The sequence below is a fragment of the Diceros bicornis genome, chromosome 12, assembly GCF_020826845.1.
Source record: "Diceros bicornis minor isolate mBicDic1 chromosome 12, mDicBic1.mat.cur, whole genome shotgun sequence".
Lineage (NCBI taxonomy): Eukaryota > Metazoa > Chordata > Mammalia > Perissodactyla > Rhinocerotidae > Diceros > Diceros bicornis.
The window spans coordinates 67,828,405-67,900,493 of NC_080751.1; positions in this window are offsets into that span (position 1 = coordinate 67,828,405).

Here is a 72,089-nt window from a genome sequence, read left to right on the forward strand (position 1 = left end):
GTCAATGAAATTTTGGATGAGTGTATACGGATCTGAGCACCGTACTTCTGTAGGGGCCTTGATGAGTGGAGCATGTTCAAAACAAAGACACCAGGATTGGGTGGTAACTGGAAACCAAGTTAGAGGAGATACTGTTGAAGAGCATAATGGTGGTCCTCCAGTATCCAAGTTTGGAAATCTGAAAGAGTAGACAATCTGCTAAATCTCGGGGGATAAAATGAAAACCTAAATAGGTGAAAGACGCAAGAAGATGACAAAGGGTAAGCATCGGCATCTACTATGGGCCCGCAGAGTTGGACCCAATAAATATCTGTTCAGTGAATAAATGAATGAATGTAAATGGAAGAGGCTTTGGTGTGGCTAGATTAGACTTTAATTCAGATAGACTCAGCTTTGATCTGCGATTTCTTAGCTATGTGCACATGGTTGAGTTACTTAATCTCTTTGAGTTGATTCCTCTTCTTTAAAAAGAGGCCAGTGATCTTTACCTCCCAGTACTGTTGTGAGGATTAAGATTAGACAAGACCATGTGTCTGAAAGCACTTTTTGAGCCTTGGTTGGGCTTGACAAGACACACTGAGAGGAGCTAAGGAGGAAGCTCATGTCCAAAACAGGGGCAGATGTGGCCAGTGTAAGAGCTTTGCCATCAGAACACCTCACAAAGGGTGAACGGCTGAGACTGGCTCTGCCAATAGCACCGCTAAATAATTCATGTGTTTGATGATGACTCTATGCCATTCAGAAAATGTCATAATATGGTATTTTTTTAAGCAAAAGTTGAGACGGAGTATACATCAGGAGAGTGTTCTATAAAAGTTGGGGGTTTTTAATTTGTTTTGTATTTTTTTAACGTGTTTAATTTTTTTTTTATACATGCTTTAGCCCTAACAGGATAAAAATCAGTTTTTTGGAAATTTTCTTAGGCGTAACGGCTCCTTCTTCAAAGGAGGAGTAATACCTTAATTCTTCAATTGATTGGTTGGTGCTCACTGTGATTCTATGTGGCCAGACACTGCTCCATTTGAATAAACAGTTTCTGTTTCCTGAGAAGGAAATTGGAGGAATATAATTTAATTCTCAATTAACATCAATTAGAAAACCATGTAGGTTTTTCTCATCAAGGGTATGGTCAAGGTTAAACTGGAAGTCAGGTCAAGGTAACATGTCAAGGTTAACACGGCAGCCCAGATTCTTGGTGACTGTACCTCCCCAGGCTCAGTTCTTCTTCCTGCTTGAACCCTACACCCCAGAGATTTTGGCAGGTTCTTGATTCTCCTTGATGGCTCTGGGAAGCTTTTCCCGACTCTGCCAAGCTGACCTAGCTCCATCTTTTCTGTTGCGTTTACTGAATCATCTGCCTACTTCTATTATAGCACAAATAAAGTAATAGTAGTCCTCTTGTACTGAGAGCCTAGGATGTAACGGATACTACATCAAAGGTTCTGCATATATTGACTCATGGAATCTTTTCAACAATTTTGAGAGAAGATACTATTATTTTCATTTTACAGAACTAAAGCTTCTAGGGCTTAGGATCTTGCTAATAATCACTCAGCTAATGAAAGACAGAGACTGAGTTTGATAAAGGTTTGTCTGGACCCAAACTCATTTTCCTCAACTTTTACATTATACTGCGTCTCTCCCTACAAGGCTGGGAACATTTTTCAGGGCAGATACTGAATCTAATTCACTTCTGTGTCCTCATTGCTTTCAATAGGGCCTGGGCTATGATGCTCAGGAAATGTCTCTAGTATCATGAAAGGTGCTTCTGAAACAGGTTTCTAGGAAGGAGCTGAACACAAACAGACATACACAGACAGACAGACACACGCATACACATACATGACTCATTAAGGAAACTTTCTTTTTTACAGTCTAACAAAATGAATACTGAGAGTCCTTGATATCTATCCAGAAAGTGCCAGATGACTCAGTGACATAGTTTCTGAACTGCACAGCACCTGTGATGGGATCAAGCCCAAAGCACTAATGAAGCTGTCCCATCAGCCTACTGCATCCCCGGAGACCGGTGCTTTTCAAGGCAGTCAGTACCTGGGACTTTTCCCTTGAGAGTTGGAGAATGCAGCTTCCAGCAAGACAGAAATAGGTTTGTTTCTTTTTAAGGTCGTCCCTCCACATAGCTACTTGCGGCATCAGAGAGCAAAAGCTGGGCGTGTTGAAATGGGGTGGGGGCGGGGAGGAGAAGCACGCTATGTTCAAAGCTCACATCAGGGTCAGGCTGTAGCTCAGGTTGAAAGCTTCTTCTATTGCGATGCCCTTTGCTATGTTCTTTCTCAACAAACTCTGCCTAACAATTTATTAGGTTTTGCCTCAGCCTGTGCCACCGTTTTTCCTGCTATCATGGAACCAGGCAAATGAAAAACAAAATTGCCTTTGGTTGGTGTGTCAGTTTCCTAGGGCTGCCATAACAAATGCCCACAACTGGGTGGTTCAAAACAATAGAAGTTTATTCTCTCACATTCTGAAGGCCAGAAGTCTGAAGTCAAGGAGTTGGCAGGACCTCGCTCAATCTGGAGCCTCTAGGGGAGATTCCATTCCTTGCCTCTTCCAGATTCTAGTGGCCCCAGGCATACTTTAGCTTGTGGCCACATCACTCCAGTCTCTAAATTCATGGTCACTTTGCCCCCTCCTCATCTCCTGTCTTGTAAGGATATGTGTAACTGCATTTAGAGCCCACTCACATAATCTAGGATAAGCTGAAATGACCCTTTCTCCTAATAAGGCAACATTCATAGGTCAGGGGATTCAGGACACAGATATGTCATTTTGGGGGCCACCATTAAGCTCACTTCAGTTGATACGGCTTCATCAGAATTACCTGGGAACATGTTCAAAGGGCACATCTCTGGACTCAGGTTTAGAAGGTATGGGGTCCAGGAATCTGAATTTACTACAAGCTCCCCGAATGATACTGATAGCTCAGCCAGATTTAGACAACCCTGCCTGGAGTTTATACCAGTACATAATTAATTTAAGAGATCTCCAGAATGATCTTTCTAAAACACAGATCAGAGCATGTCACTTCTCAGGTTCAAGCCTCCACAGCTCTGTGTCCCTCCTAACCTCTCCATATGCAGAAGGTGCTCTGGCTATGCAGGGCTCTTTGTAATTCTCTGAAGGTGCAAAGCCTTCTCTTATTTCAAATTCTTTACATTTGCCCTCCCCTCCATTCTGAATGCCCCCTCCCCACCTTTAGCTGTATTTACTCTTGTGTATATTTTAGCATTTTTTCAGGTAACTTCTCCCTGATCCTGGGAGAAGTTGGTGGCCCTCCCGTTCATTCCCACCAGCTCTGGGTTCACATTCCAGTCACAGAACTTAGCTCACTGGACTGTGATTGCATGGTTATTTCTCTCTCTCTCTCTCTCTCTCTCTCTCTCGTTAGCTTGTGAGCTCATTGAGGGCCAGAACTGTGTCTTACTCACCTCTCTTTCTCTAGTACTTGGCAGAGTGTGTCTGACATATAATTGGGGTCCAGTACATGTTCACTGTGAAATGAAGAACAACAGATTACTACTTACATAAAGTTTCCCTATCTCGCAAGGTCTTTACCAAATTTTCTTAGTATGCTCATTCCAATGAGAATTTTGTTTAAAGAGAAAAAGGCCACTGAGTTTCAGATTGCATTGCAATGAAAACCAAACAAAAAGTCATGTTTTTTTCATTGATGGCCCTATATCCCTTTCATTTGGGTGGGAGTTTTTAGTTTACAAAACACTTTTACAAATTTCATCCCACATACCAGTCAAGTGAGATAGGCAGGGTGGTTGTTAGTATTGTCATTTTTATAGATGAGAACATAGCCCCAGTTAGATCAACTGACTTGTCCAAGGTCACCCAAGCATTCAGTGGTGAAACCCACATTATCTGACTCAAAGCCAGGAGAATTTGTACTACTCAAGTTTGGAACTTAAGCTGTCTGTTAAAGAGTATACCAGGAAAATGTTACCGGAATCCAGTTGATCTGTGGTGAGCATAGAATATGCAATAGCAGAGACCCATCTGGATGATGCAAAGGGAGGAACTGATAGTGAGACTGAAGGGCTGATGTCTGTCTGACCCAGATATCCTTCCTTGCTGTGAGGACACAAGGGACAAAGTGCCTCTGACAGTGTACAGTGTCAGCTGCGCTGGGTACAAATTCTAGTCAGAGCTCGAATAAGCCTGTGGCTTAAGACATATGTCTTTAAATCCCTCAACCCGATCTGAATATTTGGAGTTAGAGAAGAGAGGAAGAAGGGTACTGTCTGGTCTGCCCTGAGGTCAGGTTACCCCTCTAGTCAGCTGAGGACAAGGCAAGAAGAGCCACACACGTGTGTGTGACCTCCCCACGCACGGTGACCCAACAGACATGACTCAATGCATGACCAATTAGATTAGTGCTGCTCCTTGGGGGAGGGACAAGAAGGGGGACATAAGGGAGACATCTGGGGAGCATCCCTGACACACACTGGATCCTGATGACCAGTTCAGCAGTTTCTTCTGTTCTGGGGAAGCTAGTACCATCAGTGGGAGAACACTAGGTTCTCCTTCTCAGCTGTGCATTCATAAATGACAGAACAGGATAGGAGCCTGGGAAGCAGCAGTTTGATTACACGCCCCTTGGTGTCTTGCAACAAACAACATCTTGGTCTCCAGAGCTGTGGTCTCGAAAACGGGCTGTGCTTCCCCAGGCCATGCTCAAGATGACCCATCGTAATGGAAAGACTACACTGGAACTTCTACTTATGTTTCTCTTGTACCCCCTCCTTTTTGAATTTTTTATATTTTTTGCGTCAGTTAGTAATGAACATAATATTTTGAGTGCAGTAGTTTGAATATATAATTTATAAACAAATAAATGTATATATAAGAGAGGTAAGATAAAATCATTTGTAGGTTGCTGGCCTGGAGGTATGAATCCAGTCAACAAGGTATTCTATCTGAGCCAGGCTGCAATACTCTAATTCAGTGATTCCCAAACACTATTTCACAAATTTGCTTTGATCCGGCTTCTTGAGGAAAACCATTAAAAATACAGGATTTCAGGTTGCTACCTCTGGAAATTGCATAGGTTCAGAGTGGGGCCCAGGAATCTTCACCTCCTGCCATCTCCCCAGGTGGCTCCAGGACATGGGTGTGCTCCGTGCTGGACCTTGGTTTTCCTGCTGTGCAACAGAGACACTGGGCAAAAGAGAATCTAAAGTTTTGTCTGTCCTTGACACTTTGTGGTTCTGTTAATTCAAGCGATATGGAGGAAAGGGCATCACACTAAGAGTCAGAGAAGCTTGATGCTAATTTCTTGATGCTAATTCACCCTCTGACACTGCATCTGGGCATTTCAGTTTCTTTATCTATTAAATAGAAATAATGAAATAATAGTTAACACTAACTCAGTGCTTACTAAATGCCAGGCATTCTAAGCAGTGAACATCTAGTAATATTTAATACATCAACTTGGAGGCTACTTACGTTTGCTATCACAATGTTATAGATGGAGAAATTGAGACAGAGAAGATGAAGTTCACCTAAGGGCGCACAGCTAGTGAGTGTTATGGCCAGGTTATAGACCTTGTTCATTTGTCTCTAGAACCCATGTTCTTAACCATAGTGGTATCAGCAACATGTAGCAAATTAGACTATAGGAAAATGACTGCCACACCAATGGCTAGAATCCAATGGTTCAAGAATTCCATCATTCCAAACTCAGGAGGAGCAAGAACTATTCACATGCCCATGAGATTTGCTGAGTCAGATTCATCTAGTGGCCTGAGAGCAGTACTGTGGGAGGGATATAGAGCTGGGCATCAGGGTCCTGGGTTCTAGCCCTGCCCTGTCGTAAAATCAGTGGGCCAGACACTCCCCTCTGATGGCTTTCAGCTTCCCCATCTGTACAACACACTAAGTGCCTTGTGGCACTAAGGATTTATTCTGTGCCTGATTCCTGTAGGTAAAATTTTGGAAAAAGTGCTTATTTTAGGTGGAAACAGTGACAACTCCAGTCACAGCTGAGTTTGCTTTGCTGGAAGGTACCTGAAATGAGTGCATATACTCACGACGAGGACAGGACAGCCCATATCTGAAGCCTTGGCCTCTTCTGCTTCTTTGCATTGTCAGCTCCCACACTGTCGGTTTCCATAGAGTGATGGGGACTAGATGACTTGAAGCAAATTCGGCTAAAGGAGATGCGAGGCTGTTGGGAGACGTGATGAGCATAACAGGTGTCAGCCAGGTAGCCCTGAGGCCTCCTCTTGGGAGCGTATCCCGTGGTTTAAAAATAATTTTGCTTTGAGGCCTTCTCTTGATTTAACAAAAGCTTTTCCCCTTATTGTTTTGAAAATGTCAAAGGGAGCTTCAAATTCGTGTGAGGGATAAGGGAGCATCACAAAAAATGCCGTACTTGGAAGAAAGAGATGTTCTGGGCTCTACCATTAATTTGCTCAGTGAGCTTGGGCTGGCCATTTTTCTTTTCTGGACTCATAACCCTTACGAGTTGGTAGCATTTTTTAAATATACAAAGAAATGAAAAAAACAAGCAACAGCTCATAGCCATCTCATAGGCCTGTAAGACGGGTGTTACTGTGCACACTACTGATGACAAAATGAAACTCCCGGGGTTAAGTGACTTAGCCCGGGTCTCCCAGCTGGTAGGAAAAGAGCTGGAACTTCTGTCTAGATCTTCTAGATTTTCTCTGCAACCTCATCTGCTGCACGCTGGCTGCTTCCCTGGAGCCTGGTAAATCAGTTAGGCTGTAACTGTGCCTTCCCTCTCACCAGAGGTCTGGGTGGGATGTTGTGTCATTTGACACAAAAGATTCTTTCACCAGCTGCCCCCACTGAGGACCACCCAAGACAAAGCTGGTTTCAGCCACAGCTGGACAAATTTAGGTCAGATCTGTAGAAGAATTTCCTGGCGGGGCGGTTAGACAATGGGACGAGTTCCTGCGCAAAGCTGTAATTTTCATCTTTGGAGGATGTGACCATCCGAGGAATTTTCCTCTGTGTCTAAGTAGCAGAGCACTAACTCTGCATCCTTTTCAGGTCCCTTGATACCAGACAGGTCCTTGCAGCCCAGGAGATACAAAGTTTGCCTGGAGAAGAAAAGAAGTTGCCTGGAGTAGTGGAAAGAGGGGGTCCGTGAGTATTTACCAACCTCCTATTGCATATCCAGCACTGTCTAGAGGCCGGGGGTAGAGCAACAAATGAGACAGAGTCCTTGCCTGGACTTTATGCTAGTGAGGGGAGACAAGCCCATAAGTGAATAGGATGATATGTACTGTTGAGAATAGAAAGAAAAAATAAGATAATTTGCTAAAGAGACTTGAGGCTGCCTCAGCAGGCGTGCTCCCGGTGGTCCAGGCCCTCCACCTCTGAGGAAGGATCCTTTGAATTGTGACGTGAAGGATGGAAAGGCAGCATCCAGGTGAACATGCAGGGAAAGAGCCTCCTCAGCAGAAGAACGATAAATGCAGATGAAGCCAAACGGACCCAGCACTGTGTATTCCACTGGCTAGCTGACCGCACCTCTCTGAACTTGAATTTCTTCATCTTTAACACGGGGGCAGTCCCAGTACCCATTCATTGGCTTGTTGAGAAGATTAAATGAGAAAAAAAGATCTGTACCTAATTGACATCCCAAATATTCTCTAATTATAGCATTTGGGCATGCAGCTGTTGGTGAGAACGAATTGGGTAGAACCTCTGTAGAATCTGGGGTCAGCAGGGGAGTGAATACTGAATGCAGAGTCAATCAGGCTTTGAATTTGGGGCAGCACCAAACACCAGGGGATTTTCATCAAGTCAGTTCTCCTCTTGGAGCCTCAGTTTCCCTTTCTATAAAATGTAGATAATATTATACTTTCTTCCAAGGGTTGCTGAGAGGGTCACATTTATTTATTCAACAAATATTTCCTGAATGCTCACTGTCTGGCAGGCCCATATTTATTTATTCAACAAATAATGCTTACTCTCTGCCAGGCTGTGTTCTATGCACAGTAGGGATTCAGCAGAGAACAAAGCAGAACCTCCCTCCCCACATAGAGCTTCCAGTCTAATAGGGAATGAGAGAAACTGTGTGAATATTCCTCACATAGTGTGACCTCAGTGGACATTGGACCGTTCTGGTCACACTTCCTGCTCGGCAGAGGGGTGGTAAATCCTGCAGCCAACTGGTGAGGAAGCAGCCATGATCCCTCACATCTAGAGAGTTCATTCTCTGGGTTAGGACGTCCCCTCAGAGCCGCCGCCACATTTTCTCCCCTCCTGTGCCCTTCCAGGGCAGCCCCCGAACACTGACTGAGCATAGCTATGATGCATGGGTCTGGCCATTTCTTCCCCACACAGGGCATGTCTAACAGCAATCTTTGCTCTGGAGCTCCTGGTTGGGTTGGCTGAAATGGTGACATCTGCGCTGTGGTCTGAGGCTTTCCCTGCCCAGGCCTGTTGACCATCCTCCGCCTTTCCTTTCACAGCTGTCAGATCTGCATCATGCTCTGAAGGCTTTGCAGGCCCAACCCAGCAGCCTCTCCCTCTTATCTCTTACGAGCTTCCCCCATCAACCTCTGGCGCTCCTAACTCCCTCTCAGGGTCGGCTTCCCAAGCATCCAGCTGACACAGGTTGGGACCGTGGAGGTTATCATCAAATACCTGTCCCTGCAGCTGGATGTGCTGCGCCAGGTCTCCTGGGTGAGTTGGAAGGATTGATCTTATCACGTGCCCATCACGAGATAGCAAAACCCACTGCAAGCTTTCCAAACTTTCTCATTCTCCAGTGTGGCTCTTGGGGTCATCTGTGCCTCCTTGATGTGCCAAACTAAACAATCTTTTGTTAGAATCAGAATTATTTCTAATCAAACTGCATCCCATCATCTGTGGGATCTTGTGTTGCAACATGATTCAATTTCACAAAATTATGGAGGCAGAAAGACCATTCATGTAATTATTCACCAATTTGCCATTAAAAACACCCTATGTCGTTTGTCTTTTCCTCATTTGCCTAGGTGGCAACATCCAAGTCAGAATTCAACAACCATGTCAACAAGCTTTCCCTTCTCTGGGAAGCCTGCCCCATCCATTTGGCAGTCTCTGGGTCTTCTTCTCTTCCCAGTGTGCACAGGCACACACTAAGGCATTTTGGCTTCACCTTCTAAATGATGACTTCTTGGAGGGCAGGAACTTATAGCAACTTCTAGGAGAGTGCTTGACACACTGACTATGGTTGTATTAAATATATTTTTTTAACATAAAGAAATCCAATATTTACTGAGGGCTACTTGTGTACTAGGTCTATCTTAGATACTAAGAAGTCAAAGACAGTGCCTGCCCTTTGGGAGCTCACAACACAGACAAAGAGGAGGAGACACAAGCAACTCAATTTAGAAAAAAATAGATATGAAATGTATGATCAGTAACAAACAAATTCATCAAAACCCAAAGTTCTGGTCTCTGCTAACGTACAGATCTACTGTTGTTACATCTAACATCGGCTTGTCTGAGTCATAAACCCCTCAGGAGAGTGAACCAAACTCTGCTGGAAATGGCTTCGTCCCTCTGGGGCCCATCAAAAACTCTGCATTCCGCAGTGTCTCCTACACCCAGGAAAGACCACGATGGTTTTTAAATTATTGATCAGCCACAGGAACCTAAGAAAGAAGAAAAAGAAGTATTAGCCGTAAGCTCCGGCGTTCCCAGTAATAAATAATAAACACGCACTTCTTTGTCTTCTCGCGTGAAGATGTGCTCCTACGTATGATGGCGATTGTCTAGGCTTTCATTTGAAGACTACATCTCACCTTCCTGGGCAATTAAAGTCTACCATTCATGCTGATTATAGTTTTATTCCAGGGAGATCTATTTTTTTAACTTCCAAAAACAGTGCATATTTCCACTTTAGATACAAATGATATAGTTTCATTTGATCACAGTATTGACTGTCTTTATAAGAGCCTGCAGGCTATCATAACCAGGGGAATTATATACTAGGGAGGACTGTGAAATCAATTGGAGAGTAATCTTCTTGGAAAAGTAGTTTTGCTATAGGAGGCGATGTAATCGACTGCTCTATAACAAGGAGCTGAGCTCAGGCAGCATATGGATGGAGGATTTTAAACCATAACCTGATATGTCTCTGAAATTGGTGTTGGTGCATTGTTCTGTGTATGCTGCATGACTGTTCAGCATATGAAGGGAGGGGGCTGCCTCCGCCGGGTGCTACCTACTGTACTTTATCTATGTATCACCTGTGACCTTGACTGCAGCCCTGAAAGAGAGGCCTTGGTATTATTCCTACTTAGCTGGTAAATAAATGGACTCAGAGGTAAATTTGACCATGATCACATGGGTGCTAAGGGGTGGAAATAATTCCTAGTCCATGGTTTTTTTTCCATGATGTAACATTAGGGTTCATATCCTGGAGTATTTTGAATAAAGTGTGAGATTCAATTGAAATGCATATAAGAGTGATGATAGTTTAATAGGTATTATAATTGCACAGGTTTTTGTTCATTACAAAGATAACTTGATCCTTTTCTAAGAATGAAAATCTTTTTCGATGTGCTTTAACCCTAATTGCCTCTTTACGGGAAAGTTTTCTGTGCCTTTATACTTATCATATGTTCTGCCTGACTTGACCTTCTCCCTCTGCCCTTGCCTTCTGGTAAATTCCTTGTTATCCTTTCTAAAAACTTCCAGGTACACGTATTCACTCTAACCTCTGCTCCCAAGAAGCCGGCACCTCCATCACTTTGAATTGTATGGGTTTTCATCACAACGTACTTCAGATCCTCAGTTAGATCTCAAAGTCTGCCTTGAGGGCAGGCCTGGGGCCAATTCGTCTTTGTTTCCACATTGTCCAGCAAAGGACACAGTAGGTCTCGTATGTGCTTGAAGCAGAAAGGGAGGGCAGAGGGAGACAGGGAGTGCAATGTGTATACCTCCTTCACCCATGTGGATTCAGATTTGTTAGAAGAAAATACCACAGGGTCCCTGAAGCAGAAGACAGCGTGGCAGGGTGTGGGGAGAGAAGAGAGTCTGCAGAAAGGCTGAGAGCCCCCAGGGCCAGGCCATCCCTAGGCCAAAGAATAGGTGCTTAGTTCACAGCCATTGGTCAGATTCCAGGAGGACATCCCCATAGATGCACATTCCAGTGGTTTGTTATCCACCTTCTGGGGATAGAGTGGTGAGCAAAGCAGGCTACACCCCACAGGGTGGCCTCCATTAGTGGGGGATGTTACAAATGCCAGGCACCAGACTGAGTTCCTAAAATGCCTTCTCTGCAACAAAACATCATCCTTGAGCACTCTGGCTGTGAAAGTGAGGCAGGGCAGGAGGTGTCCCTGAGGACTCTTGGTGCCAGACACCACTGCTAGGCCCTTTATTACAGTACATGTGCCATATACAGCCACCCTTGAGATGAGGACTACCATCAGCCTTGTTTCTTGATGAGGAAACTGACATTCAGAGGTTTCTGACTGGTGAGCACAGTCAGAATTCACATCTAGGTCTGCCTGACCCTCTGTTCCGTTTCTTCATTCTACTTCTTTTCTGGAAATGTTTTCTTTTCCTAACTATCTGGGAGAAATATAGTCATCAAATAGTAAACTAGAAAGCATCTCCTCCCAGTTTGACATATGTAGTCTGCTACGTGAAGACACTAATCAGAGTACCTGGGCATTACAGAGGGTCATTTGATGTGGGCTCTACCCTTGTGTACTTATGTTGGAATTGGGGGTTGGAGAAAAGGAGGACAGGGAGAGCATGGCAGCAAGAGCCTGAGTCTATGCAACAGTCACATAAGCAGGTGCCAGAAGAGGCCAATTCATAGGAGCCGGAGGCTGAGGACAGGCTGCCAGAGATCAAGAGATGCAGGAAGACACCTGTATGTGGCCAAGTGCATGGCTCCGTCTTCATTTTCTTGACATCTTAAGACATTTGGCTTTTGTGATTTACTTTTATTTTCCTTTAATATACTTTTTTTCTTTTGACAAGGAAAATACAATGTCAGTCCAAGAATGCTATCAGAGCTTTATGAAAAAAATGATTTCGAATTGTTTTGGGTTTCATTTGGGTGGCCCTCAGATGTGGCATGACTGGGATGGATTGTTGTGGTCTTGGTTTAACAAACTTGGTGTTTCTGTTTGTCTCCGTGCTCAGCCACCACAAGGACATGGATGGTGGGTCACCCGAGGGCTGCACCCCAGTTTTAGATATAACCTCATCGATGTCAGTGTTGGAAGGTCCCCTTAGAGATTAACTTCATTTCACAGGTGAAGAAATAGTTCCAGAGAAATAACCAGCATGAGGTCCCTCAGTGATCTTTGATTCCAATCTCAACATTTCCCATTGAGGAAACTGAAGCCCAGAGGGAGACAGATGCAGCTTCCAGCTCTTGGTCAAGACAAAGCTGTTTGCTTGGTCATGCAAATTGTTAAAAATCATTAGCATTTAGAATGCTGGAGTAAGAATTCCCCTTGTCAATTTCTGAGCAGTTGGACTCAGATGAAGATAATGCATACTTAAGAAATTTCATTCTAAAATTATTTACATGTTCTTTGGATAAATACCCAGAAGTGGAATAGCTGGATCATATAGTATTTCTATTTTTAATTGTTTGAGGAATCTCCATACTGCTTTTCATAGAGGCTGCACCAGTTTGCATTCCAACCAGCAGTGTATGAGTGTTCCCTTTCTCTACGTCCTCTCCAACACTTGTTATTTCTTGTCTTTTTAATAATAGCCATTCTGATGAGTGTGAGGTGATATCTCATTGTAGTTTTGATTTGCACTTCCCTAATAATTATCCAAACAATGTGAATACACTAACTCTAAAAGATATATGCACCCCTATGTTCATTGCAGCATTGTTCACAATAGCCAAGACTTGGAAGCAGCCTTAGTGCCCATCAACGGATGAATGGATAAAAAAGATGTGGTATAGGGGGCCGGCCCGGTGGCGAAAGCAGTTAAGTGCGCACGCTCCACTGCGGTGGCCTGGGATTCACCGGTTCAGATCCCAGGCACGCACCGATGCACCGCTTGTCAAGCCATGCTGTGGCGGCATCCCATATAAAGTGGAGGAAGATGGGCATGGATGTTAGCCCAGGGCCAGTCTTCCTCAGCAAAAAGAGGAAGATTGGCAGATGTTAGCTCAGGGCCGATCTTCCTCAAAAAAAAAAAAAAAAGAAGTGGTGTATATATATATACAATGGAATACTACTCAGCCATAAAAATGACAAAATCATGCCATTTGCAACAACATGGATGGATCTTGAGGGTATTGTGCTAAGCAAAATAAGTCAGACAGAGAAAGACAAATACCATAAGATTTCACTTGTATGTGGAAGATAAAAGAACAAACACATAGATAAGGAGAAGAGATTGGTGGTTACCAGAGGGGAAGGGGATTGGGGGGAGGCCAAACGGGGCAAAGGGGCACATATGTATGGTGACAGAAGGAAACTAGACTTTTGGTGGTGAACACAATGCAGTCTATACAGAAGCCAAAATATAATGATATACACCTGAAATTTACACAGTGTTATAAACCAATGTGACCTCAATAAAATAAAATAAAAATTATTGGGGCTGGTGGCATAGCAGTTAAGTTCACGTGCTCTGCTTCAGCAGCCCAGGGTTCGCAGGTTCAGATCCCGGGCGCGGACTGATGTACTGCTTGTCAAGCCATGCTGTGGCCGCATCCCATATAAAGTAGAGGAAGATGGGCATGGATGTTAGCCCAGGGCTCATCTTCCTCAGCAAAAAGAGGAGGATTGGCATCAGATGTTAGCTCACAGCTAATGTTCCTCACACACACAAAAAAACAATTATTTACATATGCAGCATTAATCTACTAGCAAATATAAAATATGGAGCCTCAGTGAAGGATTTTCTGGATGCATGCGCTATGTGTTGTTTGTACAGATATTCTGGAGGAAAAAGGAGGTGTTTCCTGAAGGTGGTAATTTCTGAAAACTTTGACATGTTTGCATTTTTTCCTCAGGGTAAATATAATTTGATCAACTCACACTAAAAAAAAATACATATGCTTGAGAAATTGTTATGGATTATGAGGTTAGAAGATCCTAGATCATATGGATTCTAGCAAAACTACTGCCAAAACAAGAAATTCTTATTCCTGGACCTCTGCATTGTCTGATATGTTATGAACACTTACTGTGAGTAAGGCCCCGGGTTAGGCACTGAGCAGTGATTTGGGAAAAAATATCAGAAATGCATACTACTCATGATATGAGACAGGAGATGTGATCCCATGATTGAGACCTACCATACAGCAATAAGTAATTAGATGCAATATTATCAGTGTTTTCAGGATTAATTTACGGATTTAACACAATTTATATAAAAATTTTAGAGTTTTTAAAAGAAAAAACGTTTCAGAATTTCATCTTGAATAATAAACAAATAGGAGTACATGAGAAATTGGAAGATAAAAGCAAGATGTAGGACTTGATTATCGTACAATAACCTATTAGACAGCTACAGAATTAAGAGTATGGTTGCTGCACAAAATTCGCAATAAAAAGTGTGGCGCAGAAACTACTTCTAATTCACATTAGAAGAATCTAGTATGTAATCAAGTATATATAATCAACCAAAAAAAGGGATGAATTCTTCATTAAAATATGCTTATAAATTTGGCTAAGTATTTTTTTAATTATCAATTACAATTTAAATTACAATTAATTCTTACCTCATATCATACACTAAAATACATCCCTGTTGGATTTAAGAATTAAGTCCAATGCACATTTATAATTTACTTGAATATTTAATTGTTACTGGCCTGGGGAAGAGGTTCCAATAGCAATAGAAGAAAAATCACAAAGAAGAGTAATAATAGATTTGAATATATACAAATTAAAAAGTTTCGCACATCCTAAAACTTTTAAATCCAAACTGAAGAAGCCAATGGGAAAAATATCAAAACAACAATCGAGAGCACATTAAAGACATTAGGAGAAATTTCAAAGAAAACTGGCAGATTCTGTAAAAAAATGAAAACGTTAAACTATGGTAGAAATCAATACATTGACAAGGCTATTGACAAATAATATTTAATGTTTGGGAAAATACTCATGAGATACAAACTTGAAGATACACATATGCTAAGATGTATTCTTAGGTGATGTGCATGTTTATAGTGTCTTCTTTCTGCTTTAATTCCTAATAAAAAAACAAGCATTAGTTGATGGTTAAGAAAAAAATATCTTTATTAAAAATAATAAACCCAAAAGAAAATGGGGCATAGATAAAGTTATTTGGGGCATTGGAGGAAATGAAAATTTCTAGGCAAAGGTATTAGATTCTCTTTCTCATCTCAGATTTCCCTTCCTCTTGCTTCCTCCAATATCAGGAAATCCCCAAGAAAGTGGCTGCAGCTCTTTTTCTCCCACCTGAACTCAGCTTTCCCTTTATATGATACTTTTATTTAGGTTGAAAAACAACATTCGAAAGACTTTCTCCCCATAGCTACGGAATCTCCCACCACTATTTCTCAATAATATGCTTTGCAGTTAAGAAGGCTGGGTCAAAGGGGAAGGCCGTGGTGCAGGGCAGTGAGCTTTGCATTTAGCACATCCAGTACTCAGGAGGCTCTAGCCTGCAGGTGTGGGCGTCCTTAGCTCCATTTGCAAACCAAGAAAGAGCTTCTCAGAAGGAACAAGGACTCACCTGCATCCTCACGTAGCCAGGAAGTAGCAAAGTCTGGAAAAGAGCTGGTGGGAGCCACACGTGCAGGGCAGTCAAGAAAAGTGGGCAGAGACTTTTCTCTGACTCTCAGCTCATTCACACTGCTCCATCACAGTGTGGTCCCTTAAAGGAACAAAATTTGCGTTTGTTGAGTGAGTGCCACAAAAAGCCAGGCATTGCACTAGAAACTTTCCAAATTGCAATTAATCCTTATGGCAACTCAGCAGGATAAACATACTCAGACCTGAGTCACTGACAGGCTGGTGATGATGTGCCTCAAGTTGTGCCACTGAGAGAAGTTCCTGATAAATCTCAACAGGCTTTGAGGATTGGTGGTCTCATGACACATAACCCCTGACTGTTAGCTCCCTTTATGTAGAGATGGTACACCCTGGACCATCCTGACTCCCACTGCCAGCACCCCTGGGCCTGTTTTTATCATTTTTGTCTCACCGTGGTGGAAGTTTCTATGCAATCCCACAGCCTCTTCTATCACCCTTGCCTCAGGCTTGCTTCTCTCCAAATTCCATCTTAAGGCCTTACAGAAGCCTACCACCATTCCCCACAAGGGAGTAGTAAGACTTCGTATGAGATAAAGCAGAGTCTCCACTACCTACAGACATATTTGCAAATAAATGAGCATTAGCAATTTCCCCAGCTGGACTTCTTTTGTTTTTGAAAGAAATTATACGTTACAATTAACGCAGACAGGAAGTACCTCTCCAACTACTCCCCATGTGACTTCTCCCACTTCCAACTACATCCTCCCGCACACATGCATACACATAAAGGAGAAAACAAATTCACGAACAAACCAAACACAGAGAGTATTAGTAGCTTCCATCCTCATAGCTCCCCTTCCCCAGCTGTTGCTATGGGCAACCGCTGCCAACAGGTACCACAGGTTTGGGCGGCGTGGCAAGGCTGGCTGCATGTGGCATTACAGATCTAATAACTGTATGTGGGCCAGAGAGGGGCACTCACCGGATGTGTGCTGTAATTAGTCCTTCTCAGAATAGCCTCTTTGTCAATCTCAGATCAAAAGAGGATGGCTTTCTCCAGAGAGAAAGATAATTGCTGAATTCTTGGTAAAGCAGAAATTTTGATTCCACTGCTCCCTAGGAGTGCTGTACATAACTGGGGTGAGAAAGTATTAAGCGAAAGCATCCCATCTGGAGAACCTAGGATGTGCTGGGCACTGGGCTAGCATCTCATGTACAATCGTGCCATCATTACTTAGGCTAAGCCTTGCAAAGTCGGCATTCTTGTTCCTGTGTCAAAGGATGGGCACATCGCTTACCTAGGAGCACACAGCAAACGCATGCTAAGCCTAGGACTCAAGGCCTTTTTCCTTTCTTTTCTCACTCAAAGCTCATTCTCACACCACAGCCCTGCCCTGCTGTCTTCAGGGTACAGCCCCCCACCCCCAGGGCAGGGCAGTACCTGGTGGGGCGTGGAGCTAGGGCTTAAGTCAGGGGGAGTACATCACACTGGTGTCTGCAGAGGTTCTGATCTGGCTTTGCTACTCATGAGCTGCATGAATTGAGCTCATCTCTGGACCTCTCTGGCCCTCCAGAAGCGCTAGTTCTCATTGATCTGTCTTTACAGATCTTTACCATGCTGTGCATGCCCCCTTCTCATCCCTTTCCTGGGCGCTTGATCTGACCTGCCTGCATCTCCCCCTCCACACTGCTTTCCTGGGTAGCAATTTAACTACTATGTTGATGTTTCAGCTCCTCATGTGTAATCATGAGGCAGGTCTGCAGCATCCTGCCCTCTTACAACCTAGTCATCAGTTAAAACAAAGAAACAAAACCAGGAAGACTAATATCTCCCGAAGTTGAATCCAGATTAAAATAAAACGAGGCTAGAATTAGGTCACACATGTGAAGAAGACGCCAGGAATGTCAGAACTGAATACGTGTTGTGTTTTCTACTTCTCTGGGGCCCTTCAAAGCCAAGCACTGTGCTGGGCATACAGGATATTGAGTAGATGTTCCTAATGCCCTGTTAAATCAGCAAATGAATCGGTGATGTGCACATGGAACAAGCCCATTGGCACTCCTTGCTCCCCTCAAGCAGACATGGAAGCTCTGGAGCTCGACTCAACAACATAAACTAGGTCAGTTTTGTTCCTGTTATTTACAAATGAATTCAATTGTACTCTCAATTGATCATTCTGAAGGACCTTGCTGAGTGGGGAATTAAGTCAATTGCGTACAAAATCTGAGTATTCTGCCCATCTCAGAATTAACCACAGACTGAAAAATGACCAAGCATATCTGGTGATTGATTGAATGACCTCAATAGAACAGAGAGGAAAGAGAGCCTTCATGTGTTTGGCCAGGAGACATAACATTTCCAAATCTCAATTTCATCATCTGTAACATAAGACTGGATGAACAGATAAAAACAGTATAATGATAATAAAAATAATAAAATAAGCAACAATTTGCTGAGCTACTCCCAGGTCCTGGGCCTTTAACAGACAGTGTCATATTTTGTCTTATTTTGCTTTCCTTCTCTTTCTTCTCTAGTATACCTTCCTTTCTTCTTTACTTCCCCGCTTCCCTCCCTCTCTCCTTCCTTTCTTATAGATGAGAAAATTGGCTTAAGGAAATGAAGAAATTGCCCAAGGTCTACTGGCTTTTAAATAGACAAACTGGGACTGAATTTCAGGTCTGTCTCCCTCTAAAGCGTCTGCAGCTGCCACAGCTCCATTTAGAGAACCGTGAAGTGCTGTGCAAACACTGAAGTCACTGTGTTGGCGGATCTTGGATCAATAAGAAAAGCTGGCTTTGGTTTCTCATCTTTCGTTGTCAATACTGCACCTGCAACAGCTTCAATGAGGTAGTCCAAGACTCTCTCAGGTCTTCTGGGGCCTCCCAGAGCCTAATACTAAGTATTTATTATCTTTCCTCTGTTTTATTTTTGCAAGTAAAGCAGATATTTTATTAGTTTTAACATATCATTTCAGGGAAAAAAGAAAAAATTTGTGCTCTATCAATGAGTCTAGTCCACATAAGGAACAGTTAAAGCCGCCTCTTCAAGCTCGCTTCCTCCTTTGGCTCTCCATTCCAGCCTCACCTCCTGAGATCATACTTCCATCAACTGTTCAAAAATGTTCTCTTCCTCTGCTCCTGCCAACAGTGTGTTGCCTACAAATCATCTTCCACAACTCAGACAAGATGATGTGTTTAAACTGACTGCACTACCACTTTCCCTCACTTCCAGGCAAAGACCTACCAATTTTATGACTGTTCATAGGATCAAGTCCAAGCTTCTTTGTACTATAAAGTCCCACATTATCTATTTTCTGCCTTAATATCGAGTCTCATTTCTCACTAACCCTCCATCTTACCTTATGCTCTAGCTATAATAAATGACAGGCATTTTCCCCAGAAGTAGGCTGTATTATTTTTCAAAATATTCAATGCCACTCCTTATTGGGCTCCTCCGCGTGGAGCATTAAACAAACCCAGCCCTGATGTCAATGTACTTGCTTTGGCCGATGAAATGTAACAGGAAGTGACAAGTGGTACTTTCGGCCCTTCATACCATTTTACCACACGTCCTCTGGCAGGAGATTCACATGTTCCAGGCAGGCACTGCTCCTTCGGCCTAGATTCCAGAATCGTGATGGTGTGGAGCCAAACCTGTATCAGTCTGTGATCATCATGTGACATGAGTAAGAAACTCAGGCTTATTGGAAGCTGCTAAGGTTTTAACATTGTTTGTTATCATCACAAAACTTAGTCAATGCTGACTAACCCCCTTCTCATTCTGAATTAAGTGGTCCTGCTCTTAGGGCACACTGTGCCATGCACTCTATTTTTATTATAGTGCTTATCATCTTAAATGATATTTGCTTTCTACCTATTTGTCTTCCCTATTAGCTAGAGAAGGCCTCAAGGGAAAGAGATTGTGTGCTTATTTACCACCATATCTCCGGTGCCCAGAACAGCCTGGCATGTGGAACATGTTGTCTGAATGCGTTGAATCAAGCTCTCGATCCACAATCATGCTTAAATATTGATTAATCGAATTAGTAGGAATTAAAGAGATTGTTATCAATGCCTAGGATCAGACATAGGTGTTGAGTATATAATTAAGATCAGAAATATATGCATTATAGAAATGAACAGCGTGTGGCATCTTCCAATAAATAGAAATTATGGTGTATAGTCCTGAGGAAAGAATTCTGGACATGATGTCAGGGTCAATATGAAGCCATTCAAAAGACATTTCCACTGAAGTTCTGGACCATATGGATTCACTTCTCTACACCTGCCAAGAAAAAAGTAATATTCACAACATCCTTGCCTTTAAAGGAAGAAGAGATCTGATTGTACATAAAAGATATAAGAAAAACGTATCAACCCTCATGGAGACAGTGATTCATAATAGCCCTCCTGACACTCACCTTTCTGCCTCAGCTGAGCTGAGATGTCACTCACCTCATGTACTGTTAATTCTGTTCAGCTTCTCTTTGCACGGATGCTCTTGCCTTATTTTAATGCTATCCTGATAACAGCAATTTACATTGCTCACGTTGGTAGAGACCAGGACATATAGGATATGGAAAAAGCAACCACAAGAAGACAAATTTCTTGAAAATCAAACACAATTAAAAATACAAGAATGGATAACTGATTCATGAATTCATTTATTTATTTAAAAATGAATATTGAGGGGTGCTGGGTGCTGATCAGCTGCTAGCAACCCTGCCTGAGGATCCTTCCCAGCCTAAGAATTGGTCATTGAGAGGATATCCTGAATCTTTTTTTCTTTAGTTTTGCCATCTGCTTTCTCACAACATAAGATAGTCAGAGAAGGGTGTACTTTTGAACTTATTAAGCCCACACACCATATTTGACTGGGGTTGAAGTCTGAAAAAATGACTCACTCAAGGTCAAACAGTGAATTTGTCATTGAAACTAGAACTAAACCAAAGTAGCTTGTGTCCTAGGCTTTATTTCCCCCCTTTTTCCTTGATTTAAAAATAATTTTGAAAGGATTTATTGAAGAGAGTTTCAAAGAGAGTTAAGGAGCTTCTATCATGTTTTTCAGTAATCATGTAAATGATTTCACGCTAACCTCTTGGTTTATTTATTTGGATAACAATACGTGGTCTGCACATCACCAACGGGTACAGCTCAGGAGCAGTGGGAGTATGACAGACCTGGGCTCAATCTTGGCTCTCTCCTGATCGCTGCATGTTCTCAGACAGGTCACTTAACAAATCAGAGCCTCAGTTTCCATTTCTGGTGCACATGTAAAAGCTACCCAACCATTGTGAGGATTACATGGGACAACGCCTGGGAAAGTGCCCCCGAAACTGACAAGAGGCACATTGCTGCAAGCCATCACCATGTCAGATGTGTTTTTATACCCTGGAGGTTCAGATGAATTAACATCTTTCTGTTCAACTAGGCCAAGTGTAAGCTTAGAATTTCCTGAATACATAATTTCATTGTTAGCCATAGTGTTAGTATGTGGGACTTAAAAATATGTATTTTTTTCCTTTCTTCATTAGTTACAGTATGCAATTTCTCAGTAAAAACATTTCCTCTGTGACTTTCACGAAATCACTGTGATTTCCTAATAAGGAAAGATACTCCCAGTCTATCCAAGGCCTCTATTTCCCACCACTTAGGGACTGCAGATTATGGGAGTAATCACAGGCTGTCATGCTAATTGCCCATTCAAGTTTCAGCCTAAATTCTGATGGGCAGAACAAAGCATCCAAGAAAACAAAACAAAAAAAAGTGGAATTTTTGTGAGATTTTTTGTGTTTATATTTATAAAGGCTTTAATTCCAATTGACATCATGACAAATTCCAATGTAGGCCAAAAATAATATATGGTTGTTCAGCCAAAGGTCAATCTTGGTTGATTGATTGATTCATTCATTCAGTGCACATGTGCCAAGCACTTGGATGCACAAATGAATTGGAATGCTGCTGCACTCAAGGTGCTCACAGGCTAGTAAGAATAGGAGATGTACTAGCAGGTAAGTACAAAGGTATGTTACAGTTTCTCTGATAGAATTCTGCACAAGGAACAGAATACAATTCTCCCGGGGGAAGGGGAGAAAGTAATAAGTCGGGAAAGGCTCCTTAGAAGGGATTGAAGGCCAGAGGGATGTTGGCCAGAGAGGTGTACCACGGTGGAAGAGGAAGATAGATGGTCACTCAGAAAGTGGGACAAGTGGGAGCATGGACATAAGAATACGTAAGAATTTTGGGAATAAGAAACAGATCCTAATGTCTAAGGTGGTTTAGGATAATGAGGAGTGGGAGAAGAGACGACGACTGCCTAGAGGGGAAGCTGGAGCAGTAGATGAAGGGTCTTCTGAGTAAGTGAAGACGAAGGCTGAGACAAGAAGGGAGCGCAGGCCTGGATTTAAAGGATGTTAAAGGCAACATCACAGGGCGTGCTCATGTGGGAAAGCAAGGAGTCCGGGATGACTTAGATTTCAAACTTGATCTACTAGAAACATGGTGGCACTCAGCTAAGAATGGAAATCTAAGAGAAAGAGACTTTTTAATTCTTGTTACCTTTTGATTCCAAGAAATAAAATCAGTTTCTTATTTATTTGTAGATGTAAAAAATGTAAAGACTTTTCTTAGCTGATAGCTCACGAGACCATAGAAGAACACTTGCCCTTATATAAATTCACTAACCAAAAAAGTTGTTGATATTAGGAGAAAGAAGGGTGGATATATAGGGGGAAAAAAACTAAATGGAAAAACGCGATCTATGGAATCGGATGATCTAGATTCAAATCCTGGCTGGACCACAAACTAAAACTTGACTTTGAGGACAGTGATTTAATTTCTCTCAATCATGTAAACATACCTGGTTTAATACTATAATAATTAAATATGATAATTAACTATGATAATAAATATGATAATTAACTATGATAATGAATATAAACGCTGAAAGTGTTCAATAAACTTTCTGTCTTTTCTCCCTTCCACTCTTCCTTGCTTCTGCTGTTTTTGATATATCCCAGATTCCTAGACTGAGGTTGAAGGAACCTAACTTCCTCCCACATCCAGATAATTCCCTCTCTATGCCCATCCTCCCCTTCTTCCTTTAGCAATCTCTACATGATAGTTAGCACTTACTACCTTCTACCAGATGGGGTTTCCTCCTTTAAGACCTCCGTCTGCCGATGTTGTCCCAGGCGTTCTGCTTGCTCACACTCCCTCCTGCTCTCTAACACGTTGAAGGTCTTTATTCCTCTGACAGCTTTCTTCTCACCTTACAGCGCGCTCAAGTTTTCTCCAACCTAGAAAAGACAAATCAAAAGGAACCAGCATCTCTCTTCATCTTGCTGTTCCTGCACCGCGTTTTATCCTCCCGGCCACTGTCTGGAGCACTGCAGTGTTAATACGTGTACTCATCATTCCACACTCGTTCCTAAACCCCCTGAACATGGATTCTTCCCTGAACTGAAGGTATATCGGCATACATATATTTACCACCTTCCCAGCTCAGACCTGGAAGAGGCACAATCTGGAAATTTGTTGCCCAGGAGCTACTAAGGGGAGCCATGGTACACAATGCCAGGAGGCAAATCGGAAGGAATTGGAATCGGAGGCAGCTGGAGGTGCCATCCACACGGGGTTAAGAAACCAGGAGAGAATCGGCATGGGAGGAGAAAATGGTGAGTTGGCGCATACATTTACGTGGAAATTTGATTAAGGGAGTGGATATTGAGTCATTGCCTGAAGTAGTAATTTTCTACCTTTTTTATTATCAAGCAAATGGATCCTTTTTGAGAATAAAAGCCTATAGAAAACCCAGTATACAAAGCCTATAGGGGCCGTTCTTATTGACAGTGGGTATGGAGAGGTTGGCTGATTGGTCTGCCTGCAAGGACTAGGGCAGAACAGAGAGAGCCCTTAAAGCTGCCAGGTGTCTCCATGGCCCATCCAGGTGCCTTCCCTCTCTCTCCAAATCTCTACTGCTTTTAACACTGTTTTTCTCTCTCCACTAACCCTTCCCCCATATCCGCCCTCCTCTGCTTCCCTGCTTTGGCCTCTAGGCTTTGGGGCAAAGCACCACTCTGTTTACTTTCTGTTTCTCTAATCCTGCTCCTTCACACTTTTCACTGGCTCTGTTTCCCCCTCATCCATCTCACTAGATGCGGGAACTCTATGCTTCCCTTTCTTAACCCCATCTTTGCTATGGAGACCTCATTCAAGCTATCACCCCTGTGGGAAGATGATCCACATTTACAGCCCTAACGACAAGCCAGCCTAACGGATTTACATCCACCAAACACTCCACTACACTGTGACTCACCACATCTAACACAAAACCCAGTCTCTGTCCCCAAACGTCTCCTCTTCCTCCCATCTACCTTTCTCTCCCTGCTATCTCTGTTCACGCAGACTTGCCAACCAAACTTGACTTCTGCCCCTGCCCAGGTCCCCAAGTTGGTCAGTGGATTAGTCTTATCCTCTCTTCTTTTAGAATTCCTCTTCTTCTTTTTTTTTTTTTCCCATCTGTCATCTTTTCTCCATCCCCACTGCCTCTCCCTTAGTTCTCAACTGCACTCATACAGTGGTCTCTCCTATCTCTTGTCTTCAGGTCTGGGTTTCCTCTCTCCCACTGTGATGTAACAGTCTGACATTCTACAAATGGTGGAACCAAAGCTCAGGACAGTTTAGTGATTTTTTCCGCAGCCACAGGCTATGTAATTGGTAAAGCCAGACTCAGACCTGAGTTTTCTGCCTCCAGATTTCATATTCTACACTTAACATTTCTGCAATTGGGATGTTTCACGTAGTATGTACACACACCAGAAAACATGGGGACCTTATACATTCGAAAGGGATGAAGAATAAATACTAAGTGTTTTCACTTAGGTTGTTGAATAAATGATGGAGCTGAAGAGGAAATGGAGCTAAAGTGAGACCAGCAGAAAGGCATTTCAGTGTGAACTCATCGAGGATCCCTGAGGGGCAGTGGAAAGAGGCCCTTCATGTTTTATTCTAACAACTCTGACGTAGACAACATTCCCCCAACCCTCATCCATTTGATATTTGAGTAACTTCAGACTCAGAGAAGTTAAGAAACTTTCTCAAGGTCACCCAGCTAGTAAGTGGCAGAGGTAGATGTTTCACTCTATTTGTATCCAAAGTTGGTTCTTTCCCCAGTCCATCATCTTCCTTAAAGGCTGGGAACTGTAACACACACACACACACACACACACACACACCACACACACACACACACAGTCACTCACCTTTGCACCTCTGTCAGTAGTGAGTAAAAGTATCTACTAGATTCACTTAATGATTAATGGATTAAATCACCACATCTCTTTCTTAGTACAGGACTTAAATCATTTCTCCTGATTCTTATTCTGTGCCATGTTCTTCATGCCTGTGTCCCTGGGATAAACTTGTGAGGAAATGTATCTTTTCAACAGTGTAATAACTACCTCCTCCCTCTCTCAGACATTGTCCCTAGCAAAGTTACTTGCAGATAGTTGGGCTTTAAAAATGCATGCCCACATTGTTTTCTCTTCTCTCACTTTGGCTGCAGAAACTCATTTGCACTGTGGAGTTCAAGGTCTCAGGCAGGATGAGTGGTCCAGTCTTGAATCACTGGCTCGGCTGACTGACCTGGACCAGAGGCTGAGACCTGTGCCTGCAGCCACCACCTCCTGAGCTGAAGGTCAGGCCCTTCTCCAACCTGCCCAGGGAGCCAGTTCCTGCCAGCCAGCGCATTTACATCATAAGAAGAGGCTGTCTCTGTGTCTTTTTATCTTGAAAAAAAAATGAGTGCCTTTGACAGTCATTCTTCCCTGATGAGATGTCTGATAAGCTGTCTCTCTAGACAAAAAGTTACTTTATCACAGTGTTTTACAAATAAGGAGAAAGTTGTCAATATTCAAATAAAAGTGGTGTCTACCTCTCTAGCTCTGACATTCCAGAGGAAAGCAAAGGAGAGCTGTGCTTCTGAAACACAGCAGCGGCTGCAGCTGGAGTCAGGACAGAGACCAATGGAACACACCCAGGAGAGCAAGTTGGCCCTGACTAGGGGCCACCGAGGTACAGGCCAGTCCCCCTTTAAGACAGAACAACATAATGCCAAGAGACCACATCAGTCTCAGACTTGGGTTCAAATCGTCCTTCAACTCACCTTGGACAAGTCACTAAACTTTTCACCTTCAGTTTAAAAATCTATTCCTATAAAAGGGAAAAGAAACTATCATTTGGGAAGAGCTGACTACATGCCAGGCACTCTGGTAGTTACATGTTTACAAATATCACCTCATCAAATCGTCACAAACCTACAAATTAGAGATCATTTCCCTTCCTTTTCAGAACGTTGATTTTGTTTTTGATAACTATGTTATACTGCTTTTCTTTTTTTCTCCAAGTAGAGTAGAATTTCATATTCAACATATTCCTATCTTTAATGAGTAGGGCTCAGGGAATCAGAATTTATTGAGCCTGTCCTAGGGGTCAGGCAAAGTGTCAAGCACTTTACACCTTTATATCTTTAAAAAAAAATTATTTTATTGTGATAAGAACACTTAACATGACATCTACCCTCTTAGCAAATTGTTAAGTGTCAAATACGTTATTGTTGACTACAGGCGTAATTTGGTACAGCAGATCTCTAGAGCTTATTGGTTTCGCTGAACTGAAACTTCACGCTCATTGATTAGTAACTCCTCATTTTTCCCTCCTCCCAACCCCTGGCAACCACCAGTTCATTCATTTATGCTCTACGTTTGACTATTTTAGATACCTCATACAAGTGGAATCAGGCAGTATTTGTCCTTCTGTGTTTGGCTTATTTCACTTAGCATAATGTTCTCAAGGTTCATCCATGTTGTCACAAACGGCAGAATTTCCTTCTTTTTTGTGGCTGAATTATATTCCATTGTATGGAAATACCACATTTTCTTTATCCATTCATCTCTTGATGGACATTTAGGTTGTTTCCACATCTTGGCCATTGTAAATAGTGCTGATATCTACATCAGGCCTAGAGAGAAATATAATTCCCATTTGTAGAGGAAAAACATTCAGAAAGACTACATCTCTAGCCTAGAGTTACCCAGTTAGCATTGGCCAAGTCGGGATTCATACTCAAGTCTGGGTACCTCTAAAGACTCGGCCTTTTGCACAACACCAAGCTCTTCTCTCTCTTTTCTTTTCTCATTGTCTCTTCCAGGACTTATGAAGTCATTGAAAATGTTTAATCGTTCTTGATTAAAGATATAATTTTATAAGTCATAGCAGTCAATCTTTATTAAAAATCTAGAAAATTCCAGTTTGTGATACTGAATCAGCAGCAAAATTTACAGCAGTTTTTTTTTTAAACTTAATTATGCTAATTGCTATTTCTAAGTATAATTAGCATTTTGAATTATTTAGTGTAATTACATCAAACAACATATTTAATTTGTCATTTCAAGTACAATAATTAGTAATAATTCTTGAAAGGATGTCATCACAGGTTTGAGGTATTTACAAGATATAATTATGTCAAATGTGATAATACTACAGAATAAAACTAAAGCTTATAGAAAAATGTTGCTGCAAATATTTTGAAAGTTTAATACTGTGGTCATTTTAAATATTTTTGTTCCTCAACAAAAGTCAAATCTGGCATGGTTTAGTGGTCTGCTTACTAACTAAGGGAATAAAAATGGGGTCTTGGATTACAGCTGAACTAATATTTAATTCATCAAACATCCCCCCTTTTTAAAAAAAACTCCAGAGTGAATAGTAATGGTTTTCCTTACTAAATAGTTGTACTTAAAAAATGACTTTGGGGAAATAAGGGCACTCCAGAAACAAATCGATTTCTTCCAAATATGGAAATTTCAGGCTAAAGTAAGAGTTGGGTTAAGTTAAATGGCCCAACCATTTCATAGCTGTGTCTTGCCAAATCACTGACATATTTAATTTTCAATAATCTTTGCTGTGAGATAGGGATAATGCATACCCTTGTGGAGGGGAAACGAGATGAGGCTAAGGTGCGTGGTAGTTATGGGTGGTCTACCAGTCTATGTACTTTCATCATAATCTGGATATCCAGATTCCATCAAGAGCAGCAGTAGGAAAATTTCAAAAATTGCAGGTGGTTCAAGTCCTGTCATGGGTGGAGCTGAGCTGCTCACCAGGTGCGTGGTCCTGGACATGCTGTTTTGCCTCTCTGAGCTTCAGTTTCCCCTCCTATAAAATGAGGAAAATAATACCGATTTCAAAAACGCGTTGAGGACAAAATGAGGCAGTGAGGATAAAAAATTCTAGCTCAGGGTCATCCATGTGAACTTTACTTGATGAAAATTTGGGTTTGCATTAAAGCAGAGCCTGGGGACCACATACTGGAAATGATGGATTAAGAGTCTTCTTCCCCCTTCAGCCTCTACTTGCCAGTTTCTTGGAAAACTGAGTGAATGTTGTGGTTAAGAGCCCAGGCTTTGGACTCAGACACCCCTGTCCTAGAACCCCTCCTCTAACCACTTACTCATTACAGGTTGAAATAAACAGAGGACCCACTTCCCCTTCCAGTTTGTATGTATTGGGGGCAGGGAGAGGAAAGGGATAGTTTATAACAGAGGATTTCTCCTCCTTCCCATCCAAAACCGATTGGGGAATCTTTTTGTTGTCTTTACTATTTGGACGGTTTTATGTCAGAACCATAAATTCACACCTGGATCCCAAGCCCTGCAGAGCCAATTGCACTTCTATTAGCTTGTTACACTTCACCTTCACATGGCAAAGTTGTCCCTCACCCTTCGTGTGACTGACAACTATCTGTCTTTGCAGATTCATCAGAGGCATTACCTGTTCCGTGGAATCTTTCTCCAATCTCCTTCCTTGAGCTAGAACTGATTACTTCCTTCTTTGTGGTTCTAATTTTCCTGCACAGAGATCTACAATGAAATCTCTTTTACATGTTATTATAGATCTCTGTTGTCCTTACTTGCTTGGTTCCTTCCAAGGCAATAATTGGAACTCTTTGAGGGGTGGTGCCTGTGTCTTGAATATTCAATGAATATCTGTATATTCCCCAATATCTAGCACTGGCCAAGTGTATGGCAAGAGCTAAGCAAATGTACACTGACTGAATTAATAAATGAATATGCTTTAGTATGATGTCTAAAATGAGAGCTAGTGAATAGTGACAGAAATGTTCAGGATTTGAACTCAGACAGAAATGGTTAAGCTGTTTAGTCATTCATTCATTTACTAATTCTACAATCATTTATTGATCATTGGCTAAGTACCAGGTTCTTGACTAGGCTCTGGGGATGTATCAGTGAACTAATTTAACACAGATACATTTTGCTTACGTTCCAGTACAATATTTCTCAAAGTGTGCCTGAGAATGCATCAGATCAAGTGAGGTTGTCACAAATGAACATTTATATTGTGGATGTTATAAATGGGCCACACCCCTGACCTGCTCAGTTAGATTCTCTGGATGTGGATCTTGGACTTGCCATTTTTAACAAATACTTAATTTATAGTGCTTAAAGTTTGAGCATTATTGGAGTAATGCTGACTAGGTTATACGCTAAGTGGGTGAACTTGGAGTAGTCACTCAATCTCTGAACCTCAATTTCTTCATCTGTTATATGGGACCAGTACTATGCACTCCAGAAGTTAGTGGTGAGGACTATGAGTCATCTCTTTAAGGTGCCTATGAGGTGCTCAGTTAATGTTCAGTAATTGTTTCAAAGGAAACGATTATGTAGGTACCTGTGCTCCTGGAAATGGCATGAACATGTGATTTTCTTAAATCAAGTCTTATTTTAACTATAGTAGCAAATGTCTCCATTTAAAATGAATAAAGATTTCTCAAGTTTATTGGTTTTGTCAGCTTAGATTTTGAGTGACATATTTTCAATTCAACTGGACAACAATTTATCAAGTACCCACTCGAATGTATGTGTCCAAAGATGTGGGGTGGAGTTCTTGACTTCCAGTAGCTCATAATCATATTGGGGCTACACACCCATGTGTATTAGTCATGGTTCAATCAGGGAAAAAAACCAGTCGAGATGTTATGGGAAATTGGCTATGCAGGGACGAAAGGCTGAGAGGCCAACCAGAGAACAGAGAGGCAATACAGACATTGGGAGCAGCAGTAAATGGCTCCCACCTCTCAGCTGGAAGAACAAAGAGAGGAGGTGGTGTTACCAGAGCCGAGGGGCTGGAGTCGCCTGGCACAAGTTGAAACTACCTCAAGATTCCCTGGGGGAGCTGGAGACACAGAGCAGACAGAGCAATCTGCTGCTGGGGACACCGTTTGAGGCAGAGAGAGGTAAGGAAAGAAATGTTCTGGCTTTGCCCTTCTTCTCACTCTCCCATCTCTTGTCATTCCCTCTCGTGGGCTGAAGCAGCTGAACAACGACCTGGGAAATGGAGCCTGAATGGGGTCAGCCCTCCGGCCACACAGAGCAGGGCAAGGAGAGGGCAAGGGCTGGATCCGAGGGCAAGTGGCAGGACTGACTCATAAGAGAGATTTAATGCAAGGAGGCTGCACTGAGTGCTAAGACGGAGGTGTATAGGCAGAGAGAGAGAGAAAGGAAAGTGATGTCCTGTAGGAGCCAGGCTGGCTGCCCAGGCAGAGCCTTGCAAGGGGACAGAAATGCGATGAGATCACTGTGGTTTGGCATCTTCCCCATAGATTTTCCAGTTGAGAGACTGTATTTTGCCAAAGCACCCTTAAGTGATCAGACCCAAGGATTCTCAACCCTGCTGATCAGACGTTCCAGTGGTGGAAGAATAAACCAGACTCTAGATTATTGATGTACAACGAGAAATACTCTTCCTAGGATACTCATGTCTAATGTTGGTCTAGTCTCCCCTTTTGGTGACAAGTATTTGGGAAGCTAAATTATAATTAGAAGCTGTTCCATGAGTCTAGAACCAGGCTGAGGAGGAAATTGAAGAATCTTAAAATTTAGTGTAATTCAGCATTTAATCTTACCTAGGACGCCATCAAGTGAAGGAACGTCATCATTTTATGTACTAGCAAGAAGCAGGAGGAGGAGGAGGTAGAAGCAGCAAATGCTGTCATTTCATGATCATACAACGCCTCTTTATCACTTCAAATCTTTATTTTAAACTTATTAAAAGATATTTTATAGTGTTTTAGACACAGAAGTGAAAGCAATATGAACAGCTAAGTCCAAGTTCATGAATGCACAGTTAGTGACATCTACAACATTAATACGGCCTTGATGACAGTAATTGTAAGACTCCCTCACTTAAAATGCATCTGGATTTTAGAGTTGTTGAATGTTAAAAAAAAAAAAAAAAATCGGGGCCGACCCAAAGGCATAGTGGTTAAGTTCTCATGCTCCGCTCTGGTGGCCTGGGGTTCACCGGTTCGGATCCTGGGCATGGACCTGCGCACCACTCATCGAGCCATGCTGTGGTGGCGTCCCATATATAAAATAGGGGAAGATGGGCACAAATGTTGGCTCAAGGCCAATCTTTCTCAGCAAAAAGAGGAAAATTGGCAACAGGTGTTAGCTCATGGCCAATCTCCCTCACCAAAAAAAAAAAAAAAAATGCATATTAGACCTGATAAAATATGGCAGCTTCAAGAGATAGGAGTAGATCCTTTAACTTTCTCACCAGCTGGAGATAATTTATGTCACTCTAACTTGACCTTGTTCTTGGGTTATCTTTGGGTCCAACCTCCAGGCAGACACCTCTTCCTCCTGCCGTTACAGAAGGGATCAATACAAACAGTTCAGTTTCACTTTCCTTAGGCAAAATCACACCTGGATATCTGTGATTAGATTGGGCGTCTCTAAATTGCTTGGCATTTTGTTTACAGAACCAAACTTGGGCTACAACTTGAAGTGACTGATGACACCCATTACATTTTAAATTTTCTTCATTTCAATCTTCTTTATTGAAATCAGGACTTTTTGGGGGGCTTTATTGCCAACCACATAGACAGAACTATTTAGTAATTTTGATTTACTTGTGATCTCACAGCCTAAAAAGTTTTTTCTTGAATTATTTTTATTTGACTCTGATAATAAAGTTGTAAGGAGAGCAGGACACTTCATATTGAGCAGTTATTATTATCTTGTTTTGGCAGATGAGGAAACAAAGGACCTGTTCTGTCTTCCACCAGCTGCCTTAACTGCATGCCTCTTTAAAAAATAGGTCGAATATTGTCTGTAAACGTAAACTAATTACTTTAACTGTTGGTCAACCAAATAAAATAGTGATATGTTACAATGCTGGGTTGGGAGAAAACCCAACTAGCCGTGTTAGAGTTACTAAAGAACATGTTGGTCTCTGCCATGGCCCCTTCCTAAGTGATTTTCAAGGGCAGTTTGACTATATTTCACTTTCCACCTATATTAACTTCATAACCCAACATCCACATGAAATATGTCTTTAGTATACGTCACCAGAGGGACCCAGGCCTAGTGCAGTGGATATATTATCCTGGACTCACTTAGTGAATGCTTAATACATACCAGGCACCGTGCCAGCCCTTCACACGCATTACCTCCGATTCTTATGGCAAATCCTTTGCACTAGATATTATTTTTCCCATTTGACAAGGAAATGCAGAGAAGACAACTGTCCTGCTAAGGATTGTTCAGCCAGGAAAAGGCAGACCTGGAATTCAAGCCTGGCTCTGACTGATCCATGACCTATGCTTTTTTATCTCCTTCACACTGATTCCTAGAAGAAGCCCAGAGTTACACTAAGAGGCTACAATTCACTCCATGACTCATTCAGGAATCCATTTCATAGGCCTCCTAAGAAGGTTTCTCTTCTGTGAAATGGGAACTCCTAATTCGAACACGTGCAATTCTACTTTATAGCAGAGCAGGCTGGGTGCTTGGGGCCACAGAACAGGTCACCGGAAGCAGGCACAACCTCAGAGATAACGCTCTTGACCCATATGCAGTCCTTTGCTGGTCTTGTGCTGAATCTTCTATTACCCTGGTACGCTCCCTGAGAACAAGAATAATGGAGAACACGCAGAGTGAATTTATATTGTACACCTGTTGCACTGTGAATAGCATTTAACAGTTCTGGCAAGGCAGTGCGGACATCAAATCTATTATTTCCGTTAACTGCACTGCTTGTTGAAGATACTGACTTTTAGATCACCCCTCTTTATCCTCGACTACATCTAAAGATCAGGCTTTGAGCCAAAACCTGCTCTGGCTTCAGGGGGGAGATTGGCTTGGCTTGTGGATTCTGTTTATGCGAGACATGGTTTATCACTCATACTTTTAAAGGATACAATCAGTATCTCAGGCCAATGGGTGCACACACATACTGAGAGAGACAAGAGACTCTATTGCTAACATGTAGACATGTCATGAGATCAGAGTTAAAGCCAACATGAGTGATGAGTTATGGGAGTCAAATTTCCCCTTTTCTGGAGAAAAAAATTAGTGGCCCTGAGCTAGTGGATTGGCCAGACCCCAGATATAGTAGGCATTTAAGTGGCACCTTCAGGGCTGCTCCAGCCACAAGTCCATCCTCATGTCACATTCCATCCATACTGGATTTCTTACTGTTAATCATAGAAACTTCCATTTACCACTATTTCCTTTTGCACTTGTGTTGCTGTACGAAATGCCCCCATTTTTCTGGCCAACCCATTCTTCTTGGACTCACAAACTCTTACTCTTTCTTCAAAGTCCAGCTTAAATGCTATCTTCTTTCCTGACTACTTGGGGGGAAAAGGTGGCTGTCCTTTCCCTGGGCTCCGTCATCACTGATTTATATTTTAGCATCTGTGAATCATTTTGCAATGCATTGTTTCATATTTATCTCTTTGGTTTCACAGTGAGTTTTTCAAGGGCCTTGTTCATGCTTCACTTGCTCACCCCAGTGCCCATCACAGTTTCCAGGACATTGAGCCTACTTAGTAAATATTCTGAAGAAGTGATCTTCAGATACTTAATTTTTGTATTTCATGCTTTGTTCAGATACCATTTAAAGCAGATTGAAAGGAAGGAGGAAATGTGAGGAACGAGAGAGAAAGGAAGAGAAAAACAGGATTGTTAGGAAACAGAGTTTGGAAATGAAAGATGAAGAACAGGACCCAGGTGTTCTGGAGTAAGCCTTGGTTAACCGCTCCACAAGGCTTTGTTCTATCACACTTCAGATGAATGTGCAGGGACACAAGAAGTAAGCAGGTACCAGGATTTGGTTTTATTTCTTCCGTTGAGTATGAGGTTGGTAGAATGGAGCCTCTGGGCCTCCTGGTCTTTCGGGGCTAAGTGCCCCAGCCCACTGTTAGACCTTGAAGCTCTTCTGTACATTTCATGGGACAGCTGAATTGTGGGCCGAGGGAGGCATAACCCTTCCATCTTCTTTCCTCTATTTGTAGTTTATGGCTGGATGTATGATGGCTTTCTGCTTCTGCAGCTTCCCACCCTGCCCATCTACCCTCAGGCCAGTTCCACCTGTGCATCGCTGAAAGCCAGCTGGGCCTTCCAAGCGCTGAGCGATACACACCAAGGCCCTCGAAAGAGCTGCCTTTCCTCCCACTGTAAGATAGTTATGAGGGGCACTGCTAGGTTTGGAGGGACTATTCCCTCCACTGAGTTCTATTCGGCTAAGCTGTCATTGTTTTTCCTTCAGGCTGTCCAGCCATTATGCCAACCAGAACAAGCATAGCTGTTCAACATTCATATGCTGTGGCTTATTTTGGACAACTTAATCAATATTTCATCAGAAAATTGTTTTTTCAGTCCTTTGGAAATGTGATTTTTAGAAGATTGATTCCATTTTTAAGCAGAACTGTTCTTAAAAAAAACATACAAATTATTTTATTTACAACAAGCTAAACGTTTAAAACACAGAATTTGATAAGTTCTGGCATATGTATATACTCCTGAAACCAACACCACGATCAAGATAATGAACATATCCATCACCCCAAAGTTTCCTTGTACCCCTTTGTGTCTCTCCTTCCTGCTTCTCTTCGTCCTCCAACCGCTAATGTGCTTTCTCTCACTATACATTGGTTCACGTTTCCCAGAATTTCATCTAAATGGAATCATACAGTATATGCTCTTTAGTCTGCTTTCTTTTACTCAGCATAATTGTTTTCAGATTTGTCGAGTGTAGCAGTATGTTGGTCCTTTTTATTCCATTGTGTGCGTATACCACAATATTTTTTTATCCATTCACCTGTTCTTGGCATTTGGGTTATTTCCAGGTTTTGTCTGTTACAATTAAAGCTGTTATGAATATTTTGAACAAATATTTGTATGGGCCCACGCTTTCTTTTCTCTTGGGTAAGTAAGTAGGAGCAGACTTGGTCATGCGGCAGCTGCATGTTGAACTTTGTAAGAACCTGTCAAACTACCTCTCAAAGTGATTTCACCATTTTATCTCACAGCAGCAGAGTATGAGACTTCCACATCCTCATCAGCACTTGATATGGTCATTCTTTTTGATTTGAGCGATTCCAATAGGTGAGTAGTGGTTCTCACTGTGCTTTTAATTTGCATTTCCCTAATGATTAATGATACAGAGCTCGTTTTCTATATGCTTACATCTTTAGTGAAGGGCCTGTTCAAATATTTTGCTCAGCTTTTGTTGTTGTTGTTTGTTTTCTTGTTATTGAATTTTGAACATTTGTTGTGTGTTCTGAAAACAAGGCCTTTATCAGACTTGTAAATGCTTTGTAAATACATATATTTTCCCATTCTTTGGTTTTTCTTTTCATTTCATTCAATTTTCTTAACAGTGTTTTCAAAGAGTAGATGCTTTAAATTTTGATGAAGTCCACTTTATCAATTTAGTTTTTAATGGATCTTGTTTATAGTGTCATATCTTTGCCTAACCCAAGCACACAAAAGTAGATGTTTCTTCTAGATGTTTTATAGTTTTAGTCAACAGTCTGTTTTTAGTGATTTTTGTGTATGGTGCAAGACATGGATCAAAGTTTATTTTATTTTTGCATATCAAATTGTTGCAGCATCATTTACATTGAATTGCTTTTGCATCTTTCTTGGAAATCCATTAGCCAAATATGTGTGCGTCAATTTCTGGATTCCATTCTGTTCTATTGATCTATCTCTCTATACTTGCACTAATACCACACTGTCTTGATGACTTCATCTTTATAATAAGTCTTAAAATCAGGGAGTGGTAGTCTTCCAACTTTGTTATTCTCTTTCAAATCTATTTTGGGTATTATAGGTCTTGTGTGATTTCTCATGAATTTTAGAATCAATGTATTGATTACTACTAAAATGCCAGTTGGAATTTTGATTGGGATTGCATTGAATCTATAGGCTAATTTGGGGATAATTTACATCTTAACAATAATTGAGTCCTCTGACCCAGGAATAGGGTATATCTCTCCAGTTATTTAGCTCTTCTTTAATTTCTCTACGCAATGTTGTATAATTTTCCCTGTACGAGACTTTTGTATATTTTAGCATTATTATTATGAAATTATTTTCTTTATTCCTAGTAATATTCTTTCTTCTGAAATATACTTTGTCTGATATTAATATAGCCAGTATAGCTTTACTTTGAGTAGCATTAGTATGGTGTATCTCCTCTGTCCTTTTACTTTTAACCTATTTGTATCTTCATATTTAAAGTGTGTTTCTATAGGCAGCATATAGTTGGATATTTCTTTTTTGTAAACTATGACCACCTCTGCCTTTTAATTGGGATTTCTAAACTGTTTAAATGTAATGTGCTTATTTGTGTAGTGACGTTTAAGTCTATTACCTCCTGTTTAAAAAAATTTTTCAACCATTATTTGTTCCCGTTTTCTTCTTTTTCTGCCTTCACTTTGGATTAATTGTACATTTTTTGTGATTCAGTTTTATCTCCTCTTTTGGCTTATTGGCTATAACTCTTTGTTTAGTTATTTTAGTGGTTGTTTGAGGATTTACAATGAGCATCTTGAACTTACCACAATCTACATATAAGAGATGGTATATTGTATAAGATGGTATAAGACAGTATAAGAACCTTAACATAATATATTTCCATTTTTCCTTTCTCAGACTTTATGCTATCGTTGTCGTATATTTTACTTGCACATTTTACTATGCATGTTATTATTTTTATTGACAGTTATTGTGAGTGATTGATATAATTGAAAAACATGTATTTCCCATCTAGTAAACATTTCTAATGCTCTTTGTTCCTTTGCCTAGGCTCATATTTCTTTTGATATTATTTTCCTGAAAGATTGAAAGGAAAGCTGAATAATTTCCCTTAACATTTTTTAGAGTGTGGGTCTGCCGCTGATGAGGCTTTCAGCTTTTGTATTTCTGAAAATGTTTTTATTTCTCTTTTATTTATTTATTTTTTTTTGTGCGGAGATCTGCCCTCTGCTACCATCTGCCAATCCTCCTCTTTTTTTTTTTTGCTGAGGAAGACTGGCCCTGGGCTAACATCCGTGTCCATCTTCCTCCACTTTATATGGGACTCCGCCACAGCATGGCTTGCCAAGCAATGTATCGGTGCGCGCCCGGGATCCGAACCGGCGAACCTCGGGCCACAGCAGTGGAGCGCGTGCACTTAACTGCTTGCGCCACCGGGCCGGCCCCTCTCTTTTATTTTTTAAACATATTTTTGTTGGGTATAGAATTCAAGGATGACGATTTTTTTCTGTCAGTACTTCAAAGATCTTCCTACACTGTCGTCTTGCTTGCATTGTTTCTGATGAGAATTCTATTGTCTCTCTTGTCTTTGTTTCTGTGTATAAAAATGTGTCTATTTTTTCTGACTGTTTTTAAGAATTTCTCTTTATGGTTGGTTTTGAGCAATTTGATTATAATGTGCCTTGGTGTAGTTTTCTTCCTATTTCTTAGATCTATATGTTTATAGTTTCATCAAATTAAAAAATATTTTGGCTATTTTTTCTTCATATATTTTTTCTGTCCCCTGTGCTTTCATGTCTGCCTCAAGGAACACAAATAATGTATTGGGTTGCTTAAAGTACCTTAGGCTCGCTAATGTTCTGTTACTGTTTTTTAAATTATTTTAAAAATTATTTAAAATTATTAATTATTTTAAATTACTTATAGTATTATTTTTTTAATTATTACTCAATATGTGGCTCATTTTAGTTGTTTCTATTGCTATACTTTTAGCTTGACTATCTTTTCTTCTGAAGTGTCTAGTCTGACCTTAGTCCTATCCAGTGTATTTTTCCTCTCACAACTGTAATTTTTCTCTCTAGAAGTTCAATTTGGCTCTTTAAAAACAATCTTCGATGTCTCTACTTTGTGAATATATGAAGGTATTTAAAATGACTATTTTAATGTCTTTACTAATTTTAACGTATGTGTCAGTTTGGGGTCAGAATCTTTGATTGGCTCCCAGACATGGTGAATTTTACCTTATTGGATGCTGGATTTTTTTTTTTTTTTACTCTCATAAATGTTCTTAAGCTTTATTCTGGGATGCTGTTAAGTTATTTGGGAAAAGTCTGATGCTTTAGGGTCTTGCTCTTATCATTTGCGAGGCAGATCCAGAGCAGTTTATGGCTTACTTTCCTTTTCTGAGGCAAGAATTTCCTGAGCATTCTACCCAATGCCCAGGGAATAATGAGTTTTCCAATCTGGTTGGTGAACAGGCACTATTTCCGGTCGTGTGTGGGAGCTGAGTACTGTTCCCTTTAATTGGATGGTTCTTTCTCCAGCCTTGGGTAGTTTGTTCGTGTACGTGTCTGGATCAATATTCTGGTGGAAACTTAAGGGAGCCCCTTTGCATTGCTCTAGGATTCTCTCTCTGCGTGGTTTTCTCCTTTTCACTACTCTGTCCTACAAACTCGGCTTCTTTGGTTTCCTGGAAAGCTCAGCTTTGTTCCTTTAGCCAAGAAGGCCACCAGGTGCTGCCCAGGTTGCTCTTCTTGCAGCATGATCTGCAAACTATCTCAAGGTAGGAAGCTAGAACAATTGTGGGGCTTACTTCATTTGTTTTCTGTCTCTCATTGGTCACTGTCTTTTGTTGCCTGATGTTCAGTGCCTTAAAAAACACTGTCCCGTATATTCTGTTAGTTTATTTTTTCAAGTGTAAGGGTGAATCTAGTCCTGTTATTCCATTTGGCTCAAGTGGGAGATAAATTGTATCACTTTTGATCCATAGAATTATATCTCCAATATTATAATGAAAGCCAAGAGCAAATATAATTCAACATATATTTGCTTTTGGCACAACTTTTCAGAATTACATCCATATGTTTGCACCTGGGACGATGGTTAACAAGAAAGTCTAGTTCTAGTCTAGACCTCCTTTTAGATCTTATCTAGATCCAGCTAGAGTACCATTATGCTTGTTCTGAGGACAAAAAGCAGTATTGATTTGTGGCATGTAAGGAATTAATTTTGTGTCATATTCAGTGCTAATATTCATTAAACATGTGATGCTATCATGGTACTTTGTTTGAGTAACAAATGGGGAAATGGAACACTTTAGAGATATGGAGCCAGAGAAGTCAGTGTGTTTCATGTAGACTTGGATTTCTCATAGGCCCCCTTCAGGGCCACATTCACAGAAGCACTCAACAAATATGGTCAAATGAACAGATAAGTGAAGGAGGTATGACTATAAAATGATGAGGATGATTACTTGGTGTGCATATCCACATGGATGGAGAAGAAGCCTGGTGTGGTGGAAAAAGAAGACAGACTTCAGGCTCAGAGAGAATTGGGGTCTAATTATAGCTCTCCTATTTACCAGGTAAGTGAGAACAAGTTAGAATACCCAAGTTTCAGTGTCTTTATCTTTAGACTAGAGATAACATTGTCTACCTTGCAATATTATTATAAAGATAAAATCAGATATGCATGACATACACCTAACATAGTTCATGGTATATATTAGGCATCCAGTTAGCATAAGCTCTCTCTCCTGCAGAGCAGCCCACTGGGGAAGGTAGAACCTTGGCACAGTTATTGCTCACAATATGTAAGGGACTGATTTAAGGTGTGGAGGAACAGACTTCACAATTTCCTCACTGATGTCAAATCTTTGAACTTTAAGAATGGATTTGATTTTTTGTAAACAGCCAAAAATCATTCAAAACAAAGCAAGTAAATAAATGGAGTAATTTATCAATGGGGATAAAAATAAATAAACACAGAAAGATGTGACTATAAAATCATGTCCTACAAATTCAAGTGTTTCATAAGCAAGCACTCTGTCAACTTTCAATTTGGAATCCAAAAGTGTTCTGAGGATTCGTATACTACAGGGATAAGTTTTCCTCCATCTTGGAGGAATCTCTTGGAAGGAAATACTACACTCATGTTGATATATACCTTCTGGTCTATCAAAAAAAAAAAGAAAGAAATGAAAAGTTTAATTTTATTACTATCTGATCATACCTTTTATAGTCCCTTGTTTCAGTTTGAAATGTGCTTTTACGTATGCTCAATTGCAACCTGAGGAAACAGAGATTCAGACAAGATTTAAGTGACCGGCCCGTGGTCACACACTGGTAATTCTCAAAGCTGGGTTTTAAACTCAAATCATGCTCTTCCCACTATGCTACTTATGCCTTTTTGTACTCTAGTCTAAGAACATCTTGTTTTCAGAACAAAGTCAATGTAGTCAATCAACTGATAATATGAGGGAAAATATTTGAGGATGTAAGTAATGCTACAAATTATTATTATTATTCTTATTGTTAATTTTTATTCCCCGTGTTTCAAGCTGGAGATAAATTTAATCTGCAGGCACTCTTAGAGAGTGACTTCAGTTTTGTGTAGCGGGGTCTTGGCAGTTGGGAAAACACACACAGTGACTTTAGCGAGATGCTAGTGTTATGTCAGGGGTCTCCCGCGCCCTGGGGGCTCAGACGGCGGTGGGAACTGCTCCCCCTACGCCTCTTTCTCAACCAAGTTCAAGCTTGGGATGCTGGGATGATCCAGCTGCGTCCAATTAGACTCCTTCAGACAGGAAGGGAGAGGAGCTACAGAAAACACTGGAGGGAACAGTCTCATTTCCACGAACGCTTTAGCCTGCTCACCAGGGCACACTTAGCAGTGTTGTGTAGAAAGCCCGGGCTCTGGAATGCAGCGATTTCCACAATGGGGGCATTGTTCTCTGGAGCGGACAGTTTATTGCACTTTAAGAGCGCCCACACTGTGAGTCAGCGGGGGAAGCAGACTTCGGCTCCAAATCAGCTTCGTCTGCCTTTCCTCATCCAGATTCAGAAAAGTCTGGTTTTAAAAACCGCGAACCTTTTAAGATCAAATTGGGGCTGTCCGTATCTCTAAATGCACTTATTATGGCAAAATATCTAGATCAGATTTAGATGAAATATGGAAATCTGAAAAAAATAATATTATAAATTAAGAATTGGGCCCCTGTGAGACCTGCAGTAGGTTAGCGTGGGAGGGCATTGAACCATTGGGTTTTCCCAGTTTTCTGTGGATCTAAGCAGAAGAAACAAATCTTAGTCTAAATTGGAATTATTGGATGCTGTTTTTCTGCCTTGCCAAAGCCCGCACCCTATTGGGTTCGTTGTTTGGCATTTTTTGCTTATCTCAGCTCAGAGAGAAGGCACGCATAGAAAGGCATGTGAAATTGTCATCAAGGCTCAATTTTAAAAGGATAATCTTATTTTTCCGTTGTACTAGTTGTTGGTGCGGTTACATCATCACAATGGGGTTAGTTACCACTAGATTTGATTGTTAAAGCTTAAAGATACCCAAATATGATGACTCCGAGTGCATCTCATCAAAATCAACATAAAAGTAATGCATATTTTTTGGCTAGAGTGCAGTATTGGGTAGTTTCCTCACTCCCTAGTTAATGTTAAAGACAATGAGACCAAACTAGCAAATTCAATGTATTGGGAACAATTTTGATGTTTAATCTAAAAAACATGATTTAGGTATTATTATCCCTACTATATAGAGGGGAAGACCACTCTTCAAAGGCTGCAGCTCATACTTTGGAGTTCTCGTGTCAGGCTAGTGAAGACCAAAGCTGAAGCTTAAATTTAGAGTTCCTGGCACTTCGAGTGTTACTTTTTATGTCCCTTGATAAACCATCAAATGTCTCTTAATAAGTTCAAGGTAACACTTGGAGCAGGGCAGGCTGCCCTCTTGGTTCCGGAAGTGCCTCAGGCTACAGATGTGTCCAATACTGACAGAAGTGGGAGGAAATGGATGACAGTCGATGGTGGACAGGACTGATCTAGACAGACCTATTTCGCATCCCTGTTCACCATTCATTGGTTAGGTCACCTTAGTCAAAGTGGATAACAAACCCTGGCAAACTTTGTATGGGGATTAAATAGAAGAATGTATGTCAGATGCCAAGCATGGTGCCTGTATATTCTAAGATCTGAACTTGAAATCTCGCGTAGCTTTCAGAGGGAACGCTGAGCTTGGGAAAGTTCTTCTTCTTTGGGATCCTTTTTAGGAACTGTCACTTAGGATGTGTGGAGGTCAGCCTCCATCAGGGACATTTGTCTCTTGCAGCCATGCACAGGGAAGGTGAATTACAAATGCTGTGTCTTGCCTGGTAAGTGGCCACATCTTCTACCTGAGGAACTCAGAAGATGTGACCTGAGCTGGCTCCCCTGTTCTTGTCCAGAGCCACACACCCCAAGCCAAGCAGGACAGCTTCTCCTGCAGAGCACAGGAGGATGACCAGAGCCTTGGGGAGGCCCCTTGGTGGTGGTCTGGCCTCAGGCGTGTTTGGCAATATCTAGGGCATGATGTAAGACTGAGTCATTTGCTTAACTTTTTGGTGAGACCAATGTCTGAGGCTCTGCTTGTAGCTTTTTCCAGTCTCTGATGTTTCTGTTACTGATATCTATTTCTCCCTCCCTTCAGAGCCGCCTACACACAATGGAATGCTTTCACAGAGATTCCCTGCACCCCCTTCCTACTGCCTGTCCTCTGCCATCCCACACCCCTGTTGGCCCCCTCCACTTCCCACCTCTCCCCTCAAACTGAGGTCTCCAGGATTAGGACAGGCCCTCACTGATGAAAAATGGCATGTCCCTAGCAACCTGGCTTGTCCCACATCACAGCTAACTCTAAGGATAATGAGCCGTGGGGTGGCAGGATGCCTGGAGTGGGGTGTAGTGTGTTCTCGAGTTGTCATCTGACAGAGGGCGAGTAGGAGTGGCAGTGAGTGTGCTCACGTTTCCAGGACTTGCAATGACCTGGTTGCTGCCCTTCTCTTGGCTAGAAGATTTATTTCTCTCCTCGATTAAGGATTAGAGATTATAAATATTAACATATAGCCATCTCCAACACAGAACTACTTGCTGAGCTCCAGTCCCCTTCATATAATCAGCTTTAAACTCTACCTGGATGCTTCATGGGCATCTCAAACTCAACAGGTCTAAACACAAATTTATCAACACCCCCACCAAACCAGCCTCAGAGCTTATATTCTCTACAGCCCAATGAACAGACCCATCATCTACCAAGCCACCAAAGCCAGACACTTCCCCTTCTTGCACCCCTTCACCCATTAATCACTAAGTTCCATTGACTCACTCTTGTATATCTCTCCCCACAACCTTCTCCACTGTACATTCTCACCATCATTACACTAGTTCTTCTCCTCACCATTTCTTACCTGGACTATTAGAGCATGTCCACTCACCAGGGAGGTTTTAAAATCACAACAATTTCTGGGCCCCATTTCTGATCAATTAGAATTATTGGGAGGAAGAGAAGAGTCTGGGTACCAGTATTGTTTTAAAACCTTCTAGGGTCATTCTGATGCAGAGCCAGTGTTGGAGACAATTGTTCAATAATGCAAATCTGACCCTATCGCTCACTCTCTTGCTTGAACAGCATTCTTCCATTCTTACTTGAGCTTGAAACAGCCTCCTAACTGGGCCCCTCATCCTGATCCCCTTTGCCGCTTTCTTATGCTGTATTGAACCCTTTCTCATCTCTTCTGCCTTTGAACATGCTCTGCCCTCCTCCTTCTAACAGCCCAGCAAAACTGCCCTTCTTGACATCAAATGCTAGAGGTGCCACAGGCCAAGTCTACTGGTGCAAAATAAAACAAATCATGCTCGTATTTTATTTATATTTGAGCATCTCCTAGCAGGATGATATTTTGGAAAACCCTCATCTGGGAGTCAGGAGACCTCATTTCTGCCCCCAATATTTAAATAGTTTGTGTGATCTTGAATAAGTTGCCATCTCTCTCGCACTCTTGGCCTCAGTCTTTTCATCTATAAAATGGAGGAACTGGATTAGATGTTTTCTTACATACTAGACACAAGATTTTATGATGATTTCCATTAATGTATATATCCCTGAGAGTTATTTGTGTTCCTGGAACTTATTTCTTACCTTGAAGCATTTGCTTTGCTCTGTAATTGAGCTATTTCCAGCTCAGATTTTATCATAACTAGTCATTTTTGTCTGTTTTCTATAAGATTGAGCCTGACAGAAATCAGTTTAGTGTTGATAATAGATTAAAGACTTCATGATAAGAGAGAGTGAGAATGAGAGAAAATGAGAGAGGACATGATCAAAAGTGCAACCACCAGCATTATCCTCAGACCTAAAAATAAAGAAATCAGCGGTACTGGAGTTTTCTACTCACCGAGTACATGCTGGGACACTGGCTAGCTCCTTTGGGCTTTCAAGTCTGTCTGCTGAACCCAACCCAACCTGTGCCACTGGGCTTCCAGGTTGAGCAACCAGGTCTTCTCAAACAGCATCCTGAGGCATCAGCAAGCTTTTTGCAAAATAACATTCCAAGGATGACTTAACTGTCCCTGAGTTAAAAACAGATGGTTCACATTGCCTCTTAAATATATATGTTTGAAAAGGAAGGAAGGAACATTTGACACAAGCTCACACAGGGTTTTCCCAATCTTTTAGTGGTTAAAATGCCAGGGTATCATATTTAGTTGAATCCAAATGCCTCAAAATATCCTCTTCCACAGGCAGTTTTCCCACCTGTAGAGATGAGGTAAGCTCCCAGTATCCTAATAGATCAGTGTTCCCAACCTTGGCTATACATCGGAATTACCTGGAAAACTTTGAAAAGGAAACTGAGGCGTTGGTCCCTCCCCTGGAAATTCTGATGGAATGGGTCTGCACTGCGTCCTGGGCTCCAGGCTTTGTTTAAAGCTCTTCAGGTGATTCTAATGAGCAGCCAAGGTTGAGCATGTTTTTGATGGAGATCTTCAAGAAGCCTGGGCTTTTCAAAACAAACAGCATGTTTCTTCAAATTTTTTAGATGAATCAGAAGGAAAATTAAATTGATATGATCTGTGTTCGTAGAATTATAGGAAGAAACAACGATGTTTCAAGATGTCCATAGATAGAAAAATTGCCTGGGAAGGTAGTCAATTTTCATCACTTGGTCCAAAGTTAGGCAGAGAGGTTGTAAATATAATTCTAGCATCAACTGGAAGATAAATATTATGGGTTGAATTGTTGACCCACCACCCCCAATTCATATGTTGAAGTCCTAACCCTCAGAACTGCAGAAAGTGATTTTGTTTGAAGATAGGTTTGTTGTAGATGTAATTAATTAAGATGAGGTCAATTGGGGTGAGCTAATCCAATATGACTGCTGTCTTTATAAAGAGGGGAAGTCTGGACAAAGAGGCGTGCACACAGGGAGAGCACCATGGGAAGATGAAGACTGAGCTTGAGGTGATGCTTCTACAAGCCAAGGAATGCCCAAGATTGCCAGCAAAGAACTAGAAGCTAGGAGAAAGGCATTCTATTAGTGAAGGTTCTCCAGAGAAACAGAATCAATAGGAGATATATAAAGGCATGTATATGTGTATATAAAAGATTCACCACGAGCAATTGGCTCATGTGATTATGGAGGCTGAGAAGTACCACAATCTGCCTTCTGCAAGTTGGAGACCTAGGAAAAGCCAGTGGTATAATTCAGTCTGAGTCTTAAGGCCTGAGAACCAGGGGAGCTGATGATGTAAATCCTAGTCTGAGGGCAGGAGAAAATAAAATGAGATGTCTCAATTCAAGCAGTTAGACAGAAAAAAAAGATAAATTCCTCCTCCCCCCACATTTTGTTCTATTCAGGTTCACCTGCACTGGGGAGGGCATTTACTTTACTCAACCCACTGATTCAAAGGCTAATCTCCTCCAGAAACACCCTCACAGACACACCCAGAAATAATGTATAATCTGGGCACTTCGTGGCCCAGTCAAGTTGGCACATATAATGAACCCTCACAGGCCTGGAACAGATTCTCCCCACACACCTCACAAGGAACCAACCCTGCTGACAAGTTGACCTTAGACTTTTGGTCTCCAGAACTGTGACACAATCCATTTCTGTTGTTTAAGACAGCTGGTTGTGGTACTTTGTTGTGGCAGCCCTACAAACTAATACAATAAGCTTGACAGTATCTGAGATTTCCTTCACACACAGACTCTCAGAGGAGACAGGCAGGATACAAATGGGAAGCAAATCAGCATTACTGAGGACGTACTGTGTGCCTAGCACTCTGTTATGTGCTTTATAAACTCTATCACAGCTTGCTACTTACAATAGGTTTTAACGATTGGTGTAATCATTTCTAGTTACAGATGAGAAAACACAAGTGAAGGTCACTTAGCTAAAGAGTTCATCATAAATGAGAGAAAGAAAGGAAAAGGGAAACTTTGGATCTGTTGACTTGAGACTTCTGCAATTTTAAATATCTGAAAGTAAGTTAGTATGAAAAGGCTCCTGGCCTTTCAAAGCTAATGCCCCCCACTGCCACCACCCTTAGGTCTGTACTCTATACATCTATTACATTCTCTCCCTGTAGGAAAAGATGTAAACATTTGTAAGTGCAATAATGTGAGCATTTGATGGAGGAAAATTTACTTCCACTTGGGGTGGGGAGAAGGTTTGGATGCTGGATATATTAGTCTGCTCAGGCTGCCATAACAGAATCCCACAGACTGTGTGGCTTAAACAATAGAGATTTATCTTCTCACAGTTCTAGAGGCTAGAAGTCCAAGATCAAGGTATTCGCAGGGTTGGTTTTTCCTGAGCCTCTCTCCTTGGCTGCAGATGGCATCCACCGTGTCTTCACATGGTCTTTCCTCTATATGTGTCTGTGTGTCCTAATCTCTTCTTCTCAATGGGACACCAGTCATACTGGATTAGGGCACACCCCCATGACCTCATTTTATCTTAATTAGCTCTTTAATGGTCCTGTCTCCAAATACACTCACATTCTGAGGTACTGGGGGTTCAGGGCCAACAATTCAGGGAACAACATCCAGGGAAGGCTCCAGGGTGGGAAGCATTGGCATTGGTCCTTAAGGGGCAGGCGGGCTTTGGAGATGACTGTGACATCAACGGAGGTCATGGCTGGAATGATTCAGGCTGCAGCTGTCTACCACGGACCAAGAGTTGTTTTGTTTGTTTGTTACCTCAGCCTTCTGGTAGAAATTTACCTGAATAATGAAGCAGAAAGATCCTCACAGTTTGCAAATACACCGGATGCTATTTCATTTGTGTGGTTGTTCTTATTGCTGGGTGTAGGCCTGGGTCCACCCTTTCTTAGAAGCTCCTCCCCTTGACTGCAGGCCTGTCCAGGGGCACAGAGGCCTGCAGAACCATTTCCATTTCAGACGGGCCCTCTAGCAGTGCTGGTGGTTTTCCATCTGTAAAATGGGAATGATAATAGGATAATAGTAGTAATAATGCTCATATCACGTGAAGTATGAGAACATTTGCTTCATCTGAAGGGACTGACACGGTAGGACCCAATGAGAGTTAGCCAACTGCCTTCCCCTCAAAGCCAGGGGGCCAGTCATAAAGCAATAACAAAATTGTAGCCAGGGAGCAGTAGAGTCCGATGCCTCCCTGAGGGCTTCAGCAGGCAGAGCTACAGCCTTAGCAGGATTCAGTATAGTTAAAAAAGTAAAATAGAGTCTTGCTGTGAGCGACGGGACAGCCAGGGGAGGGAGACCTGCCTTGTGCCAGCCATAGACACTGTTGCCTTTGGATTCTGAACAAATTTTGTTTGATTTTTTTTTCCAAAAGAAAAGGCAGGAAATCAAAGGAAAACAGCTCTAAAGACCCTTCCGCCCACTCTTGGGGAACCATAAACCCAGGCCTGTTAACCACAGCCAAGTAGATGGCTAGTTTACACCTCAGGCTCGGGCCGGTGTCAGCCATGGTGCCTCTGTCCTGACAGGATGCAGTGGCTGCTCTTTGGCCGTCACTTTCCTGCATAAATTCAACCAAGCGTGTTGCCCAGGAGAGACCGCAAGGCCAGACGGGGGCCCACGCTGTACCCTGAGCGGTAGCCACTTGTGCTGTTTGGGTTTGTTGCACAAGGCTTATTTTCATGTCCTTTGATCCCTTTACTGGCTGGTGCAGTGGTGGGTGAAGGGGGGCTGTCATCTGGCGCAACACTCAAACGAGAATTAAAAATCACTAAGCAGATGTAACAATCTGCTTTGCACAGGATAGTGGCTGCAGAGTCTTCCTTAACTTAGAATCATGGGAGACTGGGGATCAAGAAGTCACTCACTTCTCTGTTTTACAGCTGAAAAATCGGGCTCAGAGAAGGGGGATCCATCTGTTTAACTGCATACAGAAAACTTCAAACTGTGTTGGGATGAGAATTATCCAAGCCTCTTGAATCTGGTCAGTGATCCTTCCAGTTCCTCCAAGTCCACACCTTTGCTCACACTGGTCCCTCTGCCTGCAATGCCTTTCCCCCTGGACTGTGACATGCCCTAGAAGTGACAGATCAGTCCTTACCCCTCCAGCAAGTCTTCTCTGATCCACATACCTGTTCCAAGTTAAGCGATGGGTCCATTCTCTGTGCCCTCACAGCACTTACCTGACTGTCCTGTAATTGTGGCCCTGTACTCTCTCCACCCTGCTGCAAGGCAGCTCTTTGAGGGCAGGGGCCCAGTGTACAGCACAACATGGCACAGAGTAGATGTTTGGTTATGTGTGTTGAACTAGATGATGTGGTCCTGGGAGTCCAAGATCAACTGGCTCACCTGCCAAAGAGTCCCTTTGGATCTTTGGGACTGTCCTGGTCAACTAGGATTTATGATGTTGCCTTACCTCTAAAGAAAAATAAAATGACTTTTTTTTGGTGAGGAAGATTGGCCCGGAGCTAACATCTATTGCCAATCTTCCTCTTTTTTTGCTTGAGGAAGATTGGCCCTGAGCTAACATCTGTGTCCTTCTTCCTCTATTTTGTATGTGGGATGCTGCCACAGCATGGCTTGATGAGCAGTGTGTAGGTCTGCTCCCAGGATCCGAACCCATGAATCCTGGGCCACCAAAGTGGAGCATGCAAACTTAACCACTATGCCATTTGGCCAGCCCCTAAAATGACTTTTTTTACCTCTAAACTTAAATCTTATTTAACTCCAAGGATAAATTAATTCAAAGGCTCAAGAATGGGCTTCAACTTCAAATCAGATGGCTGTATGCAAGAAATGTTTATACCCTAGGTAAGATTGGCTTATACACAATAATAGCATGGAGTTTCCTAAGCAGGCTCCTTTAGAAGCCTTCAAAAGTCCCCTCAGATCTACTGTGATTTTTGTTGCTGTTAAGGCTTCAATGTCCCTTTTTTAAATAGAAATTTTCTTTGAGTTGGGAAATCCAAGAAGTTAGTGGCTTGGGTTGGATTAGTATATGCCATTAGCAGGGTATAAGATGCTGAGAGAGGGGAACACTGAACGCTAAGTAGGAAAGAGCAGTGAACTTGAGAGAGGTAAAAGAGAAAGATGACACCATATGACTCATCCTTTAAAGTGAGTTCCATGGAAAATAAGAGAATTCTCTAAGTCAGTGATGTTCAATCTTGCCTGCCTGTTAGATTCATTTGCAGAGATTTTTAAAAATAGTAATGCCTGGGATGCATCCTAGACCATGAAATAGACACTTTAGAAGTGAAGCCCAGGCATCAATGTTTGTTAAAATTTCTCCAAATCATTCTAATGCGTAGGCCACGGGGAGAGCCATTGATGGGAAACCTCAATTTGGTGATGATGCGAGGACACCTACCTCTCAGTAGGAGCTGAGGATAAATTTTTTTTTATTGTGATAAGAATACTTAACACGAAATCTACCATCTTAAATTTTTAAGTGCACAATACAGTATCGTTATTGTAAACACAATATTGCCTAGTAGATCTCTGCTTGTGCTCATCTTGTGTAACTGAAACTTTATATCCATTGAACAGTAACTCCCCACTTCCTCCGCCCCCAGCAGCTGGCAACCACCATTCTACTCTCTGCTTCTATATGTTTGACTGTTTTAGATACCTCATATAAGTGGAATTATGCAATATTTCTCCTTTTGGGACTGCCTTATTTCATTTAGCATAATGTCCTCCAGGTTCATCTATGTTGTTGCACCTAGCAGAATTTCCTTCTTTTATAAGTATGAATAATATTTCATTGTATATATGTACCAGATTTTCTTTACCCATTCATTCATGAGATTTTTTCCCTATCTTGGTTATTGTGAATAGTGCTGTAGAAAACACACGAGTGCAGGTATTTCTTTGAGATCCTGATTTCAATTCTTTTGGATATATACCCAGAAGTAGAATTGCTGGATCATATGATAGTTCTGTTTTTAATTTTTTGAGGAACCTTCATCCTATTTTCCATTAAAGTTGCACCATTTTACATTGCCACCAACAGTGTACAAGGATTCCAATTTTTCCACTGTTATGATAGCCATCCTATCAGGTGATACCTCATTGTGGTGTTGATTTGCATTTCCCTGAGGACTAGTGATGCTGTGCATCTTCTTGTATACCTATTGGCCATTTATATGGCTTCTGAAATTAGAACCTCATCTTACACTGTACACAAAAATCAAGTCAAAATGGATTAAAGATGTAAACATAAGACCTGAAACTGTAAAAGTCCTAGCAGAAAACAGGGGAAAAGCTCGTGACATTTGTCTAGGCAATGATTCTTGGATATGACACTAAAAGCACAAGCAACAAAAGCAAAAATAGACAAGTGGGACCACATCAAACTAAAAAGTTTCTTCACAGCAAAGGAAACAATCAACAGAGTGAATGAGCAACCTATGGATTGGGAGAATATATTTGTAAACGATTTATCTGATAAGAAGCTAATATCCAAAGTGTATAAGAAACTTCTACAACTCAGTAGTAAAAAAGCCAAATAACTCTATTAGAAAATGGACAAAGGATTGAATAGACATTTATTCAAAGAGGATCATTTAAACTTATTTTCAAAACTTTGAATTGGCCTCTAGGTCTGTTAACCCATTGTGAGTAAATACTTTGTTGAGGGGACTTGGGTTGACTGAGCCTTTGGAACCTGCCCATCTCTTTATGCCAACATCCTTCTTAGAAAGCAGTGTTACAGCCTCCCGTGAGCACCCATGTTCCCCTTGCTCATAGTGGTTTGCCAAGCAGACAGTGGACCCATCCACGAGTCTAACAAGCCCATGCCATCCCCCTCCGTCTTTCAGGTTAAGGACTCAAAGGGAGTCACAGGAAGCATAGGGAGCTCGGGCTATTTCAGGCTTCCCCTTTGTTTGAATCCTCTTAAGTTAAGCATAACTGACACCATGAAAGACAGGGGACACTTTTTACTTGTCTTTGGAGACAGCATATGAGCGAGTCCAGAGAGCAGAGATTTTGGAACAAAATGAACCTGGCTTCAAGTCTCAGCTCCAACATTTCCTGGCCAATGTCACCTAGAAGTTTGAGCCTCCATTTCCTTTTCTATAAAATGGGGACATTAGCCCCTGACTCAAAGGGTGATGAGGAGAATTTCAATGAAAAAGAATTTCAATATGCCACTGAGAAAGCCCTCCATATAAGTTCACTTTCTTCCCTGCCCCTTTTGTCTTGTTCCCAACGCCAACCACAGTTCAGGCACATTGCAGATAATGAGAGAATGGGCTGCTTTGAGAAGTGATAAATAATTAATTGACTCCAAGTGTGCCATGATCTACAAACACAGCATGAACTTCTTAGGTTTCCTTATTGAATAATAAATGAATTTAAAAAGTCATATATTGTGGGGTTTTAATTAATCATTTATTGGGGGCTTTCCTTTAAAACAAGAAATCATGTGGGCTCATACATAGAATGAAAACACCAATTACCCTGATATACAGAATCGATTGCCACTGAAGGGACAACCATGAAAAAGGAGCCTATCAATCCAGCGTTTGTTAGAGCCAGTCCTGTCAGGAAACGCCCGTCCACACAGTGGGCCCAGCCACTTCCTCCCCTGAGACCTTTCACTGCAGACTGCAAGTCTGGGGGTTACTCACAACAATTCGCTTTTATTGGACAGCTCCCCAGCACCAGACTCTGCACACTTCCTCCCCTGTTTTATGTTAATCCTCACACCCTCCATTCACCCTCTTTCACTGGTGAGGAAACTGAGGCTTAGAGAGGTTAAGTGATGCCCCAAACCCTTGTGGCAAGGGCTGTCCTCAAACCCTTGTGTACCTGATGCCATCTTGTTTTCCTTTAGGAACCTAAAAGAGATTCTTCTAAGACAGAGGAGGTGGTGAACTGTGGCCTTCCTTTCAGGCCAGGCCTGGATCTAAAGCCTGCATGGATTCAAAGCTCCACATCATGAGGGAATGCAGACAAGTCCTTAGAGCTAAGATGTGAAAGGGTCTGGAGAAGATGCAGAAAAGCCAGAGACACACACAGATGAATCAAAGAATGTAATATAAATATTTATATTTTAACGCCATAGTTTCAGGCAGCATTATCTGCCTTCTCTGGGGCAGATGGATGATGACAACGATAATGAAGCCCCCTAGAAGCTTGGGCCGAATCTCTCCACAGGGACAGAAACCATCCCAGCTTGGAAGCCCAGAGGTAAGATTGATTGTCTGCTACCTGTGCCCATATGTTTTGAAGTTTTGCAATTAAGACCTGCACCAGACATTCAAAATGGTATTTTATATAAAGTTTAAGTGATGTGGGATATCCCATACCCTACACTCACATCATTTGTTCTTTTAGCCCTGGTCAGTGCAATCCTGTTTTTATTCTGTGTACCTACTGTGCACTGTACTCTTTCCTTCCCTGTGCATAGGCTGCTCCTCTCCCAACCTTATCCTCTCCTTTATCCTAATAACTCTTCATTGTTCTCTAGTCTCATTTCATGCATTCTTCCTTCCAATTTCCTCACCAGATTTCATCAGGTTCATTTTTTGTCATTGCTTTGTCTGCATCTACCTGCCTGGCTAGATTTTATACTCTACATTGCTCATCTTCATTCTCCCAGGACCTAGCATGTGCCTGAAACAGTAGAAATGCACCCATGAATGACTGAATGAGTGAATGTTAGGTTTTAAGAGTAGGATGTAAATAGTATGTGTGAGAATGCATTATATAATCTTCTCTCAATAATATGCTTTATAGGCCCCCACACATTGAAAAAACAGCATGGGGCCAGCCCCAGTGGCCTAGTGGTTTAGTTCGGTTTGCTCTGTTTCAGTGGCCTGGGTTTGGTTCCCGTGCACAGACTTACACCACTTGTCTATCAGTGGCCATGCTGTGGTGGTGGTTCACATACAAAAAAGAGGAAGATTGACAACAGATGTTAGCTCTGAGCGAATCTTCCTCAGTGAAAAAAAAAAGAAAGAAAGAAAAACACAGGTACGTGTTTTTTCTTATTTTTTGTCTGTATTATCTATATTTTCCACAATAAGCACACATGATTTTTAAAATCAGATAATAAACATCTAAATGATTGTCATAAGACATGGTGAAGAATGCAAAACAATGTATATATTACATTCTTCTCATAAGGTTTTTTTTGTATAAAGTGTGTATTTCTGTTTGCTGAAAAATAACAATTGCCATTTACGTATTCATTGCAATGGGTCATAGCTTTCAAGGTGGTTTTATACCCACCCCCATATCTGACCTTCAACCACCCCTGACATAACTATCAGAGAGGTTCGCTTTTCATTTTACAGACGAGGGTGCAGAGGTCCAGCCACGTGCAGTGGAAAGAGAGCTGGAGCCTGGGTATCTCGGGTTGAGTGCCCACTTGGGAAGAGCATTTCATTTCTCTTGGCTTCAGTTTCTTCCCAAGTAAAATTGAGAGAGAAGTACTGACCTCACAGCACCAAAGCACCATGCTAGAGTCTCTGCTTGCACACGGAAGATGCTCAGAAACCAGCCTGCCTCACATGGGGTTTCTCCAGTGCAGACTAGGAGCTGGTTTGGAACCCAGGCTTGTTTGTAACTTTTCCATACACTATGCTGTTGATTGAAAATAAGTCACCACCTCCTCCACCACCACTGCCTTAGGGTACAATGTACAGGATCCTACCTGTTGGGATAAAGGATTGGGATGTATCTAGTAGAGAAATTGCTTAGAGTGGCCTTTGTCTCTTCAAGATGGCAGTGGTTCCGCATGCCGTGAGTTGAGCACTGTGCCACGTCAGTGGATCTGAGAGTGCTTCCTCCTCCTTCCACTGTATTCCTGGAGCATTATTGCTTGTGCCATCTTCATGTCACTGCGTAGGTGTCAAAGCCAGAGCCTGGCAACTCCTATGTCTGTGAAATTAACAGCTGAAGGACAATGATCATTGGGGGAGCAGTTGAAAACGTGTAGCCATCATAATGTAATCAAGTGACAAGGATAACTTTTCTTCCACAGATGTCTCTACTAGAGCAGTTGTCATCCTAGACTATGTACTTTCTGTTGTCTGTCTCTTTCCATTGAAATTCCTCAACGAGACCATATATTTAGTTAAATGACCTTTTACGACATGTCTTGTATATAGAAGACTCTCTGCCATGCTGGGAATATAGAAATAAAAATCAAGTGTCTGTCTTTACAGATCTTTGCATTCCCAGCCTTAAGCAGCACGCATAGTACCCAGTAGGCCTCATTAGACTGTGTGAGGAGTGAATGGATGAATGTGCGTGAGTCTTTTTCCAACTGTCGACTCCATTGAATTTAGAGATCCCTGTTTCATTGTTTTGAATTCATATTTTAAAGAATTTGAGGAAGATGCCGAGTTCTGAAGGTCTTTAACAATTGCATTTGAGCTCTTCGAAATGTCTCTTTAGGGCGGCTTCAAGGGCCTCTGACCGGGGCAGTTGCATAAGATCTTGCCCTTAGAAAGGCCCCATGCCTGGTTTAAAGATCTTTTGTCATCCTCTTGAAATTCTTTACAGTTTTTGAATAAGGGCTGCACATTTACACTGTGCCTTACAGATTATATAGTTGGTCCTGCGTCCCTTCCTTCTCCAAAAAAGACTCACAATACTGGGGGATTTTCTCAGTGTTAAATTACTTAGACAAAACAACATGTTGACGAACTAAGTGTGATTGAATCAGAAACACCTGTGAAAATGGACTCTGCCCGAGCTTACAACAAATGGAGATGAAAGTGGGATCTGCGTAAATATGCTTGAAGTTCAGTTGACCAGCAAATATTTGAAAAAATTCAAAAACTTTGCTACAAAGAAGTTGTTCTGTTGCTCCTCCATCTCTTTGGTCTTAGATTCTGAATACCTTACCCAAATTATGTTCATCTATGGAGTGAGTGTGCTCCTTGTCCCTCAGCTGGACACGTTTGCTTCAAAATAGACCAGTCCCTCCAACGCAGTAGCCTTATGACTATGTGAGTCCAAGGGGCATTATTAACCAATGCAGGTATTCTGTGCAGAGACTGAAGAAATGAAGAGAGTGAAAGCTGGGAGCTGGAGGTCCCCTCAGTGCAGAGGATGTTTCTGGGAGTCTGAGCTCTAGCTCGCATCGGTATGGAGAAGAATAGAGATTTGTCCTTGGTTCCCATTGTCATGGACCATATTGTTTCGAGAGCTTTAAAGCAACAACCAGTGAGTTTCCTGGTGTCTGAGATCCTGTTCTGAGTGAGGCTATAACATGGAACAGCAGGATTAACAGCCAAAGGGAAGCTGGCACATGTCAAGAGGGGCTTATCCAACCCTTCTTGTGAGGGGGTAGGGTGATTGGGCTGAAATCTCCCATTGTTAAGTCCTCCCTACCATGAAACCCTCTTGATGACGTTTGGCCTCATATTTTAATCTGTTCTTTTTCACATGTGTCTCTGTAGCCCTGCCATTTGGGAGATCCTGCAAAAGTAAAATTCCTGATGGTGAAGGGGTGTATCTTTTAAAGAAAAGAAGAAATGAACTCAGTTTTTGGAAACTTATGTTTAGGTACTCTGCTTATATTTAGACATTTATATCTTCCAGAAATCTCATGATAAAAGCATTATTATTACCATTTTATGAATAAATTGACAGAGCTCTAGAGATATTAAATAACACAGTTAGTAAACTACGGAACTAGGATTTGAATACAGCATTAACTCACTCTGAATACCTTGCTCTTTTTCCCAGGCCACATACATCAACCCTTCAGCCATGGAAGAAAGATGGGTTCTGGAGTGACCCTACGTTAAGTGGCTTTCTTAAGATGCTCCTCCTGCTGAGAGTCTGAGAGCCACGACCTGGGTCAAGCTGGCCTGATGCACTTTGTCCTCCTGAGGAAGCTGCTTCACCTCTGAGGGCCTTCATGCTCCCAACTGTCCAGTGCCAGCAGTAACGCCTTCACTTCCCTCCTCACCGGAGTGTTTGCAATTAAAGGGAACACGTTTCAGATAGAAGTCCTCAGAAAAAAGTAAATGCCATGGGATTGAAAGGTTATTGTTGGTGACGTAATTTGTTTTTGCAGAGAACTGAATAGGTTTATTCTGGAGGTGATAATTGGGAAGGGCTGTCCCCATGCCGCCAGGCACCAAAGGCAGCCAGGTTGAGCTCTTTACATTGAGAATTTAATGAACAAGGCAAAATAAGACCTTTAGCTTCTGTGCAGGCAGTAGGAGGCACCAGCTTTAATTAATGTGGAAGAGGGAAGATGGGCTCTGGCTGTTAATTATGGGGACTCTAGGAAGCACATTTCCTTCTCCAGCATCTCTTGAACATAGAGAGAGAGCTGTGATTTCCATGGAATGAATGGTTGCCCAGCTCCCTACCTCCCCTTTGTCAGCCAGCTGACTCCCAACCCTGGGATCTGGGGTGCAGGAAGATCAGTTTACATTCTAATCCCTAGGAAACTTTGCCTCAGCTCACCAGGTTCATTCCAACCAAAAGGTGAGAGGAAACTAAGAGTTAGCTGAGCCAAGAAAGGCAATCACCAACACAGAGCAGAACTGAGTTAGGTCACTCTGGGCTTTCTGCACTGCTGCCACCATTAACACCTGGAAAGCCTTTGATTCTCACATTAGCAAAACATGCCATAAAGCATGCGCTTCCTCTCTTCCCATAGACCCTGGCCTCACTGCAAGGGTGAGGCGGACTCTTACAAAGGCGCCATTCAGCCTTGGCAAGGCTTTCTTGATTAGGCCTCTGAGGGGAGACTTCAACCAAGTCTTCTCACTGAATGTGCAGGCAGTTAGAGCATCTGATCCCCAGCAGCCCCTGGGAGAAGGGATCTTGGAATGTCCGAGCCCAGAAGGATGGTGGAGATGAACAAGTCAAACCACCTCATTTTATAGAGGAGATTGATGCCTCAGGTGAGGATTTTAGTTTGCAAGATGAATTTTTATGTCTAACCTTCGTCAGACACGATGCAAGATGTTGAGAATGCGGTGCTTCCTAATTTCAGCTCATTCGGAAGAGAAGACTGTCAGTCATGTACACGGTGCAGGGAATGTTCACCATCTCCCCCTGAATACAACATAGCTGTGAATGTAACGAGAGCCCCACATTCCCAATTAGAAAGTCCAAAATAGAGTTGCATGCACACACACACACAGACACGCACACCGTACAATTTGTATACAAGTAGCTAAGTTGGCCAAATACTTCCTAAAAGATTTAGATTTCAAATTAGCTGTACATTTAAAATTGCGTAGTTTATAAACTATTTGAATCTTTCTGCTCTCATTTCACAATGCAAGTTTATTCAAACTCTTCACGTGGCTCCTCGGTGTTGGTGTCTGCCCGTCAGTAGAGCTGCTCTTTGAGTCGTCTACCACGCAGCGTCTTCACCTCCGTCTGTCTGAGAGGCAGCTCTTCCCGAATCCTTATAAGATGTTGTCACTGGAAATTTTATCTCAAGCCACAAGTTTCCATTCACTATTCATGGTCCTCACAACACAACTCTCTTTCTCTACCGCTTTTTTAAAGTGATTTTTTAAAGCCTTGTTTGTGATAACAGGCCAGGAATGGACGCGAGAGGTCAAAACCTACCCTCCCCCCAGAGGAATAATTACACCTACATTAAATTTCTTTGCCCCCTTTGTTAATAATTCCATGAGGTGACTTCTATGGGGATCCAATACCAACATTTACTGAGGTTGCTTCATGCCAATGTCTCTTCTGCAAATACTACTCTGATTTGAAAAGTAAAATATTGAGGACAGTCCCCTATAATAGATTTTATGGGAAATCTGATATAATACAACTCCCTATTTTCAAAAGGATATGTTTTTGAAGATATTTTGCCTTTTAATCTGGCATTTGTGGTAAATAAGCATAAATTAAAAGGTGATACAGAGGAAAGTGTGATGGGCTTTTTCTAGGGGAGAAAGTGGATGACCTAAGAAATTTTCCAAGAATGAAGTGATGCCTGATGTCTGAGGGTGATGCGGAAGGGCAGAGGTTGAGATGCCAAGGAAATTCATTTGGGAGAATCACTCATGTGAAGGCACGGGGCTGAGAAGCAGCATAGCACCATAGGGAAATGTTAAGAACCATGAAAGGTGTGAGCTTTTATCTTCTTTGCAAGTTATCAAGTTAGCTACCACAGTTTCATGGTTGCTGAGAGAAAAAATGTGGCTCCTGGGTCAGAGACAAAAGGCTTTGTTATTTACAACACAGCAAGCAGCACGAACTTCACGGTTCATGGCTCTCCCTGTTCCCTGGTTCTCATGGGGGCAACACAAATGGGCTGGGGTGGATAGTGCACATGGTTTGCATCACAGGTGGGGAACCCCGGGCTCAGGGAAACTGAATGTTTTCTATTGGACTGCAAGGAAATTTTGCAACTTTTGCCCTGGAGGAAGATATTATCTTTATTTTACTCAACAGTAGACAAATCTGTTCTCTGCTCCAAAAGGTGACACTCTCTCCAAGGCTGTTGAAAAGATAGATTAGAACAAAACTGTTCATGCTTCTGCTTGCAACACACACTGAAATGGGAGAACTCAGAGGAGGACTGGCTCCCAATAGGAAAAAGAAATGTACTTGACGTGATTTGCTTGAGGTCACAAAGCTGACCAGATCTGCTCACGTCCTGGACAGGTCACACACACTGCATTCTCTACCTCCACTGCTTACATCACTCTTCTGTGGGATCAGTGGTACCCCTAGACAGCGTGCAAGCCTCAGGAGTCACATGATGGAAGAAGAGCCCATGAGTAGGCAGAAATCTAAGATGACTTTCACGACCTATACTCTTGTATAATTCCCTCCCCTTGAATGTGGGAAGGACCTGTGCATATGAGGGTATCACTCTTGTAATTAGGTAACATTATAGAAAGGTGAAGAGATTTTGAAGATGTAAAGGCCCCTAATCAATTGTCTTTGAGGTAATCTAAAGAGTGATTATCCTGCGTAGGTCTGACCTAATCAGGTGAGCCTTTTATAGTGTCTAGAGGCAGCAGTAGGCTCTCTCTTATTGGTCTTGAGTAAGCAAACTGCCTTGTTTGTGGAAGGAGTTGTGTGGTAGGGAATGGTGGGTGGCCTCTAGGAGCTGAGGGCCTCCCACAACCACAAGGAACTGAATTCTGTCTCACAAGCAGTGAGCTTAGAGGAGGACTTCAAGTCTCAGATGAGCCCCCAGCCCTGGTAGACACCTTGATTGCCTGAGCAGAGAACCCAGTTACGCTGTACCTGGACTTCTGACCCACAGAAACTGTGAGATAAGAAGTCTGTGTTGTTTTAAGCTGCTAAATTTGTGGCAATTTGTTACACAGTAACTAACAGGCCACACCTGACTTCGAATCGTTACATATTCTTTTCTATGAGAGAGCAGAATGAAGACACTCACATTTATTGAGCACTGAAAACATGCAGGAAGTTAGCCAAGCACCATGAAGGTTAAAAAGTCATGCTCTTTTGGTCATTTTGGGAGAAGGAACATATTTGTGAAAAATTAGCTCTTAAAACACAATTCAGGGGCCGGCCCGGTGGCACAAGCGGTTAAGTGCGCGCGCTCCGCTGCAGCGGCCCAGGGTTCACCGGTTCGGATCCCTGGCACGCGCCGACGCACAGCTCGGCAAGCCATGCTGTGGCGGCATCCCATATAAAGTGGAGGAAGATGGACACGGACGTTAGCCCAGGGCCAGTCTTCCTCAGCAAAAAGAGAGGAGGATTGGCAGATGTTAGCACAGGGCTGATCTCCTCCCCCAAAAAATAAATAAATAAAAACCGAAGTTCATTCATTTATTTGTTGTTCACTCAATAGAACTGAACTGAACTGAAACCAGCCAATGTGCTAATCCTTCTGGAAAACCTCTGACTTCACTTTCATTATAATTTCTGCTTCTGTTTTCTCCTCTCTGCTGCCAATAGAGCCAATTAGATCCACCTACAAACTTCCCTGTATTCTAGCCTGGTAGTTCTTCTACGTGACTGTTCATATAATCACCTGTGGAGCTTCAAAACAATATCCAGGCCCATTCCCCTAACCAATTAAGTCAGAATATCTAGTGGTGGATTCCAAGCATCACAATATTTTTCAAAGCCTTCTATGTGATGTTAATGTACAGCTAGGGCTAAGAGTCATTGATCTAAATTATAGATAGGAAAGAGCCAAGATCCTGAGACTGGTTGCTCAGTGAACCAGATTCTTCTACAGTCTTCCCCTTCTGAGTAGAGAACGATTTCAATTTCAATTGATCAGGTCAAAAATCTTGCTCAGCTTTTCTTAGATTCTTCTCTTTGTCTTGAGCCACATATTCAATCTGTTAGTGAAATAACTGTGCTCTACCTTCAAAATATATTCAAAATGCCACCTGCACCACCACCACTATTGCCCAAGCTGGTACCATCTCTCACATGGATTATCGCAATTTTGCAAGTTTCTAACGGATCTCTCCCCCCATGTCCTTTTCATCCTACAGACAATTGTCAGCAGAGTAGTCCAATCTTATCACCTGCCGCTCAAAATCTTCCAATTGTTTTCCACTTCACTCAGAGTCATTTCAATTTCTTAACAGGTTCTACATGCTTTGGTTTCTATTTCTTCTCTGTTTTTATCTCCTGCTCTTTGTCTTTCACTCTTCTCCAGGATCTGTGGCCTCCTTGCCACTTTTAAACACACTAAGAATATTTGTGCTGCAGAATCTTTGCTGTCCCCTCTGCTTGGAATGTTCTTCCTCAAGATGTTAATCACCATCTCACCAATTACAGGTCTACTCAAATTTCATCTTTTCAGTAAGTTTCTCCCAGGCCATCAAATTTAAAATTACAACCTCTGGCTACAAATGAGGCCACTCTCTCTCTATCTTCCCTACTTCATTTTTCTCCACAATACTTCATCCTTTATTGTGCTGCATCTATTTGATTACTTAATTTTATTTATTCTTTCCCTCATTAAAATATACATTCTATGAGAGTGGAGTTTATTAGTTTATTTTCTTCTGATTGTTCACTGCTGCACCCATCCTAGGCACATGCTTGACACAGAATAGGTTCTCAATAAATATTTGTTGAAAGAATTAATGTTATCCTGGCTCCATGTTCTCTTTAAATTCATTTAATGCCTAAATTGTAGCTTATTCTTATGACCAAGCCACTGATTCTGTGTTAGTGACACAACCCCTTCTCATTTTCTGTTGTCCAAAATTTCTACCAGCCTGATACTATTGTGAACAAACTGGTCAAAAACAAAGATGAGCTATGAAGTGAAATAGACTTCAGAGCTATGTTCTTTGGTCAAGAATTTAACTTCCTTAAGCTTACATTTTCTTGCATGTAAAATAAAAACAATATACTTCAAAAAGTACAGAAATACATATGCAAAGGGTTATTCATTGCAGCATTGTTTGTAATTGCAAAATCTTGGAATCAATCTGTGTTGCCCATATGTAGAACAGAGGTGTATGTTTGAATAAACTAGGACACATCTACACAATGGAGTAATATGAAGCTTTAAAAACATATGACAAAGATTTGTATGAACTGACATGAGTGATTTCTGGGATATATTGCTAAATGAAAAAAAAACAAAAAAAGTGCAAAAAAGTATATACAGCACATTATCTATTGTGTAAAAAAGAAGAGGAAATAAAATATACATATATACCCTCATTTATGCCAAACACACACACACACACACACACACACACACACACACACACACACGGGATAAACCAGAAATTAACGACATTATTTGCTTTCTAAGGGTGGATGGGAAAAGAGTGGAAAGAATGGAGAGATGGGAATGGATAGAAAGGATAAGAGAGAAATGACACTTTCTGAGTATACTTTTTGTATAGTTTTGGCTTTTAGAATTATGTTAGTATTTCACATACCCAAAAAAATAAAATTAACAATAGTAGAAGAAAAAGAACCCAAATGAAATACAAACAGAAATAAATGAAACTAGCTATATTTCAAGTGCATAACATAATCACACTAAAGGAAGAAAAAAAGGAAACAAAAAAACATCACTTTTGAACACAGTATTTAGACTATACTTTAGCAGGCTAAAGAGAAAAAGAACTGCAAACAGTTACTGAATTCTAGTTAGTAGGCCTATTTTTTGGTGGTAGTGATTTAGCAAGTGTGGAACTATATTATGTGTATTGTAGCATTAAGCCAATAAGTAAATATATTGTGAATAAGGGGGCTAGATTCTCATTGTCAGAGAAGAGAGTTAAAATATAGAAATGGAGCAGACTAGAATGAACTGCATTGCATTGGTTTGGAATTGGAGTTAACTGTATGAACTCTTGGTTTTTAAGACATAGATAGATAGATAGATAGATAGATAGATAGATAGACAGACAAACATAGATAGAAACAGACAAAAAATGATATAGATGTGTATATGCATGTGTGTTTCTATCTGTGTGTACACACACAGACATCTAGTTCTGTTTGCTGAAAGGGTCTAAAATCAAAAATATTGCAATAGCTATGCACCCAAATTGCAATATTAGCACCCAAATATTGATTTCTAAATACAATTCTTTGCTAAAAGAAATCAGGGATCCTTGGAGAAATGATTGATGGGGCTGGGATGGGGAAAGTACAAGATGAGCCTAGAATTTTTTACTACACCAGAAAGCAAGGGATCAAAAAATCATGGAGACATGTTAAAAGGACAGAGGACATTAAAGTAAAGAATAATAATGGATAATAACTCATAGAATAAACTAAGGATTTCTGAGTACACACTAATATAAAAATAAACCAATCAATAAATGAATGGGAGGAGAAGGGAAAGCTCTTTCTTACAGTGTAATACCAACTCATCTATGATCAGTAATTCCCCTCTTAGGCATAAAGCCTAGAGGAGGGTTCCCCAACCTCAGCACTACTGACAATTTGGACCAGATAATGCTTTGTTGTGAGGGGAGGTCCTGTGCATTGAAGGATTTTTAGAAGAATCTCTGCCCCTGCCTTCTAGACGCCAGTAGCACCACTGAAGCCACGACAATCAAAATGACTCCAGATCTTGCCAAATGTTCCCTGCAGGGCAAAATCACCCCAAGTTGAGAACCATTCCTCTAAAAATGTACAATATTATTAAAAATATTCTTCAAAAGTATTTTAAAGAGGAAAATACAGGAAGTACCCATTGGGAAGATAGTGGATGATTAAATTAGATAAAGTCATATAGTGGACTACAATGGAATATTTCTCTAACTGCCAAATTCATGAACAATACAGGAGCTTCAGACTACTTCCTATTTCATTTGGGAAATTTAACATTCTCTTATTTGTTTGTATATTTCTCAATTTCTGGATGTTTTTGAAAATTCATGATTAGAGGTTAATATGATTATAACTGCTACTGTGAGTTTTAATCATAGAATTTTTCTTTCATCTTTTTTATATCTTGTATTCAATTTTATTTCTGTTTCAACAACACTTGTTTATCTGTAACTTCCTCTATTTAACAGATTTGTGAGGTCATCTAATATCTCCGTTTTCTGACTTCTGCATTTTTGTTTGTTCACTTTTGATTCAATGTCTTGGTCACTGTGAATGCAGCTCTCAGTTCTTCAGGAGGTGAATGCAAGAGGCAGTAATGGGTCCTTAGCCATCTGGGAAAGTCTTTTCTTTGCCTTTTCAAGTGATTATTTGGCGGGTTACAAATTATGTACATAATCTCTTGTTGAAGTTTAGTGATGTTTTAAAAAGAATACTGAGGCTCATCTGACTGTGTTCCTCTCCAAGTATTTTTTCTTCCTCCCATCCTTCTCCATATGTCTAAAAGATTTTCCTTTTTTTATTTTTTTTTTTTACTCAAAAGGATATAGTTCTCTTTTCATTCATGTTTTTCTGGAACTCTTGTTCTGGCTTCCTAGTTTATTTATTTATTTATTTATTTTGACTAAGGTAAATTCTCTCCTTTCTCGAAGATGACTGCTTCTGTAAGATGATTTTCAAAAGTGCTGGTTTTCCATAGCTCAAATTTTTACTATCTACCTATAATAGCTATTCTCTTTTCTCCCATAATTTTAATGATTTTTCCATTTCCTCTAGAGACATAAGTTTCTCTCGTTAACTAGTCCTCTACAACAGAAATTGGCAAATCTTCTCTGTAAAGGGGCAGATTGTAAATATTTTAGGCTTTGTGGGCTAGAGGATCTCTGAGCAAATATGCTGCCTCTGTATCAGGAAGGCAACCGTCGATCATACGTAAGTGAATGGGGGAGGGGTGTCTGTGTGCCAATAAAGCTTTATACATGACATTGAAATTAGAACTTCAAATGTTTCATATGTCACAAAAGTTTATTCTTCTTGGATTTTTTTCTTAACCATTTAAAAACGTAAAAATCATTCTTAGCTCAAGGACAATACAACAACAGGGGTGGGCCAGGTTTGGTCTTTGGACCGTTATTTATTGACCCCTGTACTATGTCATTGATTCCACAAGTACTGATTCAGCTTTTTATTACCTCCAATATATATTTTAATTCTTGGTATTATATTTGGTTTAATTGCATTTTTCCCTCTAACTCTACCAGCTCCTCTAAAACCTTATCTGCCCCTGGACCAAAGCACACACCATCCACTTTATAGCGCTGATATGTTCTTATATGCTGAGAACACAAAGCAGACGCATTCTAATTTTTTTCTGCCATTTGTATTGAATTATTTTCATAAATGTGTTTTTGCTCTGAGTCTTTATGGCTCTGTCTTACCTTTTTACATGGCAGAATCTTTTCATACTGCTGTTTTCTGTTGCTGTCTTTTAGTTCTTCCCATTGGAGGGGAGATCCGCATGTATCTGCCGTTTGCCAACAGACAGGGGTGTGTATTCACTTTGATCATTTTTATTGTCCACCTGGTGCTGCCTTGGTATTCCCCTCACATCTTAAACTGTGCTATAAGCCACATATCTAGTATCTGGAAGAACTTTATCTTGTGTTGCTTTGCTGCAAGGTGGGATTCTTTTTCCTCACCCCCTCAATATGGTCCTCTGACTATCAGAGAAATTTTTTGTCCTCCCATCCTACCATCTGTGACCTTTCACAAATTTGAATTGTTGTTTTTGTAACTGTGGGGCATGTAAAAATCCACTACTCACAGTGTAGTGCTTCTAATTTTCTGCCTGTCCCTCCTGGATTTGCTGCTGACAGTGTTCTGCTGTGCCATGTCCTTTCCACAGCTGGACTTGCTGAGATCAAGGGCAGCCGAGTGGAAGTGGGAAGTGGGGTGGGAGGGAAGGAATCAGGCCTGGTCTCACCTGGGAGAGGAAGGTCATACGCCGGCAGGCCAATAAGGCCTCTTTGTTCCCCACACGGATGAGAGGCTTTGAGGGAGGGTTACACAGTGGAGGTGGCTGCATCTTCCAGCCTCTCTTCTTTCTAGTTCTGAAGTCGAGGTAGGAGTCACTCACTGATCCTTTCCCCAATAAGCTCATTCCTGCTGTAGTTAGAAACAGTTCCTTCAAAGACTGGTGTGCCATTCACCAAAATCCTCACTTCTAATAATACTGCACTTTTGCTGTTAAAAAAAATGTGTTCATAGGTACAGATTCAGAAACACTAAGTGACTTGCCTAAGATTTTGCAACAAGCAAGGGTTTGGAAACAAGATTTAAGCTCACATCTACCTAACTATGAAAGCGTGCTCCTTCTACAATATATATCCTACCTCTAGAGGTTAGACTGTCAAGAAGTTATTAACTGACAAATAAAAAAATAACATAAAAATGCAGAATGTGTTATTGCAAAAAATTTATAAAGTAATTCATCAATGAAATAGAAGATCAATTGTACTCGATGTGTTTTATGGGGGGTTTTGTCTGATCCCATCTCTGATTCTCCGGTAGATATTGGCATGAAGACACAATTTAGAAAGGAAGCCTATATTGTCACAATTCCAAGTTCTCTAGCTATTTGATTTATAAGTCTGAGGCAGTTTGGGAAATGCTGGCACCCATGATGCATATTGTAATCCATAAATTAATGAGTGATTAAAATCTTACCACGGCAAACACATAGCCACAAATCTGAATGATGCACGATTATTGCCAGCCATAACCAGCAGATGTATAGAAATAATTGGCTTTTAATGCTCATTAGTCAGTTTTATTGCAAATAATACATTTGCATGATGTTTGTAAATTTATGCTCCAGTGGGAAGACATGGTGACAGCACAGTATAAACAAGCAGAGCGATTATGAAAAATGCATCTAAAATTTATTAATGTGCCTAAAGTGACATTTATTTATATGTTTATTTGTTTTTAACCTTGCCTCATTCCAAAACAAAATAATTTAAGGCAATTTGAAGAAATAGAACCATTATAAGAATTTTCAAATGAAGACATTATGGAGAAAAGAAAAATGAAGGTCAGAAAATACAATGAACCAAGCGGCAAAGTTAGTATGCAAGACAAATGTCATGATATTCTGTGCACGTGATAAAAATGTAATGCAAAGTAACCCCTGCATTTATTAGCATTCAGAGCAACAGAGTGAAAACTGATTAGTGTAAGATTCATGGTGTTCATAGGCAAGATGTAAAAACAACAAACAAATGTTTTTCTCAAGGGAAATATAGCATTTCTTGGTAAAATGACCAGAAGGGAATTTACTGTATAGTTGTTCATAAAGGTGACATAAGCATAAAAGGAAACTAATCTTCAAATATATCTCCAAAGCAGCTACAATAAGAGTTCTTTCTGATAATGTCCCAGCGTGTGGGCTGATAACCTTCTGCCAAATCACACTTCAATACAAATTAGGCTCTTGAACACGAGAAGTCACCTCTCTTTCATATCCCTTTCCCTGCACTAGTCACGCATCCTTCCTGGCCCGTCATCCTTCCCGTCTATCTATATTTTAATTTTAACTGGATAAAAATTTAGCGTTTACTTTATTATGACTGTACAATCTATTCACAGTTGAGAGATATACCACACTGATGAATTTCCTTGCAGTTTTGTTTTTCCTAAAATTGTCTTGCTCATCTCTTTTCTGTTAATTATTGCTAATTCAATCCCAAAATCTTCCCCAGAAATAAAATCTCTTCATAATGCAGTTGGGCACATGCAGTAATATGAAAATTTCAACGACTTGAAGACATTTCTTCCAGAGGTTTCTATCCAGACTGGCAGCTTGCTGAGCTTGTTGCATAGCTGTCACCCTGGGGTCTCTTCTCACCGTCCCCCTGGAGAGCCCCCTTTGCTCTCTCGTATTGAATTCTTAATTTAATGAATCCCACCTTTGTTGGCATCTTCCCCCTTTGTTGGTAAAATGCCTCCTTGAATAGCCATCTAGAAAAAAGTATTTGGGGGGTAATTTTTGGGTCTGTAAACATCTCAAAATGACTATTTTATAATCACGCAGAGTTAGTGGTGAGGATGGTATAGAATATTGGTTAGAAATAATTCTTTCAGAATTTTGACAGAGGTGCAACTTCTACTTCCACCCCATTGTTCCAGGAACCATGTTTTCTTCCTATTAGGAACACAGCATCATATAGGGACCCTGACTCTGTGCACACACTGCTTCCTAGAGGACGCCACTCCATCCCGCACTAGTCTCTGAGCTGGTGCTTCAGCCGTGCTCTTGCTGTTCCCACGCTCTTCCAGGCCAGCAGCTCCTGGGTGGTGTAGTATTTGTTATGATCAGTTCTGTGGTCATTGGCCCTCACCCTCATCAGCACTGCTCAGTAGTGGGCCCACTAGTTTTTTGCAACTATATGTGGGATCCCACGTCAGTGGATCTACCATGCCATAAGCCTTCAGACAGTGATGCAGGATAGTATAATCCGTACCTGAAATATCTATCAATTTCTCTCAGGATGAACTGCTGGCACTTGCAGTGTGGGATGGGCCCACTTGGTCAGCTGCCACCAAGTGACCAGTTGGTCTGCTGAAGGAATGGTGTTGTGTCAGAGACTCGGTGTTGCTCTCTATTTTTGACATAGACATTCAGCGGCAAAACTAGCCAGTTTAGCCCTAGTAAGTGGGAGATCCTGCTGCATGTGCAGCTGTCCATTCTCTGACATTATGGCCATTTTGGTCATGTGTCCTTGTGCCAACATTGGGCTGGTCTATGACAATGGCTGACATCAACGGGCTGAGTCATTTTGTCTACTTGGTTCTTTAGCGTCTTTTCTGCAGTGGATGCTTCCTGATGTGTGTCAATATGTGATGTCAAGATCTTCGTACACTATTACCACTTCCAAATGTCCATCCGTCTACTTCTACCCCAAACCTCCCGGTCTATCTTCTTCCAAAACTTGTCCTTTCGGATTGGCCGGGCTATTCACTACTGTCTTTATGTGAATCTGTATATACCAACCTTAGGACACTTCTCTTTCTGCAACAAGTGGATGACTAGATGCTCTTCTCAAAGCTGTGCCTATTGGAAGGATTTTCCCTCATTGCTGTCTTTCAAAGCTCCCTCCAAATGAGGCTATTTCTGACTTGGGCCCATATTCAGAGCCAACTCATCTATGAACCAAGATCTGTTTTTTTCCTCCTTCATCGGCTGGCATAAGGGATCTCCCCATAGGCCACTGGTGTGTGCTGATGGAGGGGTGCTGGTGCCTCAGTGGTGGATGACATGGGTGTCAGGGTCACCTGCTCATGCACCCTGATGTGCCCCCTGGTCCTGCTCATGTTCCATCCTGATATACTACTTCTTCTTACTGTGTATTATAGTTGTACATATACAATTTTATGACATGGTGTGTTCTGACAGAATCCGGCTCATTATGGACAATTCAGCATGCAGGGTAACAAACAGTCCCACAGATAGGTGTCCCCTTTCTACCAGAGTGATAGCATGCCGAGAGTTGTTTTTCAAAAGGTATTTTTTTCTCCACTACGTGTACCCTGCATGGGTCTACTGGGATTCTCGCTCCAGAATCTCAGAGATTTTCTCCATGATTCTTTTACTTGGGCTTGTCATTGGCTCTTCATGACATCTTTTTCCTGATAGACGATATCTATAAAATCTTAGAGTCTATTGGGTCATATGGCCCAAGGGGAAGTGCTGCTTGAACTACAGCCTACACGTTACAGAGCCCTTTCCTGTTCTGAACCTCACTCAATGCTGGTAGCACATCATGTTACCTATTATGTGGGCCTGAATAGTATTCCCAGCTGCGAAACATGCTATCTCCAGAATGTGAGAGGCCTGCTAGGTGTTATGCTTCCCTTTTTGTTATGGGAAGCATAATATGGCATAATTTGTCTTTTAACTTGGGCCGTATAGTAGGCTGAATGATGGCTCCCTAAAAGGTATGTCTGCTTCCTAATTCCCAGAACTTGTGAATGTTATCTTTGTGGAATAAAGGTCCTTGCAGATGTAACTAAATTAAGGATCTAGAGATGAAGAGATCATTCTGGATTATCAGGATGTGCCCTACATTCAATGGCAAGTGTTCTTACAAGAGACACGGGAGATTTGTCAGACACAAGAGCAGGAGGCAATGTGACCATGGAGGCAGAGACTGGAGTGATGGAGTCACAACCCAAGGAAAGCCTGAGCCACCAGAAGCAGGAAAAGGCAAGGAATGAAATCTCCCCTAGAGCCTTTGGAGGAAGTATGACCCTGTCAACACCTTAATTTTGGATTTCTGGCCTCCAGAACTGTGGGAAAATAAATTTCTATTGTTTTAAGCTGCCAACTTTATGGTAATTTGTTACAGCAGCCATAGGAAACTAATACAGATGGAATCCTGGTTTGCCCCTGAATGCTGGACACCTAAATATTTTACTGATGTATAGCCTGTGAATCTTTGTAGGGTTTATCTCCCACCCTCAATTGTATATGTGTCTTACTAAGCCTTCAACAATGTAGTCAATTTTTGCTCCTCTGATCTAATATGATTTATCAATGTTGTGGGTTAATGTAATGTTCTCTGGGATATGGAAGAGTCCAGGTTCTCTTCAGACTATATTATTGACAAGGTGGGGGAGGGAAGGAATTAATATTGTCCTGGGGCACAAGTATGAACCTATAGTTTTGTCTATTCAATATAATACAAACTATTTTGATTTCCTTTTCTGATAGGAACAGAAAAGAATGTCCACAGATCATGTCCTGAAACCGTGTTGACCTGCAGTATCAAAGATACCCAATCTGGAACAGAGGCTGTAATTGCAATTGAGGTTACTGCTTGGTGGAGTTTATGGTAGTGCATTATCTTCCTTCAAGATTCCTCTGGTTTCTGCAGGAGACTGATGAATTAAATGGGGATTTGACAGGGACCACTCCTTATGTATCATTTGTGAACGAAACTAATTTTTACCAAAGCCCTGGAATGTGATACTGTTTTTGATTTTCTATCTTGGCTTGGTGGGAGGAACAGATTCAGAAGGGTCTGGGAAAAGGAGCAGACTTTGTGGACCCACAGTTGGTTGGACATTGGCCAGGACTCAGTCTATTTATTTGGCCCCACTCCAACACTGGGGCCATAATGACTTTTTAGGTCTCTGGTATCAATGTCAATTTGGGTTTTCACATTCCCCCAGTATAAAGTTACTGGGGTAAGTGTCTATTGATCCCTTTGGGGAAGTACTGGGGAAGTCATTATCATGACTCCAATGCAACGCGCCATGGCATTGCGGGGTCCTTCGTTCTGTCCTCTCCTTTATTTAATGGATTCTCTGCACTAAAACTGGCTCATGCAGGGATCCTTTTTTTTTTTTTTTTGAGTGGAGCCAACTGCTTTCAGCCTCCTAATCATTCATCCTTGATTTCTTCTGATGAGATAAGTTGAGTATTACCCTTATTGGCTTTCTATCTCTTTTGACTCTAGGGATACTGCATTCTATTGAGTACCTCTCCAAGTGCCTGTGGATAAGGCCTTCTTCCCTGTTACTACAATCTTGCCACTTATTACAATAATTGTGTCTACCTGTATTTTAACAATTAAGTGCCACCACCTGGCCTCAGTAGCGATCCTGTCATCCTCATCACCCTCAGTGACTCTATTTCTGCAATGTCCTCTCCCACTGTCAACACTGCCTACAAAAGAGAACCACCAATGGATTTCCTAGCTTTACGAGTGCTCCTCTCATCAACACGTTCCTTGATTCCTCTGGGATTTCTCATGGAATAGAATCATAAGGTGGGTTTTTCACATATTGTATATCCCCTCCAGCATGCCCACTTCCTGAGCCTTTTAATCCCATCAGACACAGAAATTCTGGCATTTAGACCTCACCTACCTTGGATATCACTTTTTCCATGCTTCTAGGAGCCAGTTTGTGTGATTTTGAGAACCAATTTTCATCCTCCTAGGGTTTTTGCTAATTGTTAAATCCTGTGTCTTGGGAGAGTGGTCCCAAATCACTAAACTCTCTCTTATCCACTCCTGTGCTCCGGCGTCCTTAATCAAGCACCTCTACAATCCAATCCCACGCCTGTTCCCCTGGCTCTTGCTGGTCCATGTTAGTGGGTCTTACAGCTCCTTTGAAGTGTAGTCTCTATGCTCCCCTCCCAGGCACAGCACGCTCCTGGCTGGGTTATGCTGCAACTTACCTCTGTTATTGGCCAATGGCCAGGAGGAAAGATGGGGACAGATCCTGAAGGAGCATCTGCCGTCTTGCAGGAGAGAGACCTCTGAGTGGGTTATTAGGGAGGGGAAGGCCACTTTTGCAGGCTCCGAGATTTGGGGGTATCTGGGAATTCAAATTTTCAGGAGCATCAACCCGTATATCTGCATTACATGTGTCTAGGTCCCATTCTTTCCAATTAGGCCCTTTACCTGGGCATAAACAGGCCTTGGTTATGAGTTTACTCTTC